The 72089-nt window shown below is 43.0% G+C and overlaps 1 protein-coding gene and 1 long non-coding RNA gene across 3 annotated transcripts in view; one reads left to right on the plus strand and one right to left on the minus strand.

Moving 5' to 3' along the window:
* Nucleotides 1–6346: 6346 nt before the first annotated feature.
* On the minus strand, nucleotides 6347–52438 carry PIWIL4 (piwi like RNA-mediated gene silencing 4). Its single transcript, XM_059186213.1, has 20 exons — nucleotides 52310–52438; nucleotides 51050–51128; nucleotides 48141–48272; nucleotides 46073–46287; nucleotides 40774–40895; nucleotides 39114–39194; nucleotides 37616–37813; nucleotides 35840–35951; nucleotides 31420–31543; nucleotides 27705–27822; nucleotides 24996–25107; nucleotides 22373–22557; nucleotides 19799–19871; nucleotides 14995–15195; nucleotides 13688–13791; nucleotides 11262–11332; nucleotides 9733–9886; nucleotides 8043–8168; nucleotides 7784–7931; nucleotides 6347–6876 (listed from the first exon to the last, which is right to left on the minus strand). The coding sequence occupies exons 1-20, from the start codon at nucleotides 52418–52420 to the stop codon at nucleotides 6760–6762; spliced, it is 2583 nt and encodes an 860-aa protein (XP_059042196.1). The 5' UTR covers nucleotides 52421–52438; the 3' UTR covers nucleotides 6347–6759.
* Nucleotides 52439–63611: 11173 nt separating this feature from the next.
* LOC131839095 (uncharacterized) overlaps nucleotides 63612–72089 on the plus strand; it is a 12288-nt gene continuing 3810 nt past the window's right edge. Inside the window, exons 1-3 of one of the 2 annotated variants that reach the window (XR_009356794.1) lie at nucleotides 63612–63830; nucleotides 70478–70574; nucleotides 70827–72019. This is a non-coding gene — a long non-coding RNA (uncharacterized LOC131839095). Of the gene's footprint in view, nucleotides 63831–70477; nucleotides 70575–70826; nucleotides 72020–72089 lie in introns of those variants that run through there. The other variant, XR_009356792.1, reaches the window with a different exon arrangement.

A 72089-nucleotide genomic window follows, 5' to 3' on the forward strand; every position in this document is an offset into this window, starting at 1 on the left:
TTCAGGGGCATCTGGGTGGGTCACCAGGTTAAGCATCTGCCTTCAACTCTCATGATCAACTTCAAGACTCATGATCTTGGCTCAAATCATGATCCCAGGGTCCTGGAATCAAGCCCTATGTCAAGCTCCCTGCTCATCAAGGAGCCTGCTTCTCCCTCTCTCCTCTGCTTGTACTCTCTCTCAAATAAATAAATAAAATCTTTTTTAAAAAGATTTATTTATTTGTTTATTTATTTGAGAGAGAATGCGTGCACCCATGAGAGACTACATGCACCCATGCACGAGTGGGGAGAGGGGCAGAGGGAGGAGATAAATCCTTAAGCAGACCCCCCACTGAGCACAGAGCCCAACTCAGGGCTCAATCCCAGGACCCTGAGATCATGACTTGAGCCAAGATCATGAGTCAATTGCTTAAACAACTGAGCCACCCAGGCACCTCTCTACTGTACATTTTTTATTCATAATATTATTTTATTCTAGTCTCCAATAATAAGTGAAATATATTCATACATGTATTACATAAGGTGAATTCTGTTTTCAAGTGTGTATGTACCATTCTTATCTGATGTTTCTGTTTACCCTGTTCTTTTTTTCTTTACTCCTCCTCTTCTCTTTTCTTGTCCTTTATTGAATTGATAGTATCATTTATCCTCTTTCTTCCCCTCTACTGATTCAGGGTAATGGGGTATTTATTCTTTTAGAAGATACCCACATGCATTTTAACCTTATCTTCTAATGAAATTCAAAGTTACTATGTCTGACCTCCTTCTTAAGAAGAGAAGGACCTGTACATGTGTTAACTTCCTGCTACAGGCTCTAGTCTCTTTTGTTATGCATGTTGACTCCCCACCTTTTATTAACAGGAACAAGGAGCATGTTTTGTTTGTTTCTTAAAACAGAGAAACTAATAGATCTCCAACATAATTTGTTGATTTCTTTGCTCCTCCTTGCCTTCTTCAATGGGTTTGTTTTCTGTATTGCTGTCCTTTCTGTCTTGCTGAAGCACATTCTGTAGTAGTTCTTCCAGCAAGGGTCTGGGGGCAGTAAACACTTAGGTTATTTGAATTTATCACTCATTCTCCAAAAACCATTTAGCTGTGCACAGAATTCTAGCTTCACTCTTCTTTTCTCTTAAAACTTCAAAAATATTCTATGTTTTCTCACCAATTCTTGCAGTGCGACACTTCCAAACAGTGGATTTGGTTCTTTGCAGGCAGCCTGCAAGACCTCATTTCTTCTCTGAATCTTTTAGGATTTTTCTTTTATTGTTGATGTTCTACAGTTTCGTTGCAATGTGTTAAGTATGAAATTTCTTTTTTATCCTACTTGTGGTTTTTTTATTTCACTGTAAGAATGTACATTTCAGGGGTACCTGGGTGGCTCAGTGGGTTAAGCCTCTGCCTTCATCTCAGGTCATGGTCTCAGGGTCCTGGGATCAAGCCCCATATTGGACTCTCTGCTCAGCAGGGATCCTGCTTCCCTCTCTCTCTGTCTGCCTCTCTGCCTACCTGTGATCATTCTCTCTGTCAAATAAACAAAATCTTGAAGAAGAAGAAGAAGAAGGAGGAGGAGGAGGAGGAAAAGAAGAAGAAGAAGAAGAAGAAGAAGGAGAAGAATGTACATTTCAATCCAGAACACTCTTGGGCATTCACTCTTTGAAAGTTGCTTCTGTCTCCCAACCTGTTCTCTATATTGTCTGTGTCTGGAATTTCCACCAAATGTGTGGTGGGGTGATTCATGTTACAATCTGTGTCTGTCTCTTTGAACGGTATTCTACATGATTTCCCAAAGGCTGCTTTCCAATTTATTAATTCTATGTTCATCTGTTTTTGGTCTTCACAAATCCATTGAGATTTTTATTTCAATGATTCTAGTTTTCATTTATAGGATTCTTACCAGGTTCTTTTTCAACCCATCGATTATTTTCCAGAATTATCTGGGAAAAATATAGGTTAGTACTTACTTTACATTATGATAAAATCTGGATGGATTTAGAGTTAAATGAAAGGAAATAAAAACAAAAAAGATTTCTCAATCTCGAGATGAGGATAGATTTTCTAGGCTTCAAATCCCAGATTAGCTTTCATAATCTTAAAAAACATAGTGATAATTTTAATATATAAACTTTAAGTATCTGTTGCTAAAGAAGCTGCATAAACAAAATTTAAAACCAGATAGTGAATTGGGGACATAGTTACAAAAATATGGCAAGATATTACTACTTTTAAAATATAAGAGACTCTTAGAAGTTGATAAGAAAATATAAACAAAAATAAAATGGCTAAGAAACACTTTCAAATTGTCTTCCATTATTAATAATTAATAAATAGTAATAAAATAACCCTCTGATATCTGCCATATTATTTTTTTAAGATTTTATTTATTTATTTATGTATCTGAAAGAGAGAGAGAGAGAAGGAAGAGGAACAGAGGGAGAGAGACAAGCAGATTCTGTGCTGAGTATGGAGCCCATCGTGGGGCTCCCAGAACGCTGAGATCATGTATGAGCTGAGCTGAAATCAAAGTTGGTTGTTTTATCAACTGAGCCATCCAGACACCCCTACCATACTAATTTTTTGAATATTTATTTATTTATTTTAGAAAGAGTGAGAGAGTACCCCTGGGAATAAAAATACATGTTTATAAAAAAAAATTAAAAATTAATTAATTAATTAAAAAAAAAAAAAGAAAGAAAGAGTGAGAGAGACAGAGACATTCCACGTCTGAGATCTTTAAGTGTGTTAGAAATGTTTAAGAATAACTTTTCCCATGGAAAATTGCCAACTCAAAGTCCAATATTTAAAAGGTTGGAAGAGCTCCTCAAACTAATGGGCAGTTCTCAGACTGCCCTGGTTTGGTCAAACAGGAATGCGCTGGCAAAGACTGCAATAGGGGATTCCCATGCTGGGCAGAAATGGCCCAAACCCAGTCAGGGGCTATGAGCAGCTGAGATGTGGGGGGAGGGGAGTGCTGGCGGCGGTGGGGGCGGTGACTCATACCTCATCATCAACACTGTGGTCAATCCCATCAGCCAGCTAAGGGACATTGGAGAGGGGCACCTCTTGGATACCATGGTAATGTATTTAAAGTATGTTCTCCTCAAAGTCTCCTTCTCACCATCTCCATAAAACAACAAGGGGTAGGCTGTTTATATCTAGAGAAAATATTGAGCTTTCCTTTAAATGGAATTATAGAAGAATTCAGTACCTAGGATGGTTCCTAAGCCCATTACATGTACCCCTGAGATTTGTTGACTAGCTTGTTATTTGATCCTTTTTTTTTTTTTTAGTATAGTTGATACACAATGTTACATTATTTGCCGCTGTCCAACCTAGTGATTTGACGAGTTTACACATGAGACTATGCTCACCACAAGTAAAGCTGCTATCTGTTTCATTACCTCACTATCACAGTATCATTGACTGCATTCCTTATACTCATTCCATAACTGGAGGCCTGTATCTCCTTCTCCACTTTAACCCATTTTGCCCACACCCACCCCCAGCAACCATCGGTTTGTTCTCTGTATATATAGTTCTGATTCTGGTTTTTGTTTATTTTTTAATTCCATTTATGAGAATCATATGATATTTGCTTTCTCATCCTGACTTGCTTTATGTCGCATAATACCCTCTAGAGCCATCCATGTCGTCTCAAATGACATGACCTCTTCCTTTTTTATGGCTATATAATATTCCATTAGGCATAGTACAGTGCCTTGCCTTCCATTATGTGTATATACCACATTTTTCTTATCCATTTATCTACTGATGGACACTTAAGTTGTTCCCATGGCTATTGTTAATAATGCTGCAATAAACACAGGGGTGCATATACTTTGAGTTAGTGTTTTCATTTTCCCTGGGTAAATACCCAATAGTGGAATTATCAGATCCTATAGTATTTCTACAATTCTTTTCCTCATTATGAGGCATAATGATAGGCTGTCCTTAATTAAAGCCAGATACTTATTTTTTTTTAAGATTTTATTTATTTGATAAAGAGAGCAAGAGAGCACAAGCAGGGAGAGCAGCAGAAGAGGGAGGAGAAGACTCACCTCTGAGTGGGGAGCCCGATGCGGAATTCGATCCCAGGGCCCTGGGATCATGATGGGAGGAAGGCAGATGCTCAACTGACTGACCACCCAGGTGCCCCTAAAGCCAGATACTTTAGATTTGATATTTCTAATCCTTATAAAAACCCTACAACTCGGACATTGTTAGGTGTTGTTACAAGTTGATACACTGAAGCTCAGCCAGGTTAAGAACTTGACCAGGTCATACAGCTAGTAAGCAGTGGTTCTGGGTTCAAACCTAGTCCTGCTCCAAACCGGAAGTCTTCAACCCTGGCTAACCATCAGAATCACCAGCAGAAATTTAATATATTCAGATGGTCAGGCTGCCCATCAAACTGATTAAACCACTATTTCTGGAGATGGGCCTAGACACGTGTATTCTTTAAAAAAGCTTTTACGTGTGGGAATTTCTATTGTTTCCAAGGTTGAGCTGCCCTGATTTACACCAACCCCTTCTCTTATTACAGATAGGGTAACTGAGTCTCAGAGCAGGGAGATTATCAGATTCCAAATTCTACAGCTCAGCGTGTCTGAAACAGAGCACAAATGAAGATTTTCCTAATTCCATGTTGCCCTCTTGGCCATTACTTGACCATTCTCTCACTTATCCCTGGCACCACGGGGACAAAGGGGGGGCGGGCGGCGCCAGGCTGTGCCCATATGACGGTTCTTGTCTGCCCCCTGGTGGGCTAACACGGTACGGAGCCACGGTCTTGGGCAGTACTTCAAGTGGAAAAGAGGAAGGAGCTCTCCTGTATTGTTAATCTGAACACCGGGTGTTGATTTATATAAGGCAGCGGCTAGGTCGATGGCATTTTACAAAATCCCCACACTTGGAAAGAAGGAAACAACAGCATCAAAACAAAAACACAGCCACTCTGGACCAGTACAGTGTCTTGCCTCCAAAGACGTTGTAACTCCAACTTGAAATCACATGAGATGCTTCTTCATCCAAGAACTCAGGGAGGAATTTTTAAGTTCTTATAGAATCTGTTATTAAGGCAGTAGGCTGTGGTTCATCTCAGACTTTTGGAGTCCAACATACCTGAGGACAAATTCTAGCTCTACAATTCATGGATTTTATAAGCTTTGGTGAGCCCCATGGTTCTCTCTAGACCTGTTTTATCCTCTGTAACATGGTCATTCTAGCGCCTGGTGAATTGAACTGTTATGGAGAGTAAAGGTCTATGCAAAGCCTTCGGCTCTGGGCCTGCAGGGTCCTAACCTCCACCCTCAAGCCCTGCAACGGGTTAGTATCGCTATCACTGAAACTGACCCATGGTGGGCACCTTTTGACCAGTCCTAGGGAGAGCTCCCGAGGAGGAAACAGTGTTCTCGGGGCCATCTCATGGGATCTCACACCTCAGAGAGAACTTGCCGCCCTCCTCACGCCCCTGCATGAAAGTATTGTTTCCAGAGTCCTGTTCTCATTCCTGGGGCGTTCTCCTGTATAAAGGACGAGAAGATAAGAAGCCAGCCAAGGAGACAGAGGGAAACTGAGGGACTGACACAGTAGAAGAGAAACCGGGAACACATGTCCTCCTAGAGGCCACTGGAGTGTCGAGGGTGGAGGAAATAAACAACCAGGTCAAATGCTGGGATCCCTTAGGAAGGCAAGGCCTGAGAACCGACAATCCGGTTTGACAAAGCGGAGGTAAAAGCCTTGTTGCTGTAGTGGGTGTGGTGAATTCTGACCGGAGTAAGGAATTTGGTAGATCAGGCATCAACTACTCTCTGAGAACTTTTTCTACAAAGAGGAGCAAAGAAATGGGGTCGTCACTGGAGGAGGAAGAAGTTTCGTCTTCAAGATGGGAGGAGTAACAGCATAGGGCGATGGTGCCGGCAGTGATCCAGTGTGAGGGAGGAACGGCTGCCGCAGGCGGGGGGGGGGGGGGGGGGGGGATTCCCAGAGCAGGAGCAGTGACAGGGTTCATTTACAATGACAGGGGTGGAGGGGAGTGGGGGGGGGTGGGGGGGTCCGCACACAGCTGCCCTGCAGTGGGGGCAGGGGACGGGGCCTGGGCCAGCCCTCTTCTTTTGGAATCCATTTTCTCAGTGCGGTGGGAGGCAAGGTCATCAATGAGAGCACCTGCTTCTAAGTGCGATCAAGCACCTTGCGGAGAGCAGGAGGTGTGCTCCGGTTCCCAAACATCACTCCGAGGGTGGTGGTGTGGTTAGTGGGTGAGTCTGTGTTGAAAACCAATTATGGGGTCTGCATGTAACTTCAACTGAAATTCAAACAACAGTAAACACATATGCAATGCTCTGAATTTTATTTTCTAATAACTATTTGAACCACTCTACAAAATGTTCTACAATATTATTTAACAAAACATGGGCAAAATTTAAGGTGGGAATTAGACCCCATTTCCCTACCATCAAAAACACCTTCCAAACACTTATTTTCTTAGAGGATATTCAGTTTGTGGAATTACTTAGACGATGGCATATTTTAATTCCATTTACCAGCATGGGGATTTACCAAGAGCATAAAACTCTTCAAAATAAAACACTACACATTTCTTTTGAACCACCTCCAATTAAGCTGTGTCAGGTGTTTTCCCAAAAGTTGAAACTAAGCTCAATCTCCTTTCCCCAGTCACAGCCTCACAACTGTGGCAGGTCTGTACAAAATCCACCCACTCCTCAGATGGCTCCTCTCGGGACGCCCGTAGTTCCCGTCATCACAGGTAGAAGAGAGAGTTCGCTAATTCCAGACTTGGTTCTTTGTGAATGCTCTGTGCTACCAGAAAGGTCAGCTTGTGTGCATACTGACAGGGGGCTGGGATGCTGATTAAGCCCTAAGGAGAAAACATATTGACCGCAATTACGAGGTTTGCCTGTTTTTTGTTTTTTTTTTTTAAGATTTTGTTTATTTATTTGACAGAGATCACAAGTAGGCAGAGAGGCAGGCAGAGAGAGAGGGAGAAGTGGACCCCCCACTAAGCAGGGAGCCTGATCCGGGCTCGATCCCAGGACTCTGAGATCATGACCTGAGCCAAAGGCAGAGGCTTAACCCACTGAGCCACCCAGGACCCCCGGTTTGCCTGTTCTTTAGAGTAATCTGTGTTCCTGAGTTTTATCCTCTGCTAATTCCATACACAGCAGAATGCAATCGCAAGTAAACCACCTAAACTCAACCAACAAAGGGCAACCGCATCACAGGGAGCACAGACTCACCAAGCGAGATGGGGTTGGGGGCCCGTCTGGCTCCACAGAGCTAGGAGCTGGGAGCCATCACACTTAGCACTCATCTAAGTTTCCCATGACTTGAGGCTCCAAAGGGCTCAGAGCAAACCTTGGCCTTGGACTTTGACAGGGCCCTCGGCTTCATGCACGGAAACACAGAACAGATGCATCCTTACGTCCCCACCACACAGTGTCTGAGTTGACTTCAATTTCCTCAACTGCAACTTGGAAATAACACCCTGATTTCCTCCCTAGTGTGCTTAAGACACTGCACAGAATGTCCTCCGGGAATGATAAATACTAGGGCTAGAAGTAATAATAGTAACGTTAACAGTTAATGCTGCTTCGTTTCTATGACAGACTGGATTTCTCCTACTGTGGACTCAGGACTCATTCATTCATTCACGCATGCATGCATTCATTCCTTCCTCCTTCGGGAAGTCTGGCGTTGTGCTAGGTGAGCTGGGTGACGACCCTGGGCGGGAACACCACATGTCAGTGTCGCACAGAGTCACTCACCGGCCAGTTGTAGTAGAGGTGGCACAATTTGAAGGTGAGTCTCTGCATGTGGTCCGGCTTCAAGCTGTTGTCGTCATAGATGACGTTATAGTGGGTGGGGGTAACTGTTCCCTGGCCAGCTGCCTGACTGATCAGGTAGAAGTCGTACCTGAGCGGAAAACGGGCACGAGTGTGAGAAAAAAATGCCAACTGAGGAAGCCCAACGTGAAGAACAGGCAGCAAACACTTCGCAGAAAACTGGCTTTCGAACAGCACTTGCCATTGAGGACGTGTGGCCTCGGAGTCCACCACGGTGCCGAGCGGCGGGTTCTGCACCGACCGGTTCCCTTCAGTGAAGAATCGGGGTGCGCACTTCTTCCTGACCACGATCACCGACAGCTTGGCACTTGGAACCAGAAAGGCAGAAAGGGAGATGCAGAGAGCCAAAACCAAGCCTGCAGCTTTCTAGTCATCTTTTTTGGTAATTTCTAAATAAATTCATCCATTCATTAGAAAAACACAGTCAAATGAAGAAAGTAAAAATTATCCCCCACATCAACTTCCCCCAAGATACACAGTTTTCAAAATTAAAGGCTGTTCTTCCTTGTGGCAAGAGTGTGCTATGTCCAGTCACTCTGCTGGTTTCTATGCCTGGAAGGGGACAGGGGAGAATGTTTAGTAAGACAATGAGCTTCAGCTAGTACCTCTAAAGAAAGACTTTCCAGAATTTTCCATGGAGACAAGATTTCCTTTTTCCATTAGCAATAACCCCCTTATTTCCCCTTCACCCTTCCTCTCAATTCCTGAACAGCAAAGAGACCCACAGGTTCCTCTTATTCCTCAAATCATCGTTCCTGAATCCCGCAAGACACACACCTGGGGAGGATAGTGGATGGACCAACCGAATGTACATTTGGGCCAGATGTTGAAAGACCAGGAATTAAAGTCTGGATTCAGTAAATCCAAGGCCATATCCAAATACTGGCCATCATTCCCAAAGGACCCACTGGGATGCAAAAATTATGGGGAAATTTCACTTTAATCATTTTATTTGAAAAATGTATTGTTTCTGATATGGAAACTTATCAGAGTTGACGTCATACTGAAAGAGAATCCCTTAGCACAGCCGGCTGCTGAATGTACTCCCACTGGCCCTCAACCGCATGCTTGTGGTTGGGAGCAGACACAATCCCCTGAGGTCAGTGGGGAGGGACCTGGGCCGTGAGGGTCTGGTCGCAACAGCAGGTGATACTGCCCTTGCCCCAAGACATTACACCCTCCCCCCTGGCTGCCCCGTCCTCGTCCTCATGCAGCCGGGTCTCAGCTCCTCCAGGGCTCACGCCTGCACCTTTGGTGTTGATGGTGTCCCGGACAGATGAACGCAGGGGTCTGCTTGGAGAAAGGTGCTCCCCAAATATTTTTAAGAAGCCAATTTGAGATTATCATCCTCCCCTGTTTGTGAGTTCCAGTGTTTTCCCTGCACCTGCCACTTGACGTACTCACTACCACACCCCTGAATCCAGAAGGCTGGTGACGGGGCGAGGCAGCCCAGCTGGCTTTGCCTTCCACTGCTGTCCGCACCTCCCACCCACCTTGGCCATGTACCAGGGCCTGCACTTAAAAGGGCCTGAGCCCTGGCTGATTTGGGCCTTGAATTTCAAACCACAGCATGTTTAGTCCCCTGGCTTATCAATATGTGTGAAGCGTCTTCCCCCCACCCGGCTGAATCTCCGTGTCAGCCATGCTGAAGGACACCTGCTTTCCTCCAGGTGCCCCGACCCGCCACTTCACGGAAGAGCGTCCCAACGATGCTGCAAGCTGCAGGAGAGCGAACCATCGGCTGTACCCACATGACGCAGGCACAGAGCCATCCCTCACTGCGTGAAAAAAGAAGACGCTGGCGTCCATGAATTTTAACACTTCTAATGTGCTGTCACCGCCAGAGTGGGGAACGCACAGCGGTTGCCTACCTGGTATTGGAACTTGCCTCTGTCACACTGCTCAGCAGCTGCGGAACCTCGTATTCAAGCAGGGTCTGCAGATGGCCGTCCCCCACCCCGTTCCGGTACACGACCACCCGCGCAGGCAGGCCACGGTTGTGCCTGTGCCATCTGTTGAGTGCTCCTGCGGAAGGAGTACTTGGTGAGAAGAGAATGGCTCGTCCAGCGCCACCAAAGGGTAACATCCCCCTGGAGCTCAGGGTTTTAGAGACCACTGTAAAAGAGGGTAATGCCTAGACCTGAGTTGTATCTGCAATAATATAAATAATATAAAAGCGGGTAACTTTAGGGGGACATTCGGCATCTCTGCTCTTGGAGGACTCATAATGGTTTCTATGGCATAATGTATTCTTGAACTTAGCATGCCTCTTTTGTGACATTTTAATATTCAAGCAATCAACGAAGTCATGCAATAAACAAATTCCCAAAAACAGACGAATACTAATTTGGCTTCTTCGAGTCTTTAAATGCTATCGATAGCTACAGGCTGGATAACTCCATGTCATTTCCTTCCCCAATGAGCCTAAATATGAAGAAATAAGGAAAGGATGTGGCTGCTCCTCTGAGAGCATCTCTTACCGTGTACTCACCCAATTTGATTCTAAGTTGCACTGACAATGTGAACTCTGAGAACATCTCCACCCACTCCAACTAGAAACTGCCCCAAGAGCAGAGACCAGACAGTAATTCCTATCAACAGAAACTTTTCATAACTACTAAAAAAAACCCAAGTTTTGATGTGAGGGCAAAGTAACATAATACTTATTTTCATGTAGACATTGAGCAATTGCTTCAGAAGAATTTATTTTCCAGGAAATTTTAGTTCAACAGATGATGATCATATAGGTAAGGTCATAACCAACACATATCACCAAATTCACTTTTTTTAAGAAACATTTACAACGTCCCTCTTCGCCAAGAGTTCACAGATGGGAAAAGCACATCAGGAGAGGAAGTGAATTGTACAAGCCACACTGTGAGGTAGTGCCAAGGCCAGGCACCGACCAGGGCTGGAGAGGAGACGGGAGCACCAGACACTGTTCCCATCACATCCCACTACATAGAAGGCACCCTTCCCCGCCTGCCTTCTTCCCCATCTTCTCCTGCTAGGCCGCCCTTCATCTGCCAGCATCCTATTCTACCCCCACCCCACAGGCTTCCTTTCTGTTTCTAGACCTCACATCACTCTGTCACAATCCTTGTTTCTCTGGGGTAGGTTCCTTTGGTATTTTCCCTGCTTGCCAGAGCCACCAGCAGCTAAAAACTGCCCTTCTTCTTGGCTTTCTGTTTATCACACACACAGGACACGTGTAGCTTATTCAACATCTGTGAGCATGAGTCAGGACATAGCATTGGAAATCTCTAACCAGGTGACGGTCTACTCGGACAGGCTTAGGGCATCTGCTGCTCCGGTCTGGTCTGCTACGGGCACACGGACTCTGGGCCAGAAAGAATAGTGCTCTGCTCGGAGCCCACCCACACCACAATACTTTGAGTACCAGTCATGAAAACTTTCAAGCAATCTGCAACATCTGTCGTCGCTCTCTGGAGGATACAGCGAGAGAACCACCTAAAGTGAGAAGAACACAAAAGTAAACTTCAGATTCAAAATGTCTACCCTAGACATGCATTAGGATTAAGTGAAGAAAAGGAAAAGAAGCGAAGTGTCTGTCGGTGGGAGAATGGATGAAGATGTGTGTGTGAGCCCGCACGCGCACACACACCCAGAATTCTATTTAGACACAGCAAAGAATAAAGTCTTGCCATCTGTGACAACATGGATAGATCCTGAGGACATTACACTAAGTGAAATATGTCAGGCAAAGAAAGACAAGTACTGTACGTTCTCACTTATACGTGAAATTAAGAAAAAAAACAAAAGCTTCTAGGTACAGGAGGAGACTGATGGTTGCCAGAGGCAGGGGGTGAAAGTGGGGGCACTGGGTGAAGGAGATCATAGGATACAAACTTCCTGATACAAAATAAGGAAGTCCTGGGGATGTAATAAACAGCTTGGTAATAAAAGTTGCTAAAAGAGTAGATCTTGAAAGTCCTCATCACAAGAAAAATGAATGTGATGACTATGTGGTGATATTAACCAGACTCACTGTGGTGATCGTTTTGCAATATGTACAAATACCAAATCATCATGCTGAATACTGAAACTGATGTGATGTATGTCATTAGGCCTCAATCGAAATAAAAAGAAACAGACATTGTGAGTAAAACTTAATGCTCATGATTTTGTATATGCTACATGAGTACAATTAAATTAAGAACCCCCCTTCCCCAAAAGAAATTTGTTGGTAAGAGAAACTGAAGCATGGTACTGGCATCAGATACAGTTGGGTTCAAATCCTGGCTGGCACACTCACCAGCCATGTGAACCTAAGCCTCAGTCTCCTCGTAGGTACTAAGGAAACAAACAAGGCGGTAAGGTAGTTACTAGCTCATAAGGTTGTAAAAATTAACTTAGATAATCTATATAAAGGACTTAGCACGGTACTGGGCACAAAATAAGCAATAATATATATAAACCACTACATTATTGTTTCAAAGGAATTTATTAGTTTAGCAGATCTACTTTCAAAATACTAAAAGATTTCTCAGGCATAAACGTCAACTCCTATCAATGAGCCTTTTGGACTTGAAATCTGAACATGATTAACTTATTTAAATTTCAGAAGTTCTCTTGCTAAAGTTATTAATTAAATAAAAGCACTTGAAAAATGAAGTCATGGCTTAGCGGTAAGTATGCAATGACATTATTATTATATAACCGACAATGACACAATGAGGAACGAGGTTAACAAACGGGAAATCCTTTATCTGCTTCATTAACGAAGTGACAAGCAGGATCTCATACAAGCTGGAAGGAATTTGGCATCCCACCGCTACTCTTCCTGTTTCTCGCCATCATAAGTATATACCTGACCACAAATTTAATGGAGTAAACCAAATAGCTTACATCCGGGAATAAAATACGTCACGGTTCCTACAGCCTCAAAACACTCCGTTTCGTTGCAAATAGTAAAACGATTCTAAGAACTACAGTTACTTAAGTACCATGACTCTATATTTAATGCGTTACCGCAGAACCTGTTTCTGTTTCCAACAGCTGCACGAACAACTACACCAACCGTCTGCAAGTGTCAGTAACAAGAAGCACGTACTGCGTGTACTGAGCCTGTGGTTTAAGCATTTTATTTCGTGGTATTTCCACACACGCCCTATGAAACAGGCATTGCCAACATCCCCACTTTGCAGGTGACTACAAGTGAGGTGCAGCAAGCTTAAATAGCCAGACGTCAAACACAGAATAAGTACATGGCAGATCAGGATACAAATCCAAACAACATGAAGCCAGAACTTAGCTGCCTGACATAATGTACGTAAGATTTCTAGTATAGGACCTGAAACAGGGCAGATGTACAGATACGTAAGAATTTCCATCATCCATCACTTTGGGAATATGATAGGTATATGAGTGGCAGCTTGTCCTGATGTTTGCATAAATACAGTTTTTTCATAAGGCTACCTATTAATATTATCAAACACATTTTTATCTGTAAGTATAATTTATGACTAAAGTGTTCATATTTTTTAAAATGAGTGAAGAGGCACCTGGGTGGCTCAGTGGGTTAAGCCTCTACCTTCAGCTCGGGTCATGATGCCAGAGTCCTGGGATCGAGCCCTGCATCGGGCTCTCTGCCCGGTGGGGAGCCTGCTTCCCCCTCCCTCTCTGCCTGCCTCTCTGCCTACTTGTGATCCCTCTCTCTCAGTCAAATAAATAAGCAAAACCTTTAAAAATAAATTAATTAATTAAATAAAATGAGTGAAGAACACAAACTGTCTCCTGCTCTATGGTTTCTAGCTAAACCACAAACAATAATTAGAGAATATGCTGGGGTAATTGTAAAAGCACCTGGTGATTCCGGGGTTAGTACTGGCCACAAATCCAACCACCACCATTCCCTTGTTGAACTCATCTTTGCGGACATCAATACCGACCACCATCAGGGACTTTAACTGTAAAAGTAAATTTTTCATGGTTTAATGGAATGGGACATTATTTTCCCAAATGACGATTTAATAAGTTTTTTTTTTAAACTGTCCTTAGTTATTAAATTATTTAAGTGAAGCTACATGCCAGCGAAACCAAGGGCCAGAGGAAGCAGCCTATTAAAACAGAAACCAAAGAGACTTAAAGATGGAGGGATGGCTGTGGTACACACTTTGCTTCAGAGTCTCACTGTAGTGGCTACCATCCTTTGGGGAGAGGGACAAGTGCCCGTGGTGACCCAAGAGGCTCAAGGTGAGTGGTCCGTCATTTATCCGGGCCTCTGGGCTGCAGGGATCTCAAGAAGTGCATTTCCCATTCTTCAGATGTCTGGAGGACCGCCCCCACCTCGCTCCTTGGCTCTGCAGCCCCCAGGAAGCAGCTGGGGCTCCCCACATACATCCTGCTTATAGAAATGGAAGGCAATGGACAACATTCCTTCATTTCTCATACCCTCCCCTCCTTCCACAGTGGCCAACAGTTAGGGAAAGAGAAGAGGACTTTCTCAGTTCCCGCCACAGTCCAAGATCAGAGGTCTGCCTGAGTCCCGGGGGAGTCTCCTCCAGGGTGTGGAGCTCCTCTCATGGCCAGCAGCTGCTGAAAGCTGATAAATGCAGAGACCTTGGAGCAACAGATTTCCTGTAGCAGCAGCAGGGCGGCTCAAGATTGAGACCCTCCAAGTCTCTGCCAGCCCAGCTTCTCAGTCATGAGACGTGCTGCCAACAGCTCACCCGAAGCTCCCAGGCAACAGGAACCACACCTCACCTTCTGGATGGGGTCCTGAGTCATGCCAGAGCCCAGCGCCCACAGACAGACGACAGACCCAACAACCACAACAAACACTTCTGGGATCATGGAAAATACCTCCCACTTGATGTCATTGTTAAATTAAGGAAAGCAGGGTGCCTGGGTGGCTCAGTGGGTTAAGCCACTGCCTTCGGCTCAGGTCATGATCTCAGGGTCCTGGGATCGAGCCCCACATCGGACTCTGCTCAGCAGGGAGCCTGCTTCCTCCTCTCTCTCTCTCTCTCTCTCTGCCTGCCTCTCTGCCTACTTGTGATCTCTCTCTGTCAAATAAATAAATAAAATCTTAAAAAAAAAATTTAATTAATTAATTAATTAAGGAAAGCATTGAGGGATTGCTAAGAGGAGAAGAGTGACAGACTGCTCACAGGGATCTCCACAGCCCACAGCTCGCCTCCCAGTTTGCAGGCCATTTGCATCGCGATCCTGGTGGCAATGCTCATCGCCATTCCCTGTCTGTTCAAGGTCCGTGTGAGGGCGCACTGGCTTGGCACCGGGCAGACGGAGCTCAGGTATTTTTTAATGGAATCATAGTAGCTCTTCTGATAAGAAGGCAGGATGCACATTACCTAAAAGACAAAAAAAAAAAAAAAAAAAAAAGGAAGGAAAAGTCACCTTACTTATGTTTAGAAGTAGCTTTACAAAAACTGAGGGGTGGCAGGGTAGCTCAGTCGGTTAAGTGTCTGACTCTTGATTTTGGTTCAGGTCATGATCTCAGGGTCATGAGATTGAGCCCCACATCAGGCTCCCCCACACCTCGAGCATGTGTGCTCTAATAAACAAACAAACAAACAAGAAATGAGAAGGGGGATTCTCCAATTATCTTGCCCTTAAGTTCTGAAAAAGCAAACACTAACATATCTAAAGTTGTCTCAAATGGCCCTTAACCACTGACAACAGGTCAACGCTGCTTCAAATGTGCTTTCATCAGCCACCTGCTCCACAGTCCCACTCCAAAGCTACCCATTCCTCTTGGCTTTCACTGCCTCACATCTCTTCAGATTTGATTCTGTTAGGCTCCCCAAATTCCCTCCTAACCTAGCTCCTTCCCCAGCTTCCTCCCCGCCCCTTGTCAGCCCTTCCTGTGGTTCTCCAGCTCTCACCCCCTCCCTCTACTCCCCCAGCCTCACCCACACATAGGCCAGGCGGAGGATTAGCTTGCACAGTAGGATTTTCTCCCACTAGGTACTAGACAACCAAAATAAAAGAAACAAACAATATTTTGTTGTTTCTATTGTTTACTGTGACCTGAGAGTGGGGATATAGGAGGAGGGAAAATAAGGAGAAAGAAGCTTCAGGTCGCCAGGTATTTTTAAATTCTGCCACCTCTGTCATCGGCCCGATTTCTGATCAGGTGCTTCTCTCCAAAGGGCCTCTCCTGACCTACCTGCATCTCCTTTCCCTCTTGTACTCCTTACTTTCAAAACTGCCATATTATAGAAAAACATGGGCACTGTCATGATTAGCAGAGGATAAATAAAGTGATTCTTCACCTATAGATCTATTCAAAGTATCATCACGTCAAGGGATAAAATTATTTACATTTAATTACATAAAATAGGGGAATACATTTGTCAGCACAGTCCTCTTAGAGGAGTCTTCCTTCCTTCCATCCTATAAATTTGGGACCAAGCAAGGTAGGGGACAGAACAAGACAGTGGTCCAGCAAGGATGGGGACGGAAAGAAGGTGGGAGACAAGTGAGACTAGTTGTCTACAGGGGATGGAGGCACAGGTGATACGTGAACAGCAGGAGCCGTGCTTCCCCCCAGAGAAGGGAGGGACAAATACAGATGTGGGGGACACTTCCCTGTGCTGCTGGGTTGGAACTGGAGGTGTGAACACGTGTTTAACATGTACATAGACACACATAGATGTATGTGTGTATGTATCTACAGTCGACCCTTGAACAACACGGGTTTAAACTGTCTGAGTCCGTGTCTATGCAGATTTTTGGATAAGTATAGTCCAGTACCATAAATGTAGCTCCTCTTCCTTACGATTTTAATAATGTTTTCTTTTCTCTAGCTTACTTTACTGTAAGAATACAGTATATGGTATATATAAAATACAAAATACGTGTTAATCGACTATGTTATAAGGCTTCCAGTCAACAATCAGCTAAGGAATTAAATTTGGTGGGAGTCAAGTCGTATGGAGATTTTTGGCTGTGCAGGGGTCTGTACCCCTAATCCTCACACTGTTCAAGGGTCAACTGCATCTGAGAACATAAATGCAGACCCACGCTACACATACTTCTAGTTTGACCCATTGAGAAAAACGGGGAGCAGTGACACCCCAGTAACAAATGAGCACACCCAGTTGCCAGATTTTGATTTCTAAATACTGTTCTCTACCAAAAAGCATCATAGCTCACTGGAGAAATATCTAATTCCACAGCGGGCAGCAGAATTTCAAGATTAATTTGGAATACCTTATGGTGCCAGACAGTAAGGAAATGTCCCCCCAAAGATGGGGATATGTCAAAAAGACACAGAAGCCAATCTGAATGGGTCTTCCACTAGCAAATCAGGAACGATTTCAGCATCAAAATAGATAACAGTAGTAATAGATTGTAAGCTGGTAATAAAATAGGAAACTGTGAATCCATAAGGATTTAAACAAATGAACAAAGAAATGGAGAGAAGAGAAAGCTCTTCATTGTAACATAATGCTACCTACTAAATGTAGAAGGAAATACAATGCTACATACTAAATGTATAAAATTAGAAAGCCACTATTTGGCAAACACCATAGTGATAATGGGTTCAGATTAAGAATTATCAATGGATTCTGAAACTAGCAGGTAAAAGTTTGATGACAAACAGGATATTTACATACTCTCAAAGTATCTTGCTGCAAAACAAAAACAAAACCACCTGAAAATTACAAAGCAAACTGTAGACGTAAACAGAGAAACCTGGCAGATAGCACCTTAATTAATGGGTTACCTCCCAGGAAGACGTATTAAGAAAACAGGATCATTGCTTGATACTCCTGCCGAAAGTGCATAACCTGAATTTAATTATAAGGAAACATCAGACAAACCCAAATTGAGGGACATTATATAAAGTAACTGATCTATACTCTTCAAAGTTGGAAGGTCATCAAAACTATGGAACTATTTCATTAAAAGAGAGCTACCCTAACGACCCAGCAATCACACTACTGGGTATTTACCCTAAAGATACAAACATAGTGATCCGAAGGGGCACGTGCACCCGAATGTTTATAGCAGCAACGTCTACAATAGCCAAACTATGGAAAGAACCTAGATGTCCATCAACAGATGAATGGATCAAGAAGATGTGGTATATATACACAATGGAATACTATGCAGCCATCAAAAGAAATGAAATCTTGCCATTTGCGATGACATGGATGGAACTAGAGGGTATCATCCTGAGCGAAATAAGTCAATCAGAGAAAGACAATTATCATATGATCTCCCTGATATGAGGAATTTGAGAGGCAGCATGGGGGGGTTGGAGGGTAGGGAAGGAAAAAATGAAACAAGATGGGATCGGGAGGGAGACAAACCATAAGAGACTCTTAATCTCACAAAACAAACAGGGTTGCTGGGGGGAGGTGGGTAGGGAGAAGGGGGTGGGGTTATGGACATTGGGGAGGGTATGTGCTGTGGTGAGTGCTGTGAAGTGTGTAAACCTGGCGATTCACAGACCTGTACCCCTGGGGCTAATGATACATTATACGTTAATAAAAAATGTAAAAAATTTTTTAAAACTATGGAACTATTTCAGATTGAAAGAGGGTCTAAAGAGACAGCACGACCAAGTGCAATGCAGCAGATCCTTTTACTAGAGAGGACATATTTTGAGGACAGATGGAGAAATGGGAAGGGAGTCTATGGATTAGCTGGTCTTACTGTTTCCTGATTTTTATGGTTGTCCTATGGTTCTGTAGGAGAGTGACCCCGTTTGTAGAGAACATGCACTGAAGTACTCAAGGACAATGGGGCATCAGATCTGTAACCTACTCTCAAATGGTTCAGGAAAAAAGAGGACAGACAGATAGATATAGGAAGGAAGGAAACAATAAAAAAAATATGATAAAATGTCAACTGGAGGATCTGGGTGACCGGTATATGACAGTTCTTTGCAGTATTCTTATGATCTGTTTTTATTTTATTTTTAACGAAGAGAAATGCTCTTAGGGTTAGAATTCCTTTTGTTCAATATATCATCCTTATGGGCCTTTTTTGTGTCTGATTAGAAGAGAAGCAGACATGGCCAAGTTGGCTTTGCAGGAAATACAGAGAGGAATGCTGGGAGCCTAGATACATACATTGAACAGGTAAGACACTGCGGTGCAGTGCGAGGTGGGGCCTGGGAGAAGAGGAAGCATTTCCAAGAAATAGGGATGACTGAGAGATTTTTCAGAACAAGGATGCCAATTTTAACTTGTCTGCAGTGTTGGGGTATGCTCTAGTCATGCCTTTGTCCCAAACCGTCCGCCAAGTCAACTCACCCGTGCACATGCGCAGTGGTCTGGGAAATGAGGCTGCTGTGGGAGCTGACGCACTGCACGGGGAATGGCGCTCGTGAAAGAGGCGAGAATCTAGTGGCAGCAGCCATAGGCGACACGGAAAAACCTAAACCCTCCAAGAAACCACTGAAACACTGGGGGCCCCAGCATTTATGGGATGCGATGGGAGTCACTTTATCTTAAATCTTAAATAAATATGTAGGCATCCAAGAGGATAAGATAGAGGTACAAACAAGTATTTAAAAATTAACATTAGAGGTGCCTGGGTGGCTAAGTCATTGAGCGTCTGCCTTCGGCTCAGGTCATGATCCCAGGGTCCTGGGAACTAAAGGCCCCACATCAGGTTCCTTGCTTGCCGGGAAGCCTGCTTTTCCCTCTCTCACTCCCCCTGCTTGTGTTCCCTCTGTGTCTCTTCCTGTCAAACAAATAAACAAAATCTTTTTTAAAAATTAAAATTAAAATTAACGTTAGAAATATGAAAAGGAAATTAAATGCTGATTAAAATTCTAAGATTAATACTTTCTTGGGTTCTTGGGGACATGCACAGCCATTTGCAAACATATTATAGGAGAATGTGCTCACATTCCTTCTTCCAAGAAAAGAAGACTATTAGATATAAAGCAAAAATAAAAATTACACATCAAAACAAAAGCTATCCTATACTTACCAACTGAACATTAGGATCAACGTGTCTCTGTAGAGCACTAAGGAATGCAGCTGGATTCTCTTGTACTTTGATGCTACATAAAAAAATTAATTTTGAGGATATATAGTTCCCTTTTTAGTAACACATAATCATATAGAGTTAAAAATAATACAGATTTTTATAATCCCACTACAAGACAACACCAAAACACTTATTAATCATTTTTTATTAGCTTAGAAAATAGTCTGGTGGAAACTGTGAATTTCTCAGCTGTATATATCCCTACAGTTAAAAATTCCATAGTCCAAAATGAGGTTGAACGTGAGGTTTTGAAAGCACGAGGCTCAATACTAACCATCTGAAACTGGTTTGAGTTAACCTGGGATTAAGGTTTCTTTAATACTGAATCCCCACAAGAACCTTAAAAGTCTCAAAAATCATCAGATGAGTGAGACCAGGCTATTCAGCTAATCTGAATAGTTCCTACTAAAAGATTATTTTTTTCCTCAGTGACAGCTCATTTGGAGCCTGGACTATCTAGCCTGTACCCGTCAGTCAGCAAGTAGGTATCTGTTCTGTGCTCACATTATGTTAGGAGCCAGACGCCGTAGAAGTAATTCCCACACAGAGGACTTCACAGATTGTCTATGTAGAATCAGCTTCTGAGAGGCGGACATGCTGGATGGTCCTAATGCCCAGCGGCCTTTTCAGCCTTGCCCAGCAGGTGGCAGGACCCCGGTTCCCTGCTCACTGATTCTAACTGAGCACCAGGGATGGCCCGCAGCTCTGTTAAAACTAAACGTCCCTGACTTTTCCAAATCAATCTCTTGCACACGCAGTCTCAGCCTCCATCTACTATCCATTCTTTACACTCATCAGGCAAATGTTTCAGATAGGAGGAACTAGGCATATAAATCCAACAACCAAGGGGCCCCTGGGGGGCTCAGTCATCTAAACACCCAGCTCTTGATTTCCGCTCAGGTCATGACCTCAGGGTCGTGAGATCGAGCCCTACATTGGTCTCCATGCTAGACAAGGACCCTACTTAAGATTCTCTCTCACTCTCCCCCACCCCAAAATAAATAAATAAAAATAAAACATAAATGGGAAAGATAAAAGAATGAAATAAAATATGGGCTTTCAGGGCCCCTGGGTGGCTCAATCATTAAGCGTCTGTCTTTGGCTCAGGTCATGATCCCAGGCTCCTGGGATCTAGCCCTGCATCCGGCTCACTCCTCAGTGGGAAGCCTGCTTCTCCCTCTCCACTCCCCTTGCTTGTGTTTCCTCTCTCGCTGTGTCTCTGTCAAATAAATTTAAAAAATCTTTTTAAAAATAAAATTAAATTAAATTTTAAAAAGGGCTTTCAAATAAAACAGGCTAAGAAAAGAACATGGCACAGACTTATGCATGGAATTCATATAAGAAAGAGCTTGCACCGTCACCCCAGGGTCTGTGACTGGGGCTTCTTTCATTCATCTTTTCCTGCTTTTTTATCTCCTAGGTTAGGAGAAATTAGAGCAGGTGAAACTGAAACCAGACGATTTGTTAACCGATGTGATAAGAGGACCATTCTAACTACAGTGTAAAATGAGACTTTGGGGCCATCAATGGTTTTCAACAATGCTTGCACTGCTGATGCAATTAATTAGTAACCGCTTGTTTAACGAATAACTTCCCACCTTGCCAATTAGGACATTTGGCCCTTCACTATTGCAGCAGTAAAAAGAAGTAGGCGTTCCTCCTTATGAACCGTATGAAGCTCAATAAAATGAGGCATGACCAACTCGATTGCTTTCCTAAAAGCAAACAAGATCCGATTCTGAGTAACTGGATATGTAGGGATCCCTTACTAAACTGAGAGCATATGCCATATGCTCATCCCCAGCAAATGGCACAGCCTCTAGTATACAGCAGACACTCAATAAATGTTCAAAGAATAATGCCCTTGGTTTTATCAGAGAACTATCTAAATAATCTTGGGCTAAAGTAACAGAATCAGAAAAGCCTATTTCGGATCTATTTTTACATTAAAATTTTTTAGGGTGTATCAGTGCAGAGCCTGATGCAGGGCTCGATCTCATGACCCTGAAATGACGAACCTGAGCCGAAAGTCAGATGCTTACCCAACCATACTACCCAGGCGCCCCTCTTTCTTATGTTATATTTTAAAACATAAAATCTATTAAATAAGTAAGGAAATGCAACTTTTATATCTTTCAATATCCTGTTTCCTGCTAAGTTTTATAAATAACTGATATGAAACAATAAAAGGGGAAAAAAAAGTTAATGGATTTATTAAGGATTTATGGCCCAACTAGTACTGAAAAGATCTTGGGGGTAAGGAGACCATTGCCTAAAGCACTGTGAAAGCAGCTGTATAAAAACCAACATAAAATGTGTTTCAACTGTATAAAACTTAAGTCACTACAAAATCTATCTACTTATAACTCTTTTGTTAGTACAAGAAAACTATTTTCTCAGTATTAGGAAACTTTACTGAGCTAAAGTTTTTGTAGCTACATCAGCCATCCTTTCTGATCTTTAAACCAAATTAATAGATGAAAACGGCTGGGACAATGTTCCGTGTTTTCTCACGTTTTGGGGTAGTCCACGTTAAATCCCATGGAACTTCCAACTCTTCTCAAGCAGTGCAGAAAATCCTCGGTCACTTTTTCATCTCTGTTGCTGCATATAATCAGCCATTTATTCAAAGACTGTGCACTTAAAATCTTGCAATTTCGCATATCCTTGGACCACTCAGCAGCAGACCCAGGCTGACACTGAGAAAAATAATGATCATGAAAGGGTTGCGCGCATTTATTCACAGAGCAGCTAAACAAAAGTCATGCAAAGATGGTCCACATTCATCATAAGAGACCTGTTTAGTACAGTTTGCTATTCACAGACTTAGAACACTGATTCAAGCACTGCACATCTGGACAGAGTACATGGGCCTCCTGGAAGGGGAGGCATCTGAGCATCACCGCAGGCCAGCCAGTCCCTGGCTGCAGACAGTTGGGCAAGTCGCTTTACCTCAGACTGCTGCTGTGTGCAAAGAAAGGTGTCCCGTTCAAAGATCTCCAGGTTCCCTTCCAGCTCTAAGATCGATGGTCTTTAATATGAATGCCATAGGCCAGTGGGCTGTCTGACTCGGTCTCCTGAGGCAGAAAGCTATCTGAAGGGGAAAATGCTGACTACTCATACTCTAGGGCGTCCAACTACAGCTCACAAACGCTACGGAGCAGTTAAGAACATGCATCACGCCAGGAGTAGCTATGTCTAGAAGCAAAGATGAGGCCAGGGCACAAGCTCCTTTCTCACTCTTGGATAGTCCCTGTCCCAAGGGACCAGGAAAACTATGTTCTCTGCACTGAAAAGGGGAGATTTTAGAAGGGTTACCAGCCTTCTGCTGATATCCACAGACTGGAACTGAATGGAATGTTCTTGGTCCAGTGGGCCGGGAAGAGGCACTGTTAGAGTTGAAGAAGAGACACTGTAATCGAGTCCCTGGTGATTCAGCCTGGCTATCTCCCGAGAGCTTGTCAGAAACGCTGAGTCCTGGGGCCCATCCCAGACCCGCTGAATCGGAATCTGCATGTTAACATGTTCCCAGGCACTTGTCAGCACGAGAGCGCCTAAGGAAGTATTACGATCCCCTTGTTCCACAGACTCCCCAGCTATGGCTGAGAGACATTATGGAGGCAGTTGGTACCAGTGACAGATTTAGACTGGTATTCCTGAGGCTGCATTCAGGAAGGCTGTACTTTCCACCAAACTCTGAAATCCAACCACAGGCACCCTCATAATGCCCTGCCATTAGGTGGCCAGGCAGGGACTCAGTTCCAGGAGGTGACCTTAGCAAAAGAAGGCCAAGGGTAGCCTGCCATCGCCGGTTCTCTCTGGAGTCGCGGTTCATTCTTTCTGTTACCACCAGCATGAGGAGAGCCAGGGCCCTCTCACCTCACTCCTACTTGTTATGGGCTGGCAGAAGACCCAGGACAACTGCCCAAAACACTCTGAGGCCTGTGAATCTTTAATCTACTAAGTTCCTAAAACGCAAGTTCAGAAAAGCAAGCAGCCCAGGACGCCGTCAACGCTCACCAGCCACAGCCACAGCCACCGCTAGGGGGCGCCTTCTCCCATTTTAGTGCCCCTTCTAAGAAAAACCAGTTTCCACACTAAAGAAACGCAACAAAAAAGCTCTGAGAAATGATTTTGCTTACAGAGATGAGACAGACCATATTAAATATTTATAACCTGCTTCATATGTGGAACTGACCTTCTCTTTACTGACTCCTGACCAAAATCTTAATGGGGACCTACTTTTTGTACTTTACACATTTTGGTTCTGTCTTGTTTTTAAAAGTAGTTTTCCCTCAGCTTCTCCAGTGAGGGTTTTGGTAACTTGGATAGATGACAGAAAAGAAATGCTGAAAAATTCCCGTGCCACCAGCACAAAACTTCCGCTTCTCAGTTACATCCATTTAAACATGTCACCTGAGAAAAATGAGAAGAGGGCCTTTAAAAAATATGTAACTGGCTTTAAAAATGAGCAAAACTATGGGAAAAGTAGAAAAATAATGCACCATTTTGCATAAAATAGGTTCATTTCTTCAACTGAAGCCTGAAAGAGAAGTGTCTCTTCAGGTTTCAGAAAGCCCCTCTAAGTGCTGTGTGGCTGGGGACAGGCTCTGGGCACATTCCTTCATGTTGATGCCAACTGACCAGCATTCTACTTGGAGGAAAAGAAAGAACCCCGGTATCAGAAAACGTAGCCTATTGGAATTACCTCTCACCAGTTAAAACATTTTCTCAGGTACTATGGAGTGAGTGTGTGAGTGTAAGTGTGAGTGTGTGTGTGTGAGAGAGAGAGAGAGAGAGAGAAAGAGAGATACGAGAGTACTATAACACCTAATAACAAGTGGGCATATTTTAATTGTCATAGCCTGAAATACACATTTTCTAATGCATCTTTAAATGAGAAACCAAACCACACTGACCTAAATCACGTCCAGTGGGTGCTGATAAGTACTCGCAAGTATACTCAGATTGAAAAGGAAAACAGAGGGGACTTCAAGGTTTAGGACAAAGGGAGGATGTGGATATGGACATAGAGAAACCAAATGACTATTATAAGCCCACTAGTCACCCCTGCATATGATCACACACACATATTCAAGTAAATATTTTTAAATGAAAATAGAATCATAGTACTTACTACAAGGTCTTGCATTAATAATTTTTCTGAAGGCAAAACCCGCCCAGTCAGAGACATCTGGCATCCAAAATGCAGCCCCCAGGTCTCCAGCTCAAAACGAGCATCCTTGTTTCTGTTGATAGAGTTGAGTTTTAAATCATTAATAATTTTCTAAAGAATTCTGATCATTAGAGAGAGAAATATAACTTACTGAATTGTTCAAAGACTAATTTATCTTTTTAAGATTCCAGACTTCTATTTCTACTCACCATTTTCCCCCCCTCAAACAAATGATGGGAACAATCAAACCCATTTGGGACACGCAGAGATGAAGAAGGTTTCTGGTGTGGCACCCTGGTCAGCAAAATGGGCCTGTGAGCCGGACAGACCTTGGTTTAACTCCTAGTGCTGACATTTCACAATATGTGACCTTGAGTAAGACTCAAATTTTTTATTATATGTGCTGCCGAAGCAAGCAAAAGACTCAAATTTTTTAAACCTACGGTTTCCTTATTGGTAAAATATAGGGGTAATAAGCCTAGCAACCTCCGAGGGTTGATGTTAAAGATCAAGCTGATGTGGAAACCACTACCACAGAACCTGGCACATGCTATGTGCTCAATAAAGATGAGCCATTTCTCCCGATAATAAACATGTTAATAAAGAGACATTATGGAGCCTCTGCGTGTGGAGATGTCTTCTGTGAATATCTGAACTGGCTGGCCTAGGAGTGGATGAAAGATGATAGAGGAAGGGAACATACACACTTGGGCTTTGGAAGGTTCACAGGATAGACGGCAGGAGGAAGACCGTGAGGAGAGTATTAGTGTCATCAGTAATCACGGCTTTATATTTGTATGGTACTTTCAGATTAGATCTAGTAAACCCTAATCATAGTTGATGGGTGATCTCCTTGGATTATGATACATGGTCATCTCTAGTAAGCGCTAAGTTCCCTCAGGAGAGCAAGCATGCCGACTTTGCCTCCGGGCCTTCGACATGGCAGCCGGCACAAGGGGAGCCAGGCCCTCACGAGAAAGACAGATGAGACTCGTGCTTTACCTCTCAAAGCTTCCCCTCTCTCTTTAGGGGAGCTCAAACCTCCTTACACAGGCTCTCTGCAACAGCTCATTATTTCCATCTAGTAATGCTCTGTCTGGTCTGGTCACATGGAATACTTTGAATTAATTATTTGGCTTCAGATACTATCTGCTCAAGATGAGATGGGTGAAGTAATTGCCAGTAAAGAAACTGGCTCCTGAAGCCGATGGGATTCCTGAAAGATGGCAAGAAGAGGCGTCCGGGAGAGTAATCCACAGCCCAGAATAAGGGGAGAGAAGCATCTCCAGGAGGTGTAAGTCTGAGGGATATCCGGGATAAATGATGTGAAGTATAGCCATAAAAGGGAAAACTATGAGAGTACAAGCATAACAGAAATGCACATTTACCCTACAGAAATGTTCAAGAAAAAGCACATTACAAAACACGATATACAGTACTTTGCCATTTTCCTAAAAAGAACATGATTATATGCAATTGAAAATATCAGAGACAATATACACCATTCAATTATGATTCATTCATGCATGAAATAAATGTTTACTGAGTGTGCACACACATGCATTTCTTTTCTGTTTGCAGAAATTTCCAAGTTCATCCTCCAAATTTTTTTTTTTAAGATTTTTTTTTTTTTTTTTTATCAGAGAGAGAGAGGGAAAGAGAGTGAGCACAGGCAGACAGAATGGCAGGCAGAGGCAGAGGAAGAAGCAGGCTCCCTGCTGAGCAAGGAGCCCGATGTGGGACTCGATCCCAGGATGCTGGGATCATGACCTGAGCCAAAGGCAGCTGCTTAACCAACTGAGCCACCCAGGCGTCCCATCCTCCAAATTTTTTATCTTTAAAGAATAAAAGACCATGCTGCAATGTTGTCCAGCAGAAGTATAAAGCCATCCACATATGTAAGTTTTAAGTTTTCTAATAGCCGCATTAAAAACAGTAAAAATTGCCAAGTAAAACTATTTTGAAAATGTATGTCCTTTAGCCCAATAAATTCAAAATGTGATCATTTCAAGATGTGGCAGTAGCCACGTTCCAAATGCCCTGCTGTGTCATGAGGCTACAGCCCTGGACAGCAATGTCTTCGTAGGTCAGAGGGGAGAAACGGGAGCCGCTCGTTACTGGCATTCCAGGTGACAGCCAACTGTCAGAATGAGGACAGGAATACAGCGTGAGGGTAGACCGGCTAAACCAAAGGGCACAAAGGTATTCCTAAGTTTAAAGATTGCACAGTAGAATCTTTCTAACGATGAATGTGCTGAGGCCACCATATTAAGACCTGAACATTCTCAATCTCGAATATGGGGCAGGGGGGGGGGGGGGTCTGCTGTGATTCTGTTTTCTGTTTTTATAATCTCCAACCCTTTCCTTCATTCAAATGTTTATCCAAAACCTCCATGTATTAAACAGATGAGAGGAGGGTCATCTGGTTGAAGCTGGATGGTACTTTGGCCCTCGTGGCCTCCAGCCTCCTCCCCTCCAACCCCCCCGCCCCCCGCCCCGTCTGTGATCCCTGAGGCATCAGGGATGAACGTCTGGCTCTGGACCACACAACCCAAAGGTGCCTTGCCCTGAGTCAACAGCAAAGAGACATTCCATCAAAGAATGAGACATTCTGTAGACCATCCAATTCCATAAGCCAGACCTGAGGCAGGATACACTCTGGCCCAGTACCTCTGAATGTCGTCAGCGAGCCTGGCCAGGCGCTGCTGCCTTCCCATAGGGCTGAGACGCGTTTCTCCAGCCACGGCCTTCATCAGCTGGAAATCAGAGGTTGCCTGGCGGGTCAGGCCTATTAATGGAGGTGAAAACAAAGGGGAAAATGAACAGCATGCAATGTAACCCAGCCCAGCTCTGTCAGATTTTAAGCTTTGCACCTAAATTGACTCGGATCTAGCCTATGGATAGCATTGTCCCCCCAAAATGCAAGCCCCTCATGTCATTCTAAATTTTCTAGCAACCACGTTTTGAAAAGCCAAAAACAGGGGCAGCTGGGTGGCTCAGTCGGTTAAGCATCCGACTCCTGCTTTCGGCTCAGGTCATGATCCCAGAGTCGTGAGATGGAGCCCCAGCCCAGCTCTCTGTGAGTCTGCTTGAGACTCCCTTCCTCTCCCTTTGTCCCTCCCCCTGCTTGCTCTCTCCTCTAAAATACATTGATCTGTTTTTTTAAAAAGCCAAAAAAATGAAGTAATTTGAATAGTATATATTACTTAATTCAATATATCCAAAATGTTATCAATTCAACATGTGATCAATATTAAAAAAATTAATAAGTGATTTTCCCTGTTTTCTCACACTAAGTCTTAGAAATCCAGGGTGTATTTTACACTCACAGCCTGTCTCTAGCTGGCCTCTCAGTTGCACTAGCCACATTTCCAGGGCTCAGTAACCCTATGTGGCCAGTGGCTGCCAAATGGGACTGTGCAGATCTAGAGTATGAGAACGCCATTAAGAATGAGCAGCGTCCCTCCCTTCGAGAATTATCTTTACTGATTTTTCTAACTGTGAAATAAATATATACCCATTGTAACTGATAACCAAATGTAAAAGGTGGGAAGTCCTCCTTGCTTAGTGCCGCCCTGTTAATCAAATGAACATGATTAAAAGTGCTCATATTCTACTGTATGGGGAGAATTACCTTCTAGAACTCACGCAGAAGGAAAACAAGGGTCATTTTGGCACCACACAAACGATGTACCCGAAGAAAATCAAAGTCCTATTGCGTCCTACACTAATGAAGCTCAAAAATGCTGGAGAGAAGCTTGGTTTAATATGATCCAGCAATTCCACTACTAGGCATTTACCCCAAGAAAATGAAAACACTAATTCAAAAAGATACACGCACCCCTATGTTTACTGCAGTATTCTTTGCAATAGCCAAGATATGGAAGCAGCCCAAGTGTCCATCAATAGACCAATGGATAAAGACGATGTGGGGTGTAGATATATATATATATATATATATACACACAAGCACATATATATACATGCGTACACACATACACATACATATACACAATGGAATATTATCAGCCATAAAAAAGAATGAAATATTGCCATCTGTAACAACATGGATGGATCTAGACAGTAGAATGTCAAATGAAATAAGTCAGAATGAGAAAAACAACTAACAGATGATTTCTTTTTTTTTTTTTAAGATTTTATTTATTTATTTGACAGAGAGATCACAAGTAGGCAGAGAAGCAGGCAGAGAGAGAGGAGGAAGTAGCTCCCTGCTGCGCAGAGAGCCCGACGCAGGGCTCGATCCCAGGACCCTGGGATCCTGACCTGAGCTTTAACCCACTGAGCTACCCAGGTGCCCCACTAACATATGATTTCACTCATATGTAGAATGTAAGAAGTAAAAGAAACAAACAAAGAAAAAAAGAGGCAAACAGAAGTACAGACTTCTAAATTAAAGAACAAACTGGTGGATGCCAGAGGGGAGTTGTGGGGGTGGGGGGTGAGCTAGATGAAGGGGACTGAGAGCCCACCCATCAGGATGAGCACTGAGGAATGTACAGAATGGTTGAACCACCATATTGTACACCTGAAACTAATATAACACTGTACAGTAACTGTACGGGAATTATAAAGATAAATTTTTAAAAAGAATATTCAGGCACAGGGGCCAGCTAACGCAAAGGCAGTGAGGTAAGAGTACACGTGGTGTTACCATTTGTAAACTATTCTGGATTAGAAAACTTTGACCTTGAGAGTTTATCTCTTATTAAGTTACTAGCAGCTCTAGAGTCTCTCCCAAATAAAGTAATTTGGACTGGTTCTTTGACTACTCCCTTTTAGCTCACTCTAATTAGATAACACCACTGTAAAGGTTTCTGGTTCTGGTTTCTTTTTTTTTTTTTTTTTAAAGATTTTTATTTATTTATTTGACAGAGAGAAATCACATGTAGTCGGAGAAGCAGGCAGAGAGAGAGAGGGAAGCAGGCTCCCTGCTCAGCAGAGAGCCCGATGCGGGACTCGATCCCAGGACCTTGGGATCATGACCTGAGCCAAAGGCAGCGGCTTAACCCACTGAGCCACCCAGGCGCCCCTCTGGTTCTGGTTTCAATTAACTCCCTTGAATCCTCTCACTCATTCTGGGATGAGAAGGATCATAAAAAAGAAATTAAGATCTGAAGTTGAACAGGTAAAAATTTAAATCCTAAATTCTGAGGTGCCTGGGTAGCTTAGGCTGTTGCTGTCTACCTTTAGCTCAGGTCGCAGGGAGTGGGCTTCTCCCTCTCCCTCTGCCCCTCCTCCCATTCAGGTCTCTCTCTCCTGCTCACTCTCCCTCTCCTTTTGCCTCTCTCCCTGCTCCTTCTCTCTCTCCCACTCACTCTCTCTTTCAAATAAATAAATTAAATCTTATTAAAAATCTTAAATTCTGCCTATTAAAAGACATGGGACTAAGTGCAAGCTGCAAGCTTCGGCTCCCTTGACTATTAAATGGGGGCAATTAAGAATTATACCTAAATCACAGGGATTTTCATAAAGATTACGTGGAAGTTAAATAGAATAGTGTGTCTCAAAGTAATAATAATAATTGGGGAAGTAAGAAACTTTGGGAGGTGAAGGATAGGTCTATGACCTTGATGGTGATGATGGTTTTTTAAGTGTACAGTTACCTCAAATTCATCCACAGGTATTCATTAAATATGCACAGCTTTTACTTGATTTTTTTTCTTTACTAAGTTTGCTCCACACCCAGTGTGGAGCCCACCATGGGGCTCAAACTCAACCCCAAGAACATGACCTGAGCCAATATCAAGTCGCTTCACCTTGAATAAGCCATCCATGCACCCCTAAATATGTATAGCTTTCGCATGTCAATCATTACCTCAACTAAGCAGTCTAAAATACATAAATAAAAAAGTAAAGACGGCACATAAAAAAAGAGAGGCTGGGGCCTGGGTGGCTCAGTGGGTTAAAGCCTCTGCCTTCGGCTCAGGTCATGATCCCAGGGTCCTGGGATCGAGCCCCGCATTGGGCTCTCTGCGCAGTGGGGAGCCTGCTTCCTCCTCTCTCTCTGCCTGCTTCTCTGCCTACTTGTGATCTCTCTGTCAAATAAATAAATAAAATCTTAAAAAAAAAAAAAAAAAAGAGAGGCTTAGTTTCAGGAAAATCTCTGGGGACCTATTTTACATTGAAGTAACAAAGGGAATACATGAGCTAAGGAAAACATACACCTCTTCCTATGCCAAGCAATTTCCAAAGCGCTCTCTATCTTCCCACTTTGTCCAACACACATGGCTTCATGGGCCCACCCTGCACAGGTCAGATGAATGCTCCGGTCCCCGAGAGCTGGGAGAGGTCCCGCCCTCCGCCGAGTTTGTCTGGAGCCGGGGATGACGAGCCTGACTGACAGACCGTAAAGCATAAACATTACCTGTTAGAAAGCAGAGCTCAGGGATCAGGTGGGCCACCCGGGCCTCAGTGCTGTCATTTCTCTTGCTTTTCAGCAGACTCACAAGCACTGGCTGGTTTAGGTCAGATAAAGTAATATCATATTGCTACAGAGTGCGAGATGAAGGAGGGAAAAGTTACTATGAAACACTGGAAAATGAGCATCCTCAATTAAAACCAACAAGCTCATCCCAAAATGAACAGATGAGCCAATCTTTTTAATAAAGACACCAAAAAATTCCCACCAATCCTTAGGGTTCCCCCACTCATTTCTATTTCCTGCCAAGGACTCATCTTTCCTTTCTCAGGGTCTGTTTTATGATTTTAATTATTAGCCTTTATAATGCAACACTTTAAAAAAAAAAGATTTGTTCATTGTTTCATCCAGAGTCCAAATCGTCTCCAGCCACCTCCACACATTAACAGGCTCCCCTAGAGCTGAGTCAGTGTCATTATTTCCACCACTGATGACCAACGCAGCGGCTGCTCCGGGCATAACCAGTGTGCTCATTCGGAAAATATCTACACACAGATTGGAGGTGACAGTTCCATAACTCAGACTCCAGAGATCCTCCAAAAGCAGGACCGTCCCTGATTTCCAGGACTGCCTGACGTTAGTAGGGAAGCAGCTCTAAAGTTTGACAAATGGAAATCTGATCCCTGGCTAGTGGTCTTCATTGACTGGGACACTGAGGAAGTTCTCACCTTTCCACAGGTTCGAAATGGGGCGGGGGACAATCGCTCAGCGGCATCTGCCGTAAACCACCAAGCACGCTGCCTGGTTTATGAGTCCTCCACAATAGTCCACCCCATCCCTCCCCCTTTCAAACATTCTCACCTTGCCTAACTAAGCTGGAATTTCAAACATTCTCACCTTGCCAAAAGTTCATTTCATTTCCAACGGCAAAGGTCCCAATTAACACTCGTTTCCAGTATAGCTCACTCAATACTAATGACAGAACAACTGGAATTATAATTTACAAAATGTCTGGGCACTGTGTGATGCTGACATCAGTAATTACAATTAAGGAAGTGAGAAACAGGAGTTTCCCTATTCAATAAGGACTTCTAGTCATTAAAATGAAAAACAATTTGGGAAATTGCAGTTTGAAGGGCTAACTGTCACTAATGCTCCAGCTAAAAAGCTTGAGGAAGTCTTCGTAGAAGGAGAATTTTTATATGTGATGTCTTTAATTCAGTACATAGCTCATGTTTGTGATGTGCTAGGAGCTACCATGGACACAAGGATGAGAGGCACAGCCCCTACCTTACACCCAACTACACATCCACAAAGCAAAGAAGATGAGAAGCACCAATAAGAATATGCTAAGCACTTGCATTTTTCCTCATTTAATCTTAACGACACACCTACGAGTCAGACGCTATCACCATCCCCTCCACAGATGAGGAAACCTACAAGAAATTAAACAATTTTCCCAAAGTCCCATAACTGGAAATTAGCACAGCCAGCATTTATCCCATAAGATTTGGCAATCTCTGTGTGTTATACCATTTAGTACTGGGTGCCTGGGGAGGAAGGTGGGGGTGGGGTATGGTGGTGGCAGTGAAACAATTTAAGGCTGATAAGGCTTCATGAAGGAGGCAGAATCCAACAGAACACCTTGAAGAAAATACAGGAGTACGAGGAGTCCCAGGCAGCAAAGCTGGGACACGTTCCAGGAAGAGGATATTGTATTTATCTGTGACATGGCCAAGAATTCTGCCCCTTAAGCTGTGGCATAGAGTAAACCTTACTCTCTCCCTTGCCCTGATTGTTTTAGCATTTGAAAATGCTTTTCACGAGATAAAACAGGGAAATATAAAGGCTAATATCAAGAAGACCACCGTGAGAGCTGGTTACATAGTAATTTTAGTGTTCCTTCCCTGAGACAGAGAGGAAAACACTCTAGAATTGGCACAATTCCTTTCTTTTTCTCCCTAATTACAATAAATATGCAGTAAACCACAACTCATTACAAAGAAAGTTGAGTGGGATTTTACCACGATTCCCTTCTCAGAATATCACAGATCCTAAAAATACCTCTGTTCAAGGAACACACTTACTCAGGCAAGAAAAACCTCAAATGTTCAACAAACTTGGTGTTTAATAAACAAACACTTATGGAGCATATCATGCACAAGACACTTTAGTAAGCACTGTTCATCTCGGGTTAGCCAAACACCATCCCTGTTCTACAAGGAAGACATTCTAGAAGCAATGTGTGTTGCGTGGAACAAATGCTCAGAGAACGGCTAGCTCTCCTGTGACTGTGACAGGAAGTGGGGTCAGAGAGGGCTTAACTGATGAGGTGACAGCTGACTTCGAAGCTAGGGCTTTAGCTGGTGTTGAAAGGGAAAAGCGCAGCGTGGATTTGTGCGGACGTCTAGCGAACATGAGCAAAGGCTGAGAAATGCTTAGCAGCAGCGAGTGGATGCGGGGATGGCAGCATGAGGTGCCTGGTGGCAAGGTGGGGAGCCATGAAGCTAAAAGATGAGAGGAAATGAAAGGGTGTGACGCGAGAGGGGAAGAAGGGGAGGCTGGGAAAAGAGGGGCAGGGTCTCCTCCACGTGTCCCGAGCTTGCCACATGCAGGTACCGGGCTGAGAGATCTGTAGACACGCTCACCTCACTCAGTGCTCATGCCGCACCATGAAGGCAGATCAATGGCTCCGCTTTACATAGGACACTCCAAGTTCAGTGTTTTGCTCAAAGTCACAGGGCAAAGCCGGGACTACCTCACTCCACAGTCAATGCACTTAACCACCTTCCTGGGCATTATTTCAGGAGGCTCTCTCTGGTGGCAGTGAGGATGGTGAGTCACAGTGAAGATGGCTGGGGCAGGGACACCATAAAGGGGTGACCCAAATCCCCCAGATGGGAATCTGTGAGGTGTCCTGCATTCCCGCAGGGGGAACAGGGCTGGGGTGGGGGGCTGGGTTCCAGGGAGAATCCAAGTGCAGAGGGGAAGGGTTCATGTTGGTGATGAGTGAAAGAGCAGGTTAGGGTAAGAAGAGGAAGGCAGCCAGGGGCTGAACTCCCAAGGAGAAGTGGGAGTGGGGAGGACCCGCATTCAGCACGCGTGATGCTATTCTGAGATCCCTGTGAGTCATCCACGCAAACGTGGTCTGAAACTGGAGATGAGTCTGTAATTTGAGAATGAGGGCAAGGAAAAAGTAGTCCATTTGCGAGGTCTCAAGATAAGAAGATCAGATCCCTCAGGAGGGAGCTAGGGTGGGTAACAGCATTTAACATGTGGGGAAAAGGAAGGGGAAACAGCGAAGGAGGCTGAGACAAGAACAAAATCTGGTGGAGAGGGGTGAGCCCCCCAGTCAAGGAAGGGAACAGCTCCAGGCAGGGGGAGGGCTCGCTGGTGTCAAGGGCCACCAAAAGCCCTTCAGAATAAGAATGGCAGCTGAATTTGACCTTCAGAGAGCTATTTCCTTAGCAGCAGAGCAGATGCCAAACTGCGGAGGTTTCAGAGAGGAAGAACAGGAGAGGTGATTGCAGTGAGTGAAGATGACCTTCCAAAGGAATCAGCTTAAGAGGGGAAAAAAAAAAAAAAAACTTGACTTAAAGGTGTAGAAAGGAAGAGTTCTTGCTATGTGTTTGTTGTTTCCGAAAACATCTGTGATATTTTGGAGACTGAAATATGATTATACGTCAAAAAGAAGGAGCCTCTGGAAGGAATTGTGGATGGAAGGTGGGGCAGAGGTCATGGAGAAGGCGCTGAATCCAGCTCCTGAGGGAGTCGACTCCATCAGCAAATGTCAGTGTACCTGCTCCGTGCAAGGTGCTGGGTAGCCCTGGGTATCCGGAAATAAAGAGCTCCAAGTTCAGGAGGGAAGAGAGACTGTTCACATCCTGCCCGTCACAATGTGAAGCCGCCAAATGCAGAAAGGGACCCCTGGGGAGGGCACCAGGAGGTCCCTAAGAGCGGACAGCTCAGCGGAGGAGGGAAGAGTGGTCGGTGACTGTCCGGCTGCGAAGGGGAGTAACTGACAGAAGGACCCTCAAACAAAGGGGAAACACAGCGGAACGCACAAAGGAAGCAAAGTGGTGAGAGAGGAGGCTCAGGAAAGGGAGCGCCAGATCATAAGGGGCACTGCCGGGGAGTTCAGATCCAGCGCCTGAGGCACTAGAGAGCCACAGAAATATTTTAAGCAGAGAAGTGATATTATCAGCTATGCTTTGAAGGGAATGGCCCCAGGCTACAGGAGGAGGGGCAACAGGAGACCGGAGGAGGGTCTGAGCCAAGCCAGGGAAGGCGGGAACAGAGGCGAAGGGACAAGTCGAAGATTGGTGTCAGAAACAGACTCAGCCTGACTTGTTTGATTCGGAAAGGACTAGGGAGACTTCTCTGAGCTAAGAGGAAGGGAGATGAGGGTAGAGTAAAAAAGTCCAACCTGTTTATAGTAATCCACGTAGGTGACCTCAGTGCCGTCCTTCTTGCGAAAGGTGTGCGTGGGCTTCACCGACCAGTCAATGTCATCGATGCGATAGGTTTTGTTATTGTATCTGGGAAATGCAAGTAATCTTTCAATGTTTTCCCCAAATCATGCAAGACAAAGTGGCTATTTCACTACAGTTATAATTCAAAGTATTAGACTCCTAACTTTCAGAAATTACAATAGTAATACACGAATAGTCTTTTCTTTCCCCCTAATGATCAGCTTTTATCTGAGAAGAAGAGCATTCATTAACTCTTCAGAATACAGGAAAACCTCCATATTTCAACAAAGCTGGTGAGAAAGTCATTAGACCACAATCTTTCTCACCGAGAGACACTCTAACTTCACTATAAATTATTCCTAGAAGTTCAAAGGCTGAAGCATTGCTCAAAATTTTCCCATCAGCTTCTGGTGTCATTCAATTTTTTAGCTCCCAGATAGCTGTTCTGATAAAAAGCACCCAAATAGGGGGCAGGCTGGGTGGTTCAATCGGGTAAAGGTCCACCTCTTGATCTCGGCTCAGGTCATGATCTCAGGGTCCTGGGATCCAGCCCCGCATCAGGATCTGCGCTCAGTGGAGAGTCTGCTTGGGGATTCTCTCTCTCCATGTCCCTTTCCCCCACCCTGCCCCACTTCAGCTCTTTCTCTCTTAAATGAATAAATCAATCTAGAAAGGAAGAAAGAAAAGAAAGACACCCCAAAAAGGCTGATGAACCAAGCAACCCAAGTACCCCACTCAATCTCCCATCTAGGCCTGGCTCTTAGTGGAACTGCCAAGGAGATTGGTTAAAATCCTTCCAAGCTCTCTCTCCTCTGCAGCTCTGTGTGGCATGTGGTGTCTTCACATGCCGCCCCAGCCCTGGGGCAGAAACCTCCTTGTCAGGTTTCTCTTGGGCTCCTGGTACTTTGTAAGGTTACTTTGCAACAGTGTGATATACTAATTCGCGATGATCATGACAGGAGGCTAGGAGGACAGGAGGCTAATTCAACCAGTCCCACCTCCCAGCTGTATAACCCAGAAAAACAACATTAAGTGGCAATTCCAAGCCAGACTGGGAGAAGGCTAGCATGTCCTCTAAAAGAATGATCTGCGGACTAACAGCAGTACACGGTGACTTTCTGGTACTCAGGAATTAACCTAATTTGTGTTTGATTCAGTTCAATGTGCACTGTGGGCAAATTATATATAGAAGAGTCTAGGGACTGGAAAGGTCTCAGCCTTAAAGATCTCATACTCTCCCAGATAAGAGGGGCCGTGGACCTAATGTTCTCTCCTGGTGATGTGATGAAACAAAATAAAATGGCTGTAAAGAGCAGGCTGTAAGCAGCGTGCCACCGGCACAGCACAGGGGAGGGAACGGGGTTTTTTAATGGAGTGGCCGGATGAAGGCTGCAGAAGAGCAGTACTGTTGGAGCTGCGTTTTGTCAAGGAGAAACTTGAAAGTCAAAATTCGGGGTTGAAAATCCAGGCAGAGCTACTGAAGCAGCCAAATGCAAACTACCCGGGGTGGGGAAGGGGTGCAGCAAACGGTAACGCAGGACCCTATCCTATGGCAGAGGCTCCCCGAAGCCTGCTCCAGGAAGTCCCAACCCCAGTCAACCCAGCACGGCCACATCTATGCAGGTGGGTAAACTGAACAGATCTCAGGACGCAGCCCTGATGCTATTCCTATTCCCAGAAGGCAGAAAGAATGCAATCCCCAGGGAAAAGCTTTTAATGCAGGCTTTTACCTTGTGAGGACAATGAGCCCAAGCAGCTGTTTTTCACACATCTGGGTAAAGCAGGACATACCAGTTTCCTGGCAGATACCAGCCATGAATTCTAGAACAGTCTCATTCCGGAGTACTTTATAACTCACGTCAGCAGTAAACAGGAGCCTGCTTTCAAACTGTGACACAGAAATAGCAAACCCAGGCCAAAGGGACAACCTTCAAGTAAATAAATATTGAAAAATACGTATTTGAAATGCCGTATCATGAAACAATCACCATTTTTAAATGCTGATTTTACATTCCAGCTTTCTAGATCTTATGAAACTACTTTTTTTCAGTCTGATTCCTTCTAGTTGCTGATTAAAACATTAGCTATTTCTAGCTGGAGTGCCTTTGAACGTACATTTATGAGAATTACATGCCCACAGAGTGGGAGGAATTTACTTTGGCACTACTGACATTTTGGACCGGATCTGCTCTATCCCAGAATGAAAACCTCTGGGTTCAGAAAAGCGCACAGACTCGATGGCCTAGAGAGTGTTGAGACCTCATGAGAGTAAGCCATCATCTAGATGGTATCATGTACAAGGACACAAGGGACACTGTAGTAGAGGCTATGGCTCCCGTCCATATTTAGGGCTATCACGGACCGAAGACCTGCCTAAGGAAAACTTAACAAAAATGACATGAAAGAAAGAGCAAATATTTTTTTAAGAACTGCTTCAGTTTATTTTGTGGACTTCCTTCACAGTGCTCCTGAGCCAGCCTTCAGGACAAACATATGTCCTGTGCCAACTCCAGCTCACAAGAGCTTCTTGTCCACGGCAGGGGACAAGTGACAAGAATGGACAGGATGCTTTACACAGACCACTGTGCCACACTGACTTACCATACAGAAACCCAACCATGTCCCCCCTACCGGGCACAAGGCAAAACAGCCTGCCCGCTTGTTTTCTACCTTTCCCACTCCTTCCTGCGTTTACATATCTGTCTTTGGGTTACCAGCTGCCTCTCTGTCTTTAGCTTGACCACATATCTGGGAGAGCTAACAACCCATTCTAGACACAGCTGATGACCTAACCTGAAACACCTCCTTCCCATTTCGAGCGGAAATTCCAGTTTCATGTAGCTGACTTGTTTGTCTGACCTCTTCTTACCCAATGTCAACCACCCTGGCTGTGCTAACTTCCTGTCAGCAAGAAAACGGCTTCAACTACGTTGTGTGACACCATCCTGCTTACTCTGCCTTCATTATTACTTGTCACACGCAGAAAACGCAGTTTCTGGATTCCTTCTAGGATCGATGATAATGATCTAGCATGCTAATAGAAGAAAACAGGCTGCTAGCTTCACATTGACGTTCTCCATTCTATAAAAAACTTGAAAATTTAAAAAATCCTTATTTTTCATAACACAGAGTCTCTCACAGGAGAGCATAATGTGTAATATTGCATCATAAATTACGTTCTTCACATTATAACAATTTCAGGGTAACAGAAAATATAAATAAACGTACTTGTGCTGGGGAATTTCCACGGGCTCAGAAGGCTTATAGAAGTTCCGTCCAATTTGGTACATGGCCAACTTTTTTAAGATCCTGCAAGTATACATTTTTTTTTTTTAATCTCTGGTCAGCATCAGTTAGTAACAGTACAATTCTAAGTTTGTCCCCACACTGAATATATGATAAAAATATGTCGGAACTATAGAACTCTCATTCTTCTAGTACTGGAGGGTTTAGATGCTAAATATACCTATGAGTGTGTATATAAGAACTATGACTTCTTTCTATTTGAGAATGATAACTGAAATTATTTTTGTCTGTTTCCACTTAACTGCAATGATAAATAAGTGGCCACAATACGACTGTGGTTGTAACATTCTGGTTAGCATGGAGAAGATAAGGCAAGCCATGTTTGAGGGCTTTCTGGCCTCTTCCCTGTTTTGAGATAGGAGGCTGTTTCTTTTTTCTTTTCTTTTTTTTTAAGATTTTCTTTATTTATTTGACAGAGAGATCACAAGCAGGCAGAGAGGCAGGCCGAGAGAGGAGGTGAAGCAGGCTCCCTGCTGAGCACACAGCCGGATGCAGGGCTCGATCCCAGGACCCTGAGATCATGACCTGAGCGGAAGGAAGAGGCTTTCACCCACTGAGCCACCCAGGCGCCCCTGGGAGGCTGTTTCTAATGAGGCTACATAGCATTGCTGCCTCTTCAGCCACTAAGCCTGGCCACCTCTGGAACAGGACATGTCACCGATCTGAGGCTGCCCATGGCATGGGGGAAGTGTAAGCGTTTCAAGTCAGGAAACACGGGTGACAACTGCAGGATTTGGGCTATGAAATGTCATTGAGCCTCAGCCTCCAACACGGAATACCATCCAAAGCTATTTAGCAAGACGTCTGACTAGAATTAAGAAATAACATACCTGGGGGTGGGGGTGGATTCCTTTTGTGTATCCCCCCCAGCAAAACCCAAACTCTCTGTCCAGAGGCCGTTATTAAGCAAAGCACTGGCGCCGAAGCTTTTTGAACATATCACCTTGCTGGTCCAACCAGGAGTGTGGAAAATACTGGTTTACAAGTCTCTGTGTTCCCACTAGTCATCCAGGAAACATGCTAAAAATGAGAATTTCGGGCACCACTCTTGAAATTCTCTTTACCAGGTCGAGTGAGGGGCCAAGAAATCAACATTTCATGGAGATCCACCCGACAACCCCCGAGATGACCCCCAAGAGGCAAATGACCCTCACATCACTTAGAAGGGCACTGGGCAGTGACGTCACAACCCTCCTTCTGCCCCAGGGGTTCACATGGCAGGGGACTGAGGGGGAAGGGAGAGCAGAGAGCAGCAGGTGATGTTGGAGCATAACAGATCTTTCATGACAAACCCAGACATCCCTGATTTTTCAGCCTGGGTGGGAGGGCCGGAGAGGGTTCAGAAAAAGAAGGGAGAGAAAAGGCAGCCCTACCCCACCCTACCCCACTCCAGCCCTGCCACCACTGAGACCCCACAACCCTTGAGCTCTTTGTCCCAACTCAGCACTGGATGATGAGGCGGCAGCCAGTGAGAGGCTGCGAGGGACTGCGGGGCCCATCACCACACAGCTACAGAAAAGCACGAGACTTGTACCGAATGGCATCGCTAGCCTCAACTAAAGTGCTGTGGGAGGCGCCTCACTTTCGGAAGATGATGCTGAAGACCTGGGTGCACACGGGGGAACTTGCCGGCAGCTCCCCTGTCAGAGTGAGAGTCATCCGCACAGTGTCGCCTCTCAAAGTTTCACTGGACAGTTCGGTGACCTGGGAAAAGAGGTACTTAATGTGCACGCTAGGTCACCATCAAGTGTGAGGAATCAGAGACAACACAGCCGTCACAATTTAATATGTATTAACAAACAGAACTGCAGGTGTTAGCATGTAATAATCTAATCACACTGCACTTGCAGGGTTTTCCTATCTTGCTAATCCTAGAAAAGCAACACTTCTCTCTCCTTTCTTTTCTGTTTTTGTTTTTTTTTAAGGATTTTTTTTAAGGATTTTTTTTAAGGATTTTACTTATTAATTTGAGAGAGCAAGAGAGCGAGCACAAGCAGGGGGAACGGCAGGCAGAGGCAGAGGGAGAAGCAGGCTCCCTGCTGAGCAGGGAGCCCCACCCAGGGTTGGATTCAAGAACTCTGGGATCACGACCTGAGCCCAAGGCAGTCGACTGAGCCAAGGAGGCATCCCTCTCCTAACTTTTTTTTTTTTTTTTTGACAGAGAGATCACAAGTAGGAAGAGAGGCAGGCAGAGAGAGGGGGAAGCAGGCTCCCCGCTGAGCAGAGGACCCTGATCATGACCTGAGCCAAAGGCAGAGGCTTAACCCACTGAGCCACCCAGGCGCCCCACCTCTCTAACTTCTTAATGGAGAATCAAAATCAGACTTAGGATACAGAGACTTGATCCAAAGATAAGTGTTTCTTGACCTCATTTAGCTGAGATTGGGGAGCAGGTCACAAGTTACTTGGAGAGTCTGATAAAAGTTATAGGCATTGTCCCTTGAAAACTGCACATATGTATATACCACAATGATGTACCCATTTTCAGGTGGTTCACTGACACCCAGAAGTCTATTAGTGGACTGTCCAGCCCACCCTGGGTTCATGGATTCCAGAGGCCTCTCAAAAGTTTATTCATAAACAGAAAAGCAGAGAGACACCCAAGTGGCTCAGTTGGTTCAGCATCTGACTCTTGATTTTGACTCAGGTCATGATCCCAGGGTCCTTGGAAGGAGCCCCGATTCAGACTCCCCACTCCCTACTCAGTGGGGAGTCCGCTTGAGGAATCTTTCACCTCTCCCTCTGCCCTTCCCCCCACTTGCACATGGGGCGGGGGGGGGGGGCGTCAAGTAAATAAAATAAATCCTTTTTAAAAAAAGAGAAAAGCAGAAAAGAAAGGTAAGGACAGGGAATTTGTAAGAGGGCAAGTAAACATGGGGAAGAAATCAGCAGACATTAAAACACACAGGGAATCTACTAACTTATGAAAGGTCTAGAGAAATGTGTATATTTCCTATAATCGGAAACAATATTCTAACAATAGAACAATTTCATGAACAGGTTTCTATACCAGCTACTCAACGAAATATGAAGTTTGCCAGACCAGACAGGACTTGGTACAGGCTTTTGGAATAAAAGAGTGATCAAATCAGACAATAAAAATCAGTGACCAAGGACTTTTCAGGAAGGTAAGAAATCAGAAGAGGCCAGTTCATTAGCTAGTATTTTATCCATACTTTTTGTAGCTACAGTGTACTCATAATCGCTTTCAGGCTGAACCAGAAATGTAGGGCAGGAATGGCTCACTGCATGGACACAGACAGACGGGTCCTTCCACGGGGGGGGGGGGGTGGGGGGGGGGTGAAGTATTCCACCAAGGTGATTTCTTACTCAACTTGTGAGAAGTCAGAGGTAGAGAGCTGTAGGAAGAGCTCATCAACACCTGGGAGAAGTCTAGCAGGCAAAAGAAGTGAGATGCTTTCAAACCGCTGTGGGGATTTCAGGACAAAGGCTGCAGACACCAAAGGTCATTGGGTTGAGGGCTTGGCAAGCAGGTGGTAGCAGAGGTCCCGCCTCACACTGCCCTCCAGGAACTGCATTCCTAAGAGCCATCTAAGCAAACTCTCTGAGCTCCCTGCACCTCACCCCACCCCACCCCCACCCCCGCCAGGCGCCAACTGCTCTTGGGTTCCTGTGTTTGTTCTTGCCCATGCCCCCCCCAGGCTTCCTGTCCCAGGCTGCATCAGAGTGTGCTTTCACTTCTCAACCCAGCAGCCACCTCATGGTCGTCTGGTTGGCAGGACTTAGCACTTCTACACCAACAACATCTTTCATCTGTTTCTGCTGCTCCAGTTACTTACCACAGGGCTTAGGAGAACATGACTGGGAACTGAACAAACCCACGTTCTCCGCCTCCTGCAGCCCGTGTGACACAGAGCAAGCCACTTCAATTCCTTAAGACCTTTCCCCATCTCTAAAATAGGAGGACGTCTCGCCTAAGTCCCAGTGTTGTGAAGATTAAACGGGATAATTCATTGATCTCATCTTTATCCCACAGCACACGCACGCAGGAAGGTTAAATAAATTGCAGGGCTTTGTCCCTTGATTCAAGCCCCTTTGACTCCTGCCCAGATGACTCCAGTGGCTCTTATTAATCTTTCCATTTTCCCCTGTCAACCGTCCAGCAGGATGTAATCAGAGTAAATGTAATCTAGCAGAGATCTCATGGAAACACTCTCTCTGAGGCTTCAGTGCTCCATGGAGGATGGTCCCTCTCCCCCAGCAGGACGTTTAAGACTCTCCCTACCTTTGGAGCCACAACTTCATTCCTTCCTAGCCAAACCTGAACAATCAGAAGTTTCTAAAATATGCCCCTCCCCCCCACCCAGCCTTCTATCACTGCGCCTTTGCTCCTCCCCGTCCTGTCTGGGGATCCCTCCTCTCCCCGTCATCCCCTTCACTGACCCAAATCCCGCCCGAGGAGCCAGTATCAGCTCCCACTGAAGTATCCTGCTGGTCAGGATCTTGCCTTTGGTCAAGTTCTGTTTGAAGACCTTGGACGAGATACTTAACCTCTAAGGCTCGAGGGGTGTTGAGAGGATTAAGTGAGAGCCTGGAAGAGCAGGTACTCAAGAAATGTAATCTTGTACAATATTCATTTGTAAATAAACTTGCACTGTATTTGGTCATCAGTAACTTTTCTACTGAGTGGAAATGATTTGACACGAGCCATGTTTTATCTGTCGCTGTTCCCTCAATGATGCCAGCACCTTGAAATCACACCGCAGGCTCTCTGTAAGGGCAGAATGAATGCTAGGGGTGGCAGCTAGATGTGACCAGTGAAAGCAGGCCACATGGTGGCCACAGATACACAGATGGGGTCTGCAAGACAGTGGAAGGCCAGGAAGCAGCCGACTAGGACTTCTAGAACTGCACACTGGGGGACTGTGATGAATGCATGAGTGCAGGATCTCTCTAAACAAAAACAGGGATCCTACAAAGTGTGCAGAAGACGGACGGGAATGCAGGATTAAGCCTGAGTCACTGTGAAGACCAGAATAAAAAGGTGAGCACAATAACATGTTTGTTGTGACACCATTTCTATTATTTCTATCTCACCATCACTGGGTAGGCAGGCCATAGGGTGATAAGATATAAGACAATACTTTTTTGTTGAAACCTGGGAAATAAAGTCAACAACCCTGATTTGTCTCACAACTTTTCTTTTCTTTTTTTTTTTTTAAGATTTATTTATTTATTTGAGAGAGAGAGAATGCACAGAAAAAGAGGCAGGTTCTCTGCTGATCTAGGCACTCCAGGATCATGACTTGAGCCAAAGGCAGTCACTTAACTCACTGAGCCATCCAAGTGACCCATGATCTAACCATGTTTTTACTCACCTGCCTCTTCATTAGATACCATCCCTAAGGTGCATACTACATGCTCATTTTGAATGAGAAACAAATAATATGTTTATTCTGAGCATCTGTAGAGTAAAATTTCTCCATTTTGGTTAGATACAATCGAAGAAAGCTGGACCACTCACGGTGTGTGTGTATGGGGGTATAATATTAACATATTTAATTCACTGTTACTGCAGATGTATCAACAAGAACAAGATAATCCTTAATGATAATACACTCAAAATACAGCATTTAAGTACAAGAGGCACCATACTAGCATGCTATCGATGTCTGGTCATAGAACAAAACCCTGAAGGATCAATAAGGACTTACGATGAATTAAAATGTTTCTAAATTTATAGATCCAGATTTTCCAAGCCTCTAAATTTTAAGCCTATGGTATGATTTTTTAATTCCATATACAGAGAAAATAATCACTCAAGCAGCTCGTATAAATCTTAGACTCTCATAAAAAGATAAAGGCCCCAAGAGTGCTCAAAAATGCATTTCTTGAGGAAATTCACAGAGATTTATATGGAGTCTAGAAAATTTAAATTTATGCCTTGGTACCAACCTGTCCAAAATGTTGAACTAAAGGATTAAGGTTTCTCAGGGATAGAAACATAAAGTTTTAATTCGATGCTCTACTTTAATTTTTTATAAAGACAGTGGTTCTTGGGCGCCTGGGTGGCTCAGTGGGTTAAGCCGCTGCCTTCGGCTCAGGTCATGATCTCAGGGTCCTGGGATTGAGGCTCACATCTGGCTCTCTGCTCAGCAGGGAGCCTGCTTCCCTCTCTCTCTCTGCCTGCCTCTCTGTCTACTTGTGATTTCTCTCTGTCAAATAAATAAATAAAATCTTTAAAAAAAAAAAAAAAAGACAGTGGTTCTTTTTTCCTTGTAGTAATTTAAAACTGCCTTAGGACATATATGATAAAAGCATCAAAAACAGTATATTTTAGGACTGAAAATGCTGAACATACAAAAACATGGATAAAGGAATATGAATCATGCGACTGCCATATCCAGTGATCACACCATTAAAAAAATCCTTAGAATTGATATCAATAACTCATATTTCGTATGATCAAAGAAATGACAGCTTTCAAATGAGAGATTGATATAAAGTTTTTTAGACACACAGGTACAACTGTGCAGAAGCAAAAGAACAAATTTAAGGCTCTGAAGCCAAAGGCTAAATGGTGTTTGTTGAAGTCTTGCCTGTTTTGGGAAAAGTTTAAAAAGGAGGCCCATTTCAAGGACACTTTGCAAAAAAAAACATTTTTAAATCGCAGTTTTAGGCAGTGTTTGTAATACAGCTCTTATTTTTTAAATGCCACGTCATCAGCTTCTTAATTAAGAAATCAATACTGATGAGATCTTAATTAGGAAGTCTTTCTGCTCTCAGGCATGGGAACAAGACAGAGTAAAGAAGTGAGACACTCGTTCCAAATGTAATGACAATCGACTAACCTCTTAACTATACTCGGGTGAGTGTAAGTATATACATGTGTGTGGGTGTAAAGAGTAACCGTACTATACCTTTGCTTCCAGCTTTTGTGAGAGGAAAAGGATGACGCCATCAAATGCTTTTGCTTTGTTGGAAAGTGCCTTATGACTGTAAAGCAAAGCAATTCTCAGCCTTCTAGATTCTATATCTGGAACATAGGCCACATGATACTGGTAGAGCTGCCAGTCCAGGGGCAGATCTAAACTAAAGAGATTTGTGACCAGTTTCACAGGTACTCCACTGGAACCTGAGAAGACAAATAAAAAACATCTTTTTTTCACCAAAATAAAATCACACCTTGTTAATATTAATCATACCATTTAAGATTTTTACTTACCTGTGCATTGTTGTTGCTGTAAAGCAAGGATTCTGGTTCAGTGACACAAGACAAGCTTTCATAACCTACAGCCCAGTAACCTTATGGAATCCTACACACACACATTCAGGAATTAAAAAGGGATCGTGTGATCATGTGTAAAGGAGGCCTCATAAGAACCTAAGAGAAGATACTGACATTCTTGTCGTAGGATTTCTTCTAGAGCCTGCCTTCCAGCTCTGCGTCTGTGCAACGCAAATTGGCTCAAGCAGTATTTTTAGATGCTGCTCTGAAATTATGCTGCCCTTAGATTATAAAGACACTGTCCAGTTCTTACCATGAGCACAACCCCCAGCCCCTTGGAAATCGAGACAATCAAAAGTTACCCATCCTTCTGACAATTCTGAAATAGTTCAATCAGGGAAAAGTGGAAAGCCCTCAGAGATTGAGGGGAGAACAGGGGAAGGAGAAATTACACATCTTTTATGCATGAAAACAGACAAGGCCTCTGGGCTTCTTTTCTGCAGACATGGGTAAGCTTCCAGAAATTCCAGCCCCTCAGAATTTTTTATTCACCTCTTCAAAGTGTATCAGACACATTCAGAGATGGCCTCATTATAGTGGTTGCTCAGTGCTCAAGATGGCATCAGATCCCTCTAGGACGGAATCTAGGAGGGCACAAGGGAGGTACTTCTGAGTTCTCCTTGTAGGGAATCATCCAGTGTTTGTCTTATAGAAAGGAATCCTATTAGATGGGCACTATTTTGCTTCCTTTCATGAAGGAAGTGGAAACATGAGCTCCCAAGGTGGTAAAGAAAAAGAGCATCATGTGTGCATTGGTATTTCCTCAGTTTCTATGTATGGTAGATATCTGTTAGAAGCAAGTGATACCTGTACTATTTTAATTAAAGAAAAGCTTTCTTTTGTTCTCCTGTATCCTGGGAAAAGGTAGTATGTTTTAGCTACTCATATTCATGGACAAAGAGAAGTCATCCTAGAATGTCAGATCTGGCAAGACCCTTGGATATTACCTACACCAGTGTTTGTACACTGTAATTATGACCCATTAGAGCTGAAGTCATGACAACATATGACATGACCCAACACATTTTATGAAATGACTAGAATACAACAGAAGTGACCAGACTGCCTTGTACATAGTAAGGGCAAGCATTTTTCATGAAACTTGGGTCCCATTTTTTGTGGTACTGTGTGTATGCTAGATAACAATGTATCTACTCCTTAATTTTTTGCATGGTTGTAAAAAGCTTGAAGAAAACTGATCTGCATCAGGGAGTCTTTCCCAACTTTTGGGAGGGTGTCACAAAGCCTTTCAAGAATCTAATGAAAACACCTAACTTCCTGAAGATGCATAGGCCCATAATTCTGGGTGTAATTTCAGGGGTGACTTTGAAAAATGGTTAAAAATTCCAAAAACTGACTAGATCTTTCTTTTTACAACTGAAGTACAGAGACATTATTGTTTCCCATAGGAAAACTGTTGGAAAAGAAACAGAGCCTATCCTTCAACCCCTACGCCAAGTGTAAGGAGAACATCTTTTCAAAGAGTGATATGTTTAGGGGAAATATTCTTACCTCTATTAATAAAGGAGAGAATTAAGGCTAAAACAATTAGTGTCTAAATAATGCTTTAAATATAACAGACATTCAATAAGCGTTTTTAAAGTCAATATATAAACTTGTTTATTTTAGATGTAGAAATTAAAATTCCTTAAGCACAATTTGGTAACATTTAAAAAGTAAGTAACACGATTACTCCGTACCTCTTTTGCAATCTCTCACATGGGCCAATTTCTCTCTGGTACAGACACTCAGGTCCTTGAAGTCCCATCTGATTTTCCCACCTCTTTCAGTTAAAGTACATCCAGCATCACCAGAAGATACAACATCTTGACCTAAAATGTGAAGAGAATGCCATGACATCTCATGTTTCATTCTAGTGATGCTGTTTACAACTACTATGTCAAAACTGAGTCTCTAACTGAAGCTCAGACTTTTGTGGCTTTAATGAAAACCAACCCTCGCTGCTGAAAATAATCGTGACTATTTAGAAGTCTTCAGCCTAAAACCTGAAAACTGTAAAGGAAGCGTGATATGTGTTGTTAGAAAGAACATATCACAAGTTAACTCTACCTCATAATGCTTAGGTCTAGTCTGATTCTCCTGTTTGTTAAGGAGAAAAAGGCCCATCCCCTATGCCCTCCTCCACACACAGGTTTGGAGGGCGGCTGTCCCTCCTTCGGCTCTTGCATAACCCCCTGAACACTCAGAGATAATGACTGTCCACACCAACTTCTTTACGCACTGGGGCTGAATCTGCTATGTCTCTCAGTGATGAGAAGAGAACTCCAAGAACACTGCTGTCAGTTTCTGTGGGAGTTCATTCCTTTGAAAATGAAAGCCAGCATTTCACCTTGGGGCATGTTACTTACTGTTAGGTTCTGGCAAATGTGAAAGGAAAATCTGTTTCCAAATGAACATTTTCTCTTTAAAGAAGTATAGAGATGTTGTTTGTTGGGGTATGACGTGGCACTTTGAAGATAATGTGAAAATAGGAAAGTACAGAGTATTACTACAAAGCAAGCAGAGTAGTAGTATTACTATGAAGTAATAGTATGACCAAGAAGGGTGGACTCTGACCACCCTTTGATACAGCCATCGCAACCCCCTCAAATGGCATTATCGCTGCTCATACCGTTTCTGTGGAGTCTGAGTCTCCCAGGAAAATCACATTTATTTAATTTTTAAAAAGGTTTAAAAATTATTCGTACTATATTATCCATATCATTCACTGCTCTTGATTTCAAAATGTTAGGTGGTTTATAAAAAATCAATCTACCATAAGATGGTAGTTACCAGTGGGTGCCTGGTGGCTCAGTTATTAAGCGTCTGCTTCCGGCTCAGGCCATGATCCCAGGATCCTGGGATTGAGCACCACATCAGGCTCCCTGCTCAGTGGAGAGCCTGCTTCTCCCTATCCTTCTGCCCCTCCCACTGCTCTTGCTCCCTCTAGCTGGCTCTCTCTCAAATAAATAAATAAAATCTTAAAAAAAGAGAGAGAGAGATGGTAGCTGCCGGGGTTCAAGGGAGGACAGAATGGGGAGTTAATTTTTAATGAGTACCAGGTTTCAATTTTGTAAGATAAAAAAGTCCTAGAGGGGCGCCTGGGTGACTCAGTGGGTTAAGCCTCTGCCTTTGGCTCAGGTCATGATCTCAGGATCCTGGGATGGAGTCCTGCATCGGGCTCTCTGCTCAGCAGGGAGCCTGCTTCCCCCATCTCTCTCTGCCTGCCTCTCTGCCTACTTGTGATCTCTCTCTGCCAAATAAATAAATAAAATCTTAAAAAAAAAAAAAAAAGAGAGATGACGGTGGTGATGGCTGCACAATGATGTGAGTGTCCTTAATGCCAAGGAGTATGCAACTGAAAACGGCTAAAATGCAAAATTTTACATTATGTATATTTTGCCACAATTTTTAAAAATAATCAAATAAAAAATTCTATGTCTGAGCCTTGCTAGTCACAAGAATGTTCATCAGGCGTGGAAAGGAAGTCCCAAGAGCAGCTGGGCAGTGGATGGCATGACCTGATAACCCCCAAGACAGGTGTTCTGTGCGACCAAGTGCACTTCCTCGAGCTCAGAGCACAGAGGCTACTTGTGGGAGCTAGAAAATCCCTAGTGGAGAATAGACAGCTGAGCAGCAGATGATGGTGGAAGGACTAATGATCAGGGGTCTGGGAGACCCTAAGTGCTTAGAACTAACATCACATAACTTCATAGTCCGAGCAAGGGGGCAGCTAACAGGTTTCAGCCGTGGCTACTGGGTGAATTATGTGTCCCCCAAATTTACTTGTTGAAGATCTAAATCCTCATATCTCAGAATGTGACTGTATTTGAGACAGAGTCTTTAGTAAGGTAATTAAGCTAAAATAATGTCATTAGCATGAGCCCTAATGCAATATGACTGTGTCCTTATAAGAAGAGGTAAAGTCACAGACAAATACAGAGGGAAGACCATGTGAAGACACAGGGAGAAGACAGCCCTCTACAAGCCCTGGAGAGAGGCCTCAGAAGAAACCAACTCTGTGGACACCTTGATCTCGGACTTCCAGCCTTCAGAATTATGAAACACCACACTTCTGTCATTTAAGCCCCCAAGTCTATACCACTTTGTCATGGCAGCCCTAGCAAACTAGGGTATGGAGCATACCACCCCACACCGTGACAGCGGCAACTTGCAGTAGCCCATGGACAAGTACCCTGAGTCCCAGTCTGGATTTGCAGTGAAGACAGCTACCATCAAATGGTGGGAAAAAAGAAGAGAGCATAGCAGCTGGGGTGGTAGGTTTCTACCATCCCTTCAGGATGGGGCACGGACACTTCTGTGTCATAAAGAACTTCTGAACATTTTTCAGAACTATTCAATGAACAGAAAAAAACAGAAGACTGGATTCCTGGCACCTGTGGATGCCCAAGTGCCAAGGAGCATCAGGAAATTCAGTGGCATACTGTGTCTTGGGGTCCCAAAGAAACCGAACACACACAGGGGATCCTCTGAGAAGAGGTAAATGGGATGCCGGAGAAGTGAGCCTGCTGCTGCAAAGCCCAGCAATCACTCCAGGTCCATCCAGATGGGAGGGGATACAGGAGAAGGCGGATCAAGCCGCACTTACAACTCTGGGACTTCCTGCTTGTTCCCGCCAAGCTACCGGTAGAAGATGCTTCATTGTTGCCAGTATCTTCAGATGTAGGCTAAAATGGGGTGGGGGGAGCAGAGAAAAGCTTGGTTAGATTTAAGATGTTAAGTCATAAACCAAAAGGTTATCACAAAATAAGAAGTGTATCATGTCCTACATCTTCAATAACTAATGTTAATGAATGTCAGCTAATGCTAACTAATGTCCCTAAAATGCTAGAGAAGATGAGAAGAGACTGTTTGTTCTAGAAGAAAAGGATAAAGACCAGCTATAGTCTTCCCCATTTATCAAACTTTGGTTTTGACTGTGAGCCAGATAGGAGGTATAAAGAGGCAGAGCTGGGATTCTCAAGCCCAGAGAGTTCATCAGAGGGAAGGTGGCAGAGATGAACACGGACCTCATGCTTCCACTGTCTCCAGGGATGGGGCCTCCGATGTAAACACATTTATAGCAAGAAAAACTGAGCCCAGAGGACCTGGGTCACCAGCTCAGGTGATGACTCTTTTGAATAAATGGGTCCCAAATTTGTTTATGAAATAGGCCAAGGGAACCACTGATATTTCCTCTTTTCACAGTAACTACTTCTGTTCACTCAGGAAGTATATGTTGGCCTGCTAAGAAATGCATGAAGTCAAGGGAAAACAATGACATGAAAGTAAAGGCACAAGGAGCACACTTGAGAACTTCTGGTCTAAAAGACTGCTCCAAATACTGATAGGTCCGCCTAACATCCCTCAAAAGTTGCTGATTCGCCGGCCAATTTAATCTAAACTTGCCTAAATGTAACCAAGAGTCCTACCCACGCTGGTTGGTCAAGAAACAGCGACTGAATCTAAACCACATCTGTGTCTGAGATTACTTATGCAGGTGTAGGAATTAGAGAGACAAATCATATTAGCTCATATGCCCTACAATGGTACAACAGTTTTTACCAAGAGACTTAAAACTGAGTTAAGTAATTAAACTCTCAGAAAGCAAAAGGAATGAGGCACTTGCCTCCAATCTTCAGTACTCTTCACCGGCCAAAAATATCTACATGACTCTCTTACCAGGATAAGCACCCCACCCCCCGGGAAGGGAAAAATACGAGAAACCCTGGAAAGACCCAACGTCCAGCGGGAAGATACCCCACTCCTTCCCAGCAGAGCTGAGGAGGTAAAAGCAGAGGAAGGCGGTGTGCATGAAGGCCACCGAGAAGGAGAGCGCGAGGCCCTGTCGGCCACGAGTCCTACACACCGATGGTGATGGCGACTGTGGCCGTGATGGCGGGGCACGGGTGCTACCGGCTTCCGCCGCGCTGGGGCTGCGGGCCATGCCTCTGGCCCTCACGCGGGCGCGGCCACTCATGTTCCCAACGAGCGCAGGGGTACCCTCCAGGCAGCAAGGTCTCAAGAAGAGTATTTTCCCCTCCGAGTCCAGAGGACGAGGCTGTGACTTGAGGTGGCAGTCGCGGCGAGTCTCCGACTCCGACAGCAGGAGACGCGGCGGAGGCCCACGCGTGGGTGGAGGGGCGCGCACCGCCTGCAGCGATCCCGCCTGCTCCGGGGAGCACGTGACCGGGCGCGGGGCGGAGCCCCGACTTCCCTTGACTCGCCATCCCCCACCCCCTCCAAATTTGGCATCTTCCAACACACTGGGTTTTGCCCACGCTATGCCTGGAAGGTTGCATCAGACTCACTTTACTCCGGTGGTCTTCTCTGCTCACTAGTATGGCCAAGCACCTCTTCTGTGCGTAATAGCTGCAGAGCTTTCCATTCTCTGAATTGTTACTTCTGTTGCTATTTTAAGAATTGGGTTTCTCGTGTTTTTCTTTTGATTTGCAAGAAATTTTATCCTTTTTTTTTTTTAACATCGTAAATATCTACTCCCAATCTATCCCCTGTTATTTTTTAACTAGGAAGTCCTTTATCTAACCCAAATCCTTCATTTTGGTATAGTCAAACCTACCTGGCTTGTACTTTGGGGGTCTTTTCAAAAGAACGTTTACCCGGCCCTAAGTTTACAAGGACATTATATGATATTTTATTTTATTGACTTTATAAATTTACTTTTCACATATTATCTTTTATCTTTCAGGAGTATATAAACTCAAGTTTAGAATATGTTTTTCTCTTCTCAGACAAGAAAAGATAGTTATGAGCCCCGGTAACTGTGTCCACACATGAAAAGGGCTGCTGGTAAGAACAGTGTGTTGACTGAGGCATGCAAATCATATTAGCACCTTCACAGGTAAGGGCAAGGGTGAGGAATTCACTTCACAAGCCCGTACAGAGTGAGGTTCTTTAAAGATTGTATTTATTTATTTTATTTTAAAGAGAGAGAGAGAGCAGGGGGAAGGACAGAGGGAGGAGGGAGAAAATTTCAAGCTGATTCCACAATGAGTTCAGAGCCTGACTCTGGGTTCAATCTCATAATCCTGAGATCATGACCTGAGCTGAAACTAAGAGTTGGTCACTTAACTGAGCCACCCAGGTACCCCCAGAGTGAGGGTCTTTAAACCCTGTAGCAGTTTTTCAATAATTGTACAGATGCTCTGATTCTCTTCCTCTCAAAAGGCCAACCCTAATTCCCTCCCATTAAGTATGGGCTTCTCTTCTAACAAATAGAATGTGACTGAGATGATGGTTGTGTCTTCTGTGAGTAGGTCATGGAAGACACACTGTAGCTTCCTCCTTGCTCTGTCTCTCTTAAACCACTTGCTCTGGGGGCTGACAGCAGCCATAGCCTTAGACACTAAAGGACACCATAGGACACTAAAGCAACCTTAGAAGGAGATTTATAGGGTGAGAAACCGGAGGCCTCATGTCAGCAACCAGCACAACTTGCCAGAAAAATGAATCTCATCAAACTTCTCCTCAGAAACCAAGCAAGAGTCCTTGACCAAGTCCTTGACCAAGCAAGAGTCCTTTTGTCCAGAAGACAAAAGAGTCACAGTTTCTGAAGTGTTCAAATAAGAAAAACAGCAACTCAGAATTCTAAAGCCAGCAAACATACCTTCAAAATGAGGGTGAAATAAAGGCTTTCTCAGAGAAACAGAATTCAGAGTCAGCGGATCCATACAATAAAAAATGTAAAAGGAAATTCTTTAAGCTAAAGAAATATGAGTGTAGAGAAACTTGGATCTATATAAAGACATGAAGAGTGCAGCAATAAATAAATGTAAAATAAAATATCTTTTTTTGCATTTTTACTTTCTTTAAAAGATAACAGTCCAGGGGCGCCTGGGTGGCTCAGTGGGTTAAGCCACTGCCTTCGGCTCAGGTCATGATCTCAGGGTCCTGGGATCGAGTCCCACATCGGGCTCTCTGCTCAGCAGGGAGCCTGCTTCCTCCTCTCTCTCTCTCTGCCTGCCTCTCTGCCTACTTGTGATCTCTCTCTGTCAAATAAATAAATAAAATCTTAAAAAAAAAAAAAAAAAGATAACAGTCCAAAGCCAAAAATAGTAGCAATGTGTTGTTACATATGTATATACCCACACAAAATATATATATAAATATATATATACAAAAACAGTAGCAATGTGTTGTTACATATATATACATATACATATATGTATATATACAAAAATAGTAGCAATGTGTTGTTACATATATATGTGTATATATATATATGTGCATGTGTATGTATATATATATATATGTAACAACACATTGCTACTATTTTTGGCTTTGGAGATATATATATAGTTACATATAGCATATGTAAAAATAAAATGTATGCCAATAGCCAAGGACAGGAGGACTTGGGAATACATTATTATAAGGTAACACTATTCAGGAAGCACTATAACAGTATTTGAAGGTAGACTCTAATTAGTTATTGATATATTAATAAACCTTAGGGTATTCAATAAAGAATTATAAGGACAATTATAAATACATAATAAGTCAATTATGGAGGTAAAATAGGATCCTAAAAAATGTTCAATTAACCTGAGAAGGCAAAAAAAAAAAAGATGGAATAGAAAACACCTAGCCATATGGTAGATTTTGATCCAACCATGTCAATAATTATACTAAATATAAGTGGTCTAAATGTGACAATTAAAAGGGCAAGCTATATGCTGTCTATAAAAAAAAGCCTCTTTTAAATATCACACATAGGTTAAAAGAATAGAAAAAAGATATGCCATGTGAATCCTAACTAAAAGAAAAATGGAGTACTTGTACTACTATCTGTTATGGGTGAATCAAGTCCCCCATATTCATATGTTGACATCCTAGTCCTAAGTACCTTAGAATATGATCTGATTTAAAGATTAGTTCTTTATGGAGGTAATCATGGTAAGGTGAGGTCATTGTGGTAGGGTCTACTCCAGTATGACTGGGGTCCTTGTAAAAAGGGAAAAGTTACAAGAGACACGTAAAGAGAAAGATGATGTGGAGAGACAAAAGGAGGAGGTGGGTATCTACAAGCCAACGAGAGATCCTGGACCAGATCCTTCCCTTACATCCCTTAGAAGGAACCAACCCTGGCCCACACCTTGACTTTGGACTTATATCCTCCAAAGCTGTGGTACTTTATTACAGTAGCCCTAGCAAACTTGTATACTGTTAGACACAGTAGACTTTGAAAAAAAGAATATTATCAGGGATGAAAAGGGAAAACTTAAAATGTCATTAAGAACATTCAACAACAGGGGCGCCTGGGTGGCTCAGTGGGTTAAGCCACTGCCTTCGGCTCAGGTCATGATCTCAGGGTCCTGGGATCGAGTCCCACATCGGGCTCTCTGCTCAGCAGGGAGCCTGCTTCCTCCTCTCTCTCTCTCTGCCTGCCTCTCTGCCTACTTGTGATCTCTCTCTGTCAAATAAATAAATAAAATCTTAAAAAAAAAAAAAACATTCAACAACAACAGAATGTAGTTCTTTTCAAGTGTATCTGGGACATTAACCAAGAGGACCATATGCTGAGCTATAAAACAAACTTTAAAGGATTAAAAAAATAGAAATCATACAACATATATTCTGTGACCAATGTAAGACTCAATTAGAAAATGAAAGCTGAAATATTTCCCAAAGATTCCATGTATTTAGAAATTTTATACACACTTGTAAATAATCCCTGGGTCAAAGAGGAAGTTTCAAAAGAATCTCTTTTAATGATCTTATTTATTTATTTGAGAGAGAGAGAGAGTGTGCATGAGTCGGGGGAGGGCAGCAGCAGACTCCCCACTGAGCAGGGAGCCTGATGTGGGGCTTGATCCCAGGACCCTGAGATCATGACCTGAGCTGAAAGCAGATGCTTAACCGAATGAGCCACCCAGATGCCTCAAGAATTTTGTAATTAGGACCAAATTAAACATATGCAAATTTGGGGGATATAGCTAAAGGAGTGTTTTTGAGAAAAATTCATAGCATTAAACACTTTTTTAAAAGAGAAAGTTATCAGATCAGTAGTCTAAAAACTCCCATCTTAGGAATCTAGAAAAAGAACAAAGTACACTCAAAGCAAGAAGAAAGGGAATAATGAGGATGAAAGCAGAAATAGACACACACAAATACAATAAATGGGTATTTGTCAAATTTTAAAGACAACTCAATGAAGAAAGGATCATTTTTTTCAACGAATGGTGCTGGAATGATTTGTTATTTGCAAACAAGGGAAAAATCTACCCATACCTCACACTTTGTATAAAAATTAATTCAAAATGAATGTGGACTCAAATGTAAAATGTGCAACTATGAAACTGCCAGAAATTAGGTATAAAAGAAAGTATTTATGATCTTTGATTAGACAAAGTTCTTATACGCAGTACAAAATGCTGGCAATAACACAGAGCAACTGGAACTCTCATGATGTTGGTGTGAGTGTAAAATGATACAACCACTTCGGAAAACAGTTTGGCAGTGTCACATAGATTTAAACGTGTACTTACACTATAACCTAGCAACCCCACTCTCACTGATCTAAGAGAAATGAACACTTACATTCACATAAGTCGCTGTTCTTGTAGCTGCAATAGTTATCATCAGCAACTGGGAGTGGTCCAGATGTCCTTCAACAGGTGAATGGACAAGCAAACTGTGCTACATCTATTACTCAGCAGTGAAAGGAATGAAATACTGATGGTCACAACAACGTAAATGAATCTCAAATTCATGTTGCTAAGTGGAAGTAGCCAAACTCAAAGGGTGACACTTTGAAGAACTCTACTTCCATGACATTTTAGAAAAGACAAACGAGAAGGATGGAGAACAGATCATTGCCAAGTTGGGATATAACATGATGAAATTTATGGGAGATGGAACTCTGCCATGTGATGACTATGGTAATGGACATACCCTCTAGGATTTGCGAAAACCCAATGAGTATATCATGAAGATTAATTTTTTTCCTCTATATAAATAAAGAAGAGAGTAAGTAAGCTAAATATACCAGTTTAATGACAAAGATGGTCTGGCTAGATAAAGAAAAAAAGCTTTTTAAAGGATACATTTTAAATACTCAGATGCAGTAGGTTGAAAAGAAGGGGGATTAAAAAGATACCATGAAAAGCGAAGCAGAAAAGAGCTGGAAATGCTCTCTTACTGTCTGAGAAGGTAGACTTAAGGCAAGAAGAATTATGACATATTATAATACATTACTGGCCACATAATAAGGACAATGTCAGTTTAATAGAAAGATATAACTCTTTAGTGTTCATCCAATCACTTAGCCTCTAAATATAGAAACACAGAAATCCATTCTCATGGGCATGAAAGATCAAACATGAAGTCTGAATTTGTGTCCGGGGTTTAACCTGCATCTATAAAAGGGTTTGCCATGTGATATGTCATTCAAAATTCAGTATTCAGGAGCCCAGTGGCCTGACTGTTCAGAAGCTCCATCAGTGAAGGCCCACAAGACTGTGTGTGTCAGTCCATGTTCTCTTTTCTTGTCTCACTCTCTCCTTCTCTTTGACTATTGATAACTGCAGACCCTATGGCTCAAGAAGGCAGATGATAGCATTCACAGTGTAGAGTAATTGAAAGTTTAGAGCGAAAACTATGAAAGCGAGAGAGCAGCAGAAGTATTGAGATCCCAAAGACAGGCTGCAACAAAATCTCTGGTTGACGCTGAACTGTGTGTGTGGTTGTGGGACCCTCAAGAGAAACTGCTGAAAACACAGTGAGAACCAGACGGATCCTGGTGAATTCTACAAGTCCACACTTCAACTCATGAATTCTTCCGTTACCACAAAGCTTAGACAGCAGAAAGCAAAAACCTTACTGTTTTGAGGTTTCTAAGGTCAGAACGTGTGGTTGGGGTCCATCTGGAAATTTAGAGGAAATACCAAGAATAAGGTGACCACAGAGACAGTGAGGGCCAAGAAAAAGGCGACCACAGAGGCAGTGAGGCCAAAATGGGAGTAGAAACTGTTGAAATCCTTGGTTGGCCACTAAATTACACAGATGTAGGGATAGATCCTTGCTCAAGATTCAGGATAAAAATGCAGCAACTGGATACTGGAAAATGGAGTTGACCCACCAACCGTCGCACATGGCAGGGGATCCCATTTCACAGTGTGGTCCAGGCAGCTCGACCACTTTCTAGGAAAAAAAATAAAGGCAATCCTCAGAGAAATAAAATAGGTTCCAGATTTGCTAAAACATATCTCTGATGCCCACTTTTAAATTAAGTATTATCAGACATGCAAAGAAAGAGAAATATGTGACCATTTATTAAAGGCAACAGAAATGTATTACCAGAAAAAAAAAAAAAGTATTCCCAGCATGTCCCAATATTGGATTCAGCATTCAGAGACTCCCACATGGATCTAAAAAATTCAAAGAATTGAATGAAAACATGTTGAAGGAATTAAAGGAAATCTTGGTATTAAAGAGTGAACAGGCAGGAAATCTGAATGAAGAAATGAAAAGTATAAAAAGGACCAAATAAAAATTCTCAAACTGAAATAAAAATCCAGTGGACGAGCGCAAAAGATGATCTTGGGAAAGCAGTAAGGTTGAATAGAAGTCCACAGAAATTACCCAATCCAAAACACACACACACACACACACACACACACACACACACCAGAGAGGAAAAGGGAATGAAAAATAAATCCTTAGAAACCCATGGAAGAATACATAAAAGGCAATAATAGGCAATAGACAATCATTCAGAGTTCAAAAATAAGGAGGAAGGAAAAGAGCAGAAAAAAAAGTTTGAAGAAATCACATTTAGAAGGCCCCAATTTTAACACACAGATCCAAGATGCTCAATACACCGAAAGAGACCACCAAGAAGACCACCCAGGCACATCTCTCTTCAACTGATGGAATAGGATAGGGAAAAAAATCTGAAAGCAGCAGGAGATAATAATACCTTATGTATAGGGTGTGGTAGTTTGAAAATGTTTGCAAACTCTAATTTTCCTCCTTTCCAGGGGTCCAACTACTTCCTTTCCTCTTGGGTGTGGACTGTATTCAGTGACTCACTTCTAACGAATAAAGTGGACGCCATGTTGCGTGACTTTAGAGATTAGGTCATAAAAGGGTCTGTGGTCTTTTGCTCTCTTCTTTTTGCTCCTGTGTTTTTGAAGAAGCCACGCGCCATGTCATAAAGATGTAGTCCAAGGCCAGGGCTTCCAGCTAAGAGGCCAGCAAGGAACCAAAGCTTCCAGCCAACAGCCCCATGTGTGAGCTTGAGCACACATCCGTTAGCCCTGGTCAAGCCCCCTCATCATTGCAATTCCAGCCAACCTGTTGATAGTAACCCAATGAGAAACCTCTAGCCAGAAATACCCAGCTAGACTGTTCTTAGAATTCAGAACCTCAGAAATGGATTGAGACAATAAATGTTCACTGTTTCAAGTTGTCTTTTTAAAAAATAATTTGTTACACAGTCGTAGGTAACTATTACAGGATTTGGTGTCTGGGAATGGGGTGCTGTTGCAAAAAAAAATTAAAATGAGGTCGTAGCTTTGGAATCAGGCAGTACTTTGACTTCAAAGTCAGAGGCTGGACTCTGAAGAGAGTTTTTAGGAGAAAACTAGATTTACATAAATACCCCAAGTTTTCAGTAAAAGGGGAAAAGATAGTATAAGTGAAAGGAGTCCCAGAGAGCCTTAAAATTCTTCTGTGACTGAAGACTCAGGGCAGGACTGCGAAACACAAATACAGCTATGGGATGGGTGTAGGATAACCATTAAAGAAACTTCAAAGAGAAAGCAGGCTGAGACACTTGTGCAGCTGGTAACATACGCCATCCTTCATGGAACAAGATGGATCCCTAAACATGCAAAACTAAGGTCCTAAGTGTGCCAAGAGCCTCTGGTCCAGGGCTGGGGGATGTCTAGGCTCTCCTTGTCCAGTCTTCTCCCTGGGCTCTTACATGGTGTTGTCTTCCCACAGGAAAAAAGGAAGGGGCTTGATGCTCAGCTGCAAGCGAGTTTGGGTCAGGAGGTTGATCCCTGAGACCCTTACGCCCATGGTCAGGGTAAGGTGGGGGAGGCTCGCCCACCCCATGGTTCCTCCTTTAGTTACCGCTCTGAGGTTGGACCACATCCCATTTTTGTTCTAATCCAGGCAGTGACAGTGCCTAGGGCTCTGATGGTTCTCTAGGGTTCCTAAAGGTGAGACCCTGGAGGGCCCGGGGTATGGGAGGGGTTTGGACAGAGGGGACACAATGGTGTCATGGAGATTCTTTTGAGTGGGACATTTTGGGCATTTAATGGACTGCTGAGCATGTCAACACTTGTGTGACCGGGATGCCTGGGTAGCTCAGTCATTTAAGCATCTACCTTCAGGTCAGGTCATGATCCCGAGTCCTGGGATTGAGCCCAGCATCAGGCTGGCTCTCTGCTCAGCGGGAAGCCTGCTTCTACCTCTGCTCTCCCTGCTTGGGTGCATTAGCACGTTCTCTCTTCCTCTCTCTCTGACAAATAAATAAATAATTCTTTAAAACAAGAACAAAACCCTTGTGTGACCAACCTGAATTCGTTTGTGATTATTTTTTCCTACAGTATGAGACAGCGGCCTTGTGTCAGGCTGGTGATGCAAGATTTGTTCCTACTCCCAGCACATGACTTCCAGATCCCCTGGCTTCTCTTTTTGCCACTGGCATCTGGACATGTCTGTGTTCCTATTAGCATGATGCAAGGAGCTAGGGAGACTGGCCCACCTCTGCCCACGAGGACCCCCTCCCCACATTGACCTGCATGTTTCTTCCCTCATCAGCTTTCTGGTTCCAGCAGAAGAAAAGCCATGCTGTCTCCCTCCCCGTTTTTACTTCATGTCCCACTAAATAGTAATGTCCTACTTCCCTATTTAAAATAAAAATCCAATGGGTGCCTGGGTGGCTCAGCTGTTTAAGTGACTGCCTTCAGCTCAAGTCATAAGACTGGAGTCCCAGGATTGAGCCCTGCTTTGGGCTTTCTGCTCAGTGGGGAGTCTGCTTCTCCCCTGACCTTCCCCTCTCATGTGCTCTCTCTCATTCTCTCTCTCAAATAAATCAATAAAATCCTTAAAATAAAGGTCTGATATGAGTTTCTTTTTTCTACTTCTTATTACATGCGGTTGATGGGTTAATAAAGGAGAAGATTCATAAAGTTTGAGACAGGAAGTAAGGGGAAGCACTGAGAACCTTCCAGAATCTGCATGTTGGAGGTGCTGTGTTGCCAGTGGGGACAGGAGAGGCTGAAGGGAGCCTAGCCTGGACAAGGCCATGGACAAGGCTGAGTGGGCTTTCCCCACGGTCACTCTTGGGCAGGGTCATCTTCTCTGCTTCTTCGTCCCTGTCCCTCCAATAGAACCTTGTCCCACTAGGACCTTGATCAGAAGGACTAGGACATCATGGGGATCCTATCCTGTTTCCAGGTCCCTGAGCAGCAAGAGGTTCGTGTAGCTCGGTCAGCCTATGTTCAGGCCTGGGTCCAGCCCTCAGCCTCTCTTTGTGTCTTTATATTTTGCTTCTGTGGGTTCTTTTGGATTCTGCCTCTTCTTTTTCGTGTGTAGAGTTCTGGCCTCAATTCCTCGGGGCTTCCCCCATCTCTCACAGCAGGAGGAGTCATTCTGCCTGTGATTGTTCTTACCAATCCCAGGGAACCCCTGCCCACAGGCCTCTTGTAGCTTCAAGAGACTCATTTTCACATTCATCCAGGTCTTGCCTTCCTTCCAGGGCTAAGTCCTGGGTTATTTGCTCCATTTTTACCAACCTTTTTTTTTTTTTTTAATAATCAGATTCAGAAATTAGTAGAAAGGAGGGATCCAACAGTTTTCATCTTAATTGACTTCCTCTTGGGTTGCTACCTTCTCGGCAGCTTGCCCCCTTCCTCTGCCCTTCCCTCCAGTTATTCAAGTGCTGGCTCTCATGCAAACTCATGAATTTTTTTTTTTTTTAAGATTTTATGTATTCAGCAGAGAGAGAGAGAAAAAGAACACAAGGAAGGGAGAAACAAACTCCCCACTGAACAGGGAGCCTGATGTGGGTGGAGCTTGATCCCAGGATCCTGGAATCATGACCTGAGCCAAAGGTAGACGCTTAAGCGATTGAGCTAGCCAGGGGCCCAAACTCATGGGTTTATAAGAAAGAGTTTAATTTAGATTCACAGTTGGTTAGAAAATAGGACCCATAGCCTACGGTCATCTTTTCTGAAGAAAGAAATGTAATCCTGTGTGGTACAGGAGGGTTGGTGTGTAGGGAGGAGTCTAACAGAGGGAAGGAGAGAGCACTTGGAAGGCAAAGTAAGTGAATGGGTGCTGTGGCTGCCACAAAACAGCATTTGGCCTTAAGGTTGCATTAATAAAGATATTATCTCTAGAGCAGGGAGGTGTTCTATACTGATTATTCATTCAACTGATATTTGTTGTGTGGCAGATATATGACAGACTCTCTTTGATATAGGAAACCTCAGTGGAAAAAACAAAACAAAACAGGTAAACACTGCCAGCCTTGTGGAATATAAGTTCTATCGCTGAGGGGCAATTTTGGCAGAGCCCTCAGAGTGGTGATAGGACTTAAGTCCACATTTCAATGTTATTTTTTTCCTGTGAACAAAAAGTCAAGAGAGTGATACATGTTGTTTTCTCTAACAGAGTACAGCCAGGTGGAAGATTTAGGAAGAAATTAGCCACTCAACATAAAGAAAATGTCTGAGTGGCCAAGAGAGTGGATCTTAAATGTACTCACCACAAAAAAAGAAATGGTAATTATGTAACTTGCAGGTGTAGTTAACCTTGGGACAGCGATCATTTTGCAATATATAAGTATATCAAATCAACAGGTGTACATTTTTTTAAACAGGCATACATCTGAAACTTATCCAATGTTCTATGTCAACTGCATCTCAATAAAACTGAAAAACAAATCTCTGAAACCCTGCTGAGACTATATCTTACATCAATTTCTCTTTTCAGTTCTTGGTGTTTCCAAGTTGTTCTAATTCCAAGTTGTTCTAATTGAGTTGAAAGAGAGAAAGAGATAAAGAAAGGAAGGAAGGAAGGAAGAGGGGGGTGGTTAGGGAAAGGAAGGAAGGAAGAAGGAAAGAAGGCATGCATACATACATATACACATCTTGTTTCATTTCAGGAACTCCACAGAACAGGCTTGAGGCTACACAGCTAGGAACAGAATCCAGAATCACACCCTATGTGATTCCAAATTTCTAAGAAGCCCTTGGTGCTGAACACAAACGTCATTGTCCACAGCACTGACTCCTGTGATGCCGGACACTGGAGCTGATGGTAAGGTTTGCTGACCACGTGCCAGCCTCTGACTCAGGACCACCAGAATACTGGAACTTCGTGCTCTCTTCTACACAAGAATGTTTGGGAAGGTGAGTTTTCCTCTCTTAGGGAGGAAAGTGGGCTCTGCTTCCTACCTAGACTGTCAGTGTGGGATTCTAATGTGGAAGCTGGGTACAGGTTCCAGAACTGGAACTTGGAGGTAGGCAATAGAAAAAAGAATGGTCAATTCTAATTTTGGGAGTAATGATCTGAGATCTAGAACCTGATCTGGTACACTGTAGGCACTTTGGTGTGACTGGACGAATGAGCGACTAACAAATGACATCTTTCAACTTATTCCCTTGATAGTCTCTTATGGGGCCCCCTCTTTTGTCCACTCTGGTTTACACTCACAAATAAGTGAGTGGCAAATAAGGTGAATCATGAAACAATTACTCAGAATCTCCTTGCCTTTGTTGCTAAGATTAAAAGAACAAGATTTGTAAGATTTCAGAGAATAGTATATATATACACTGATAATTTATATCAACTTTTTATTTCACTTTATGTGCACATATTTCTGGAGAGAGTATCCATAACACTTCGGTTTCTATGTGGTCCTGGCAAAAGTCTAAAAAGAATTTCTTGTTTAGAAGTTATCCTACTCATCTCTGGCCCATGAAGAGCAGATCCACTGACATGATATAAATGCTCTTTTTTGTGGGGGGAGGGCTATTACCAGTCTGGGACAAGATAAGGTAGAGGTTTAGTTGTTCATACTCACTTTCCATTCCCGTCTGTATCTTGATAACAAATAGTTCACAAACCAGCACTGGCTTACTACTGAAGACACAAAGTAGCCTGTATTCCAGGACCTGTCCTGGTCCCAGATGAAAGAACAGGAGTGAAAAAATAGAGTGGGGGAAAAAAAAAAAAAAAAGAATAGGAGTGAAAAATAGTGAAAAAAATAAATGGGATTCCATGTCTAGTAACACAGTTGACTTGATTTTTAAGTTGCCTCTTCCATGAAAAATAATTGATAAAATGTAAAAAAAATCAAAAAGTACAGTACAACTATCAAGAGAATAATCATTTGGCCCAAAAACATAAATGTGGGCAATAATCCAGAGAGAACTGTTGGTTTTAACCTTAGGGCATTTGCCAAATCTAGAAAAATCTTAGCTGTGGTTTTCTCAGGCTCATGAGTTGTAACAGACGGGAAATGATGCCCAGAGCTTATTCATGTGGGGAGCATGTGAGATATCCCCTCCCTGAAAATCTGAGAAAGCAAAATTCATATTCTCAGAATAAGAGTGAAACAAAATAAAATCTGCTCTACCCTCTAGTAGAAGAGGTTTTTTTTTTAAGAAAATTTTATTTGAGACAGAAAAGAAAAAGGAGCAAACAACTGTTTTGGGGGAATTTACAATCATGAGTTAACCCATCTGTCATTTATAGTCTAAATTTGCTTTACTATTTGCGCCAAAATAACCCCAAGCAATGGTTTCATTTTATAGTGGCCCTGGATTTGTGATAACCCAAAAATTGGAAGAAAGAAACAAAAATCCCTAGCGAAATCTATATTTAACCTAGGTGTCGAAGAATTTACACAAAAAATTTCATAACAAAAAAGAGCAACTTATAGCAAGAAATGAATAAGTACAAATAGGAAAAAAAAAAAAAACTAGGAGAATCAGCAGAAGGAAAATTTAGTAAGAAGAAGCCCATAAAAATTCAATATTGAGGGGCGCCTGGGTGGCCCAGTGGGTTAAAGCCTCTGCCTTTGGCTTGGGTCATGATCCCAGGGTTCTGGGATCGAACCCCACATCGGGCTCTCTGCTCAGCAGGGAGCCTGCTTCCTCCTCTCTCTCTCTCTGCCTGCCCCTCTGCCTACTTGTGATCTCTGTCTACCAAATAAATAAAAACAGAATCTTTTTTAAAAATTTCAATATTGAAATTGTGAGACACAGAACATAACATAATCAAAATTCTATATAAATACGTAACATAAATACATATTATAGATGATAAAAAGAAAAAAAAGCTTTAAAATGCCTGTAATAAAAATGACAAAAAAAGCTACTTGGAAAATAATTCAGGGGTGCCTGGATGGCTCAGCTGTTTGGGCACCTGCTTTGGGGTCAGGTGGTGATCTCAGGGTCCTGGGATTGAGCGCCACATCAGGATTCCTGCTCAGCAGGGAGTCAGCTTCTCCCTCTGCCTCTGCCCCTATCTCCACTATGCTCACTTGCTCTCTCTCTCTCAAATAAAAAAATAATTTAAAAAAATAGAATAATTCAGAAACATAATAAAATACCATTAAATAATTTAAAATTATAGTATAAAACATCTACTTAATAAAAAAGGAGTCAGTAAAAGATGAAGGAAAGTACACAAGAAACAGAACACAAAAGGTAAAATGGCATCATAAATTCAACTGTATCAGTATTCACATTAAATGTAAATATAAATTAAACAAGTGAATCAAAGTGTACATTGTAAGACTGAAAACCAAACAAGAACCAACTATGCTGTCTATAGCTGACACACTTCAGATTTAATTACAAATAGATTAAAGTTACAGGGATGGGAAAAGACATCCCAGACAAAAAGCAACTGAAAAAAAAAAAAAGCTGGAGTGGACAAAAGAGACTTTTAAAAAAATATGCATAGGGATAACAGGGACATTCTATGCTGATAAAAGGATTAATCCACCAGAAAAATAAAATAATTACAAACACATATGCATCTAATGACCAAGTACCAAATACATGAAAACAAAACTGACAGAAATTAAGAGAGAAATAGACAATATAAGCACAATAGTTGGAGACTTCAAAATCCCACTTTCGGTAATGGATAAGACAACTAGGTAGAAGGTCAACAATAACAAAAAAAGAGGACACGGGGACGCCTGGGTGGCTCAGTTGGTTAAGCAGCTGCCTTCGGCTCAGGTCATGATCCCAGCGTCCTGGGATCGAGTCCCACATCGGGCTCCTTGCTCCGCAGGGAGCCTGCTTCTCCCTCTGCCTCTGCCTTCCACTCTGTCTGCCTGTGCTCGCTCTCACTCTCTCTCTGACAAATAAATAAATAAAATCTTAAAAAAAAAAAAAAAAAAAAGAGGACACGAATAATACTATGAACCAACAGGATAAACTAACAGTCATTTACAAAACACTTCACCCAACAGTAGCAGAATATACATTCTTCTCAAATGCATACGGGACATTCATTCTTCAGGATAAACCACTGCTAGGCCACAAACCTTTAAAAATTAAAAATGATAGAAATGATACAAAGTATGTTCTCTTATCACAGTGGCATGGAATTAGAAATTTATCTGTAACTGAAAGAAATTCAAGAAACTCACAAATAGGTGGAAATTAAACAACATATTTCTATGAAACCAGGATCAAAGAAGACATCAAAAGGAAATTAGAAAATACTTGAGATTAATGAAAATGAAAACACAACATAGCAAATTTTATGGGATGCTACTAAAGCAGTGAGAGGGAAATCTGTAGCTGTAAATGTATGCATTAAAAAAAGAGAAACAGGGGCACCTGGGTGGTTCAGTGGTTCAAGCCTCTGCCTTAGCTCAGGTCATGATGGGATAGAGCCCCGCATCTGGCTCTCTGCTCAGCGGGGAGCCTGCCCCCGCCCCCCCCCCCCACCTGCCTCTTAGCCTACTTGTGATCTCTGTCTCTCTCTCCCTCTCTCTCTCTCTCTGTCAAATAAATAAATAAAATCTTTTAAAAAGAAAGAGAGAGAGAGAGAAATATATCTTACTGTATGGTGACTAACATAACATAATAAAGAATAATAATAAAAAAATAAAATAAACATCTCAAAACAATTACCTAAACTTTCACCTTACATCAAAGGAAAAAGAGAAGCAAACTAAACCAGAAATAAGCACAAAGAAGGAAAAAGTAAGGTTAGAGGGGAAATTAATGAAATAAAGGGAATATACAAGCAATACATGAAATTTACTAAATCAAACTTGGTCCTTTGAGAGAGCAACAAAACTAACAAATCTTCACCTAGACTCACAGAGAGAGAGGGAGGAAGGAAGGAAGAGATAAGACAAATTACTAGGATCAGCAATAAAAGAGGGAACATTATGACTGACCACAGAGAAATAAAGAGATTTATAAAAGAATATTATGGGGGCGCCTGAGTGGCTCAGTGGGTTGAAGCCTCTGCCTTCGGCTCAGGGCATGATCCCAGGGTCCTGGGATCGAGCCCCACATCGGGTTGTCTGCTCCGCGGAGAGCTTGCTTCCTCCTCTCTCTCTGCCTGCCTCTCTGCCTACTTGTGATCTCTGTCAAATAAATAAATAAAATCTTTAAAAAAAAAAAAAAGAATATTATGAACAATTATTTGCCAAGAAATTAGATAACTTAGACAAAATAGACAAATTCATAGAAAGATGAAGTAACTAAACCCACTCGAGGCAGTATGAATATATCTATAACAAGATAAAAGACTGAATCAATCAGTAACCAAAAACTATCCTCTCCCCCCCCCAAAAAGCTAGGATAAATAGCTTCACTGATGAACTCTACCAAATATTTAAAGAATTAATAATGATTATTTACAAACAACTTCCAAAAAGAAGAGGAGGGAACACTATCCAACTCGTTCTACGAGGCCAGTATTAATCCGACACCAAAACCAGACAAAGATATCACAGGGATAGAAAAGCCAATACCTGAGTATAGACACAGAAATCCTCAAGAAAAATATAGCAAATTAAACCCAGCAACAAATAAAAAGAAATATACACATGACTAAGTGGAATTTATTCCAGGAATGTAAAATTGGTTTAACATCCAAAAAATCAATTAACATAATATACCATATTAATAAAATAAATAATATAATAAAATAATAAGAAAACCTATGCTTACCTCAACAGATGGAAAAAATACAGTATTTGATAAAATCTGGAACCCTTCTATGACAAAAACACACTCAACAAACTAATAGTAGAAGGAAAATTTCCCAATCTGATTAAGGGCTTTTATGCGAAATACTATAGCAAACATTATACTTCATGGCAAAACACTGGTTATTGGGGCACCTGGGTGGCTCAGTGGGTTAAAGTCTCTGCCTTCGGCTCAGGTCATGATCTCAGGGTCCTGGGATTGAGCCCCACATTGAGCAGGGAGCCTGCTTCCTCCTCACGCTCTCTGCCTGCCTCTCTGCCTACTTGGGATCTCTGCCTGTCAAATAAATAAATAAAATCTTAAAAAAAAAAAAAAAACTGGATAATTTCCTCCTAAGATCAGCAATAAGATAGTTACTTCACATAAAGCCTGGTTCAACATTCTAGTTTTCATTTTACAGACCCTTTCTTTACATGCTCTCAAAATTGTACCCTGGGCACGTGGGTGGTTCAGTTGGTTAAGCAACTGCCTTCGGCTTGGGTCATGATCCTGGAGTCCGGGATCGGGTCCCACATCAGGCCCTCTGCTCATCAGGGAGCCGGCTTCTCCCTCTGCCCCTTCCCCCTTTCATGCTTATGCTCTCTCTCTCTCTCAAATGAATGAAATCTTTTAAAACAAACAAACAAACAAACAACTAATTATACCCTGAGTGAGGGCCTCACCAGTGGGTTTTGGTACCATAGTCTGTGGGACTCCTGAATCAGAGAATCCTGGGAACTTCTCCACTCCCCTGACCCTGTGGTGCAAAAGGCTTTGGGTTCCCAGCTGGAAGTTGAACAAAGGGCCCAGGCCCTTTGGTGACTCTTTAACTTGATTAATTGGCCTGTTGCCCTGGGGTATTACTGATCAAGTTTCCTCCTTGCAATCCCCACCTTTTAACTTCCTGAGTTTCTCCAAACAGGGGTAAATAGAGTAGACTTGTTTGGGGCCTTTTTTTTTTTTTTTTTTTTTTTTTTAAAGATTTATTTATTTATTTGACAGAGATTACAAGTAGGCAGAGAGGCAGGCAGAGAGAGAGAGAGGAGGAAGCAGGCTCCCTGCTGAGCAGAGAGCCCGATGCGGGACTCGATCCCAGGACCCTGAGATCATGACCTGAGCCGAAGGCAGCGGCTTAACCCACTGAGCCACCCAGGCGCCCCTGTTTGGGGCCTTTTAATGTTGGAAAAGCAGTAGGGAGTCCCTTTGTCCCACCCAACATTAGGTAGTGCTGTATTAAATTGTTTTAACCCCATAGATATCCATTTTATTCTTCCCATTTTTTAAAATTTACTTATTTATTTATTTTAGCAACCCTTCACCCATGACCCTGATATCAAGAGTCACATGCTCCTCCAACTGAGCCAGTCAGGCACCCTTATTCATCCCCTTTTTAAATGAATATCTAAAGATTTCCACCCTGAGGGGATGAGTTGAGTCTCGTGACCTACCCCTTTCTGTTTCCTCTTTGTTGCCCTCCTATCAGTACTTGGCTTTATTCGCTTTGTTTCTTAGTAACTGTTCTAAAAAGTCCACCACTAGGCTAGGAGAAAGTTCCTGAATCACAGTGGAGCTTCACTGAGGGAGATTCATCAAAACGGGGGTGAGCTCTTAACAGTGCACCCCGAATCTAGCAGGGTTGGTCTGCTTTATCTGTTTTATACAGTGGTATCTCACACTAAGTCCTATTAAAAACTAGACTCTCCTCCTTAAAAAAAAAAAAAACAGGTGTGAGACTTAGTCTCTTTCTTTACTTTTGAGCAAGAAGCTACTTAAGGACTCTTACACACAAGCTGAAAGATTGAGAATGGCAATATTCCATCTCCCAGCACTCAAGACCGTGCACTGTGAAAACAAGTGGCCTTCCTTAGAGTCCAAGAGCATCAACCCCAGCCCAGCAGCGATGAGATGTGCAGCCCTAAGCAAGTAAGTGGCCGCTTTGTTATCTGCAAAATGGGGGTCATAAAAGTTAACTCACAGGGCGTGTTGTGATTGTAAAATGCAGACTCTCACAGATGTAGGAAAGTATCCGGCTTAGATGGCTACATAGCAGGTTCAGTAAAATTCACCTTCTGTTTGCAGCTTTGCCCTCTTAGGGCAACCCCTACCTACTCTCCCTGCAATAGGAATTTCTTTCCTATTCTATGGTGCAAAACCTGTTTTCTCTTTGGGTTCCAGGAAACAGAAAAGACGCTGGATATCATCCTGAACATCCTGAGCCTTCAGGTGCTATAGAAAATTATTTTATTTATTGTGTAACTTGTACACTTTCCGTTCCCTCCATATGGTTCCACCAAGAGAACATGAACTTTGTATGCTTGATACTTTATCCCCAGCAACTACTCTGGTCCCGGCGTCTCGCAAAATTATTTGTTAGATGATTGAAGATGCTTGAAGACGAGGAGGAAACTCTCCATTGCTTTTTCTTCTCTGATTAATACTGTTCCATTGCTTCACTTTTGTTGTTGTTGTTGTTGTTGTAAAGAATTTGCATTCCAACTCTTTAACATTTTTTCCCAAATGACTCAGCAATTTCGGCAAGTATGAAAGCAGATTACTAACATTAAGACAAAAAATCATTCACTCTCGTGCATTATGACACACGGAAAGCTGTATCTTGCTTACTTAGTTCAACTTGCTCACTGCTCAGAGTCTAGTCCAGGACTAGCATACATAATAAATAAAGCAAGACATTACACCCATAATCCCAAAAGAATGTAAATGGAATTTCAAGCAGAACAGCAGGTCTGCCAAAACTGATGTCTAAATAATTGTGGTTTCTGGTTTATGATGTATGCTACATGCTTATGGAATTACTAGGCCATAAAGGACTTTGTTAAACCTTTAGAGAAGGAATTGGGTATGACTAATTTCCAGGAGTACTCTATAATATTTTCAATTATTTTATTTATTATGAAATCATAAAAAAAAAGTTTAGAACTTTATTACTCATTCTAGAGGACTGCTGGCAAGTAAAATGCTTTCAACTAGAATAAGGCAGATGTAATGAGCAGAGACATTCGTTTCTTTTTCCAAGAGGAATTTATGTGTTAAGACTGGTAAATACAATACAGTAAGGTATAAAAGGAAAGAAGCAAATGGATCTGTTATTGAAATTTTTAAGACTGTATCTGCCTTACTACGGATTCTTTGTTCAGGTATGTATGGAGCATGATAAACAGAAGCTCACTTAAAAGTGTGACTCAGAGGGGCGCCTTGGTGGCTCAGTGGATTAAAGCCTCTGCCTTCAGCTCAGGTCATGATCTTGGGGTCCTGGGATAGAGTCCTGCATCTGGCTCTCTGCTCAGCAGGGAACCTGCACCCCTTTCCCCGCTCTCTGCCTGCCTCTCTGCCTACTTGTGGATCTCTGTGTGTCAAATAAATAAATAAAAATCTTTTTAAAAAAATAAAAGTGTGACTCAGAAAATTGTAAAGTTTTTC

Source organism: Mustela lutreola, chromosome 1 (assembly GCF_030435805.1).
Source record: "Mustela lutreola isolate mMusLut2 chromosome 1, mMusLut2.pri, whole genome shotgun sequence".
NCBI classification, from domain to species: domain Eukaryota; kingdom Metazoa; phylum Chordata; class Mammalia; order Carnivora; family Mustelidae; genus Mustela; species Mustela lutreola.

What these genes read in the sequence shown, in the direction of transcription:
- PIWIL4 (XM_059186213.1), bottom strand. Translation starts at nt 52,420, where the DNA reads ATGAGTGGCCGCGCCCGCGTGAGGGCCAGAGGCATGGCCCGCAGCCCC. An exon ending in GGGCTCATTGTCCTCACAAG is followed by an intron (nt 35,952 to 37,615) that starts GTAAAAGCCTGC and finishes TGCATTTCCCAG; the next exon opens with ATACAATAACAAAACCTATC. An exon ending in CTTGAAAGTTTTCATGACTG is followed by an intron (nt 9,887 to 11,261) that starts GTACTCAAAGTA and finishes CTCCTTCCGCAG; the next exon opens with GAGCACTCAACAGATGGCAC.